At 44.7% G+C, this 70,948-nt stretch overlaps 6 protein-coding genes and 1 long non-coding RNA gene across 9 annotated transcripts in view; 2 read left to right on the forward strand and 5 right to left on the reverse strand.

The window, feature by feature from the left end:
* The window catches only part of ccne2 (cyclin E2), a 7,522-nt gene extending 5,951 nt beyond the window's left edge, over positions 1–1,571 (reverse strand). Inside the window, exon 1 of one of the 2 annotated variants that reach the window (XM_034610238.1) lies at positions 1,180–1,571. The gene's annotated coding sequence lies outside the window, so the exon portion shown is untranslated. Of the gene's footprint in view, positions 1–295; positions 677–1,179 lie in introns of those variants that run through there. The other variant, XM_034610239.1, reaches the window with a different exon arrangement.
* A 3,478-nt stretch (positions 1,572–5,049) lies between these two features.
* On the reverse strand, positions 5,050–12,905 carry tp53inp1 (tumor protein p53 inducible nuclear protein 1). Its single transcript, XM_034610241.1, has 4 exons — positions 12,701–12,905; positions 9,880–10,250; positions 7,022–7,547; positions 5,050–6,435 (listed from the first exon to the last, which is right to left on the reverse strand). The coding sequence occupies exons 2-4, from the start codon at positions 10,100–10,102 to the stop codon at positions 6,213–6,215; spliced, it is 972 nt and encodes a 323-aa protein (XP_034466132.1). The 5' UTR covers positions 10,103–10,250; positions 12,701–12,905; the 3' UTR covers positions 5,050–6,212.
* Positions 12,906–20,241: 7,336 nt separating this feature from the next.
* Positions 20,242–33,841, reverse strand: nagpa (N-acetylglucosamine-1-phosphodiester alpha-N-acetylglucosaminidase). Its single transcript, XM_034610237.1, has 12 exons — positions 33,655–33,841; positions 32,204–32,409; positions 30,978–31,245; positions 28,184–28,323; positions 26,718–26,826; positions 25,850–25,978; positions 25,264–25,469; positions 23,931–23,978; positions 23,290–23,418; positions 22,578–22,709; positions 21,301–21,385; positions 20,242–20,542 (listed from the first exon to the last, which is right to left on the reverse strand). Exons 1-12 carry the CDS (start codon positions 33,756–33,758, stop codon positions 20,386–20,388), a joined length of 1,713 nt encoding a protein of 570 aa, XP_034466128.1. The 5' UTR covers positions 33,759–33,841; the 3' UTR covers positions 20,242–20,385.
* A 5,157-nt stretch (positions 33,842–38,998) lies between these two features.
* Positions 38,999–56,738, reverse strand: plekhf2 (pleckstrin homology domain containing, family F (with FYVE domain) member 2). Its single transcript, XM_034610242.1, has 2 exons — positions 56,455–56,738; positions 38,999–40,311 (listed from the first exon to the last, which is right to left on the reverse strand). Exon 2 carries the CDS (start codon positions 40,298–40,300, stop codon positions 39,566–39,568), a length of 735 nt encoding a protein of 244 aa, XP_034466133.1. The 5' UTR covers positions 40,301–40,311; positions 56,455–56,738; the 3' UTR covers positions 38,999–39,565.
* A 6,047-nt stretch (positions 56,739–62,785) lies between these two features.
* LOC117776899 (beta-2 adrenergic receptor) lies at positions 62,786–65,462 on the forward strand. The gene is made up of 2 exons (XM_034611286.1): positions 62,786–63,274; positions 64,176–65,462. The coding sequence occupies exon 2, from the start codon at positions 64,211–64,213 to the stop codon at positions 65,243–65,245; it is 1,035 nt and encodes a 344-aa protein (XP_034467177.1). The 5' UTR covers positions 62,786–63,274; positions 64,176–64,210; the 3' UTR covers positions 65,246–65,462.
* Positions 65,463–68,672: 3,210 nt separating this feature from the next.
* Positions 68,673–70,948, reverse strand: part of ndufaf6 (NADH:ubiquinone oxidoreductase complex assembly factor 6) — a 7,287-nt gene continuing 5,011 nt past the window's right edge. For both annotated transcript variants that reach the window (XM_034610804.1, XM_034610806.1), the window contains exons 7-9: positions 69,707–69,808; positions 69,457–69,513; positions 68,673–69,055 (exon numbers count right to left, since the gene is read on the reverse strand). In XM_034610804.1, the coding sequence (XP_034466695.1) occupies positions 68,927–69,055; positions 69,457–69,513; positions 69,707–69,808 (288 nt within the window). In that variant the 3' untranslated portion in view covers positions 68,673–68,926. The remainder of the gene's footprint in view (positions 69,056–69,456; positions 69,514–69,706; positions 69,809–70,948) is intronic.
* LOC117776671 overlaps positions 69,649–70,948 on the forward strand; it is a 10,930-nt gene continuing 9,630 nt past the window's right edge. Inside the window, exon 1 of the long non-coding RNA XR_004616477.1 lies at positions 69,649–69,659. This is a non-coding gene — a long non-coding RNA (uncharacterized LOC117776671). The remainder of the gene's footprint in view (positions 69,660–70,948) is intronic.

Here is a 70,948-nt window from a genome sequence, read left to right on the forward strand (position 1 = left end):
GCTTGAGGTTAGCTTGTGATAACAGTGTTAGCTCGTGTAAAGTGGCTCCACAGACACGATAACGACCAACTAACGAAGCCGAACCCCCACACACGACCCCCTGGAAGTCAGGGCTGAATACTGGTGCTGAGCTACTGGTCCACCCGGAGATAGTGACGAGTTAGTGGGGAGTTGGTGGGAGAAGCAGCAGAGGTCTGGTGCTGGGAGCTAGTAGCCGCAGCTCACAGGGAGGGGGGCTGCTCGCTGCCTCGATTTCACACAAAAAAAACACGGAAAAGCTTCGTTAAAGTCGGACTTTGAGAACCTGAGCCTCGAGCCACAGGTCTGGTCCCGCTCCCGAGGCAGGTCGACGGGTCCAGGCCCAGAAAACACGAGCTTTATCCGGGGATCAAACTCAAAGACGCGCCAATTTGAGCGACGCAGAAGCGGGAGGATTTGAGCCCTTCCTCCCGAAACCTCCTCCAGGTCTGCGGGGGAAAGTGGCTCCAAACCCCGCGGAACACGACGCGAGCCGCCGTCAGACGGAGCTCCAGCCGAGGCACGAATGTGGAGAAGCAGCAAAGTAAAGAAATATAACTTTAACGAGTTTTAACGAGTTTGAAACGAGGCTCCAGCTGCGGAGGAGCTACGGTCACTTAGCTGCTAACTAGGTCAACAATACCCAGCCATGAGCCGGGAGATCTGCTGCTTCACCCGGGTTAACGAGTCTAACACGAGTCTGGGTCCTTTACTGAGAGTGGAGACACTTTACTGAGAGTATAGATACTTTACTGAGGGTTTATATACTTTACTGCGAGTATAGATACTTTACTGAGAGTATAGATACTTTACTGAGGGTTTAGATACGTTACTGAGAGTATAGATACTTTACTGAGAGTATAGATACTTTACTGAGAGTATAGATACTTCTCTCAGGGTATAAATACTTTAAACAGATGACCTGAAGTTAAACTGAAGCTGGACTCGGATCCCTTTCTCCTTCAGGACTCAAACACATAGAAACAAACAGCAGAGAATCGAACATGGCAGAGAAAGGTTTTAAACTGCAGCAGTTTTTGCTCAGCTGCAGAGAACCAGGATCCAGGATCATGAGAACCAGGATCCTCAGAACCAGGATCCTCAGAACCAGGACCATGAGAACCAGGACCATGAGAACCAGACGCGACGTGTTGTTCTTACCTCGTCTCTGAAGAATGAATGAGCGCATCAGCTGTGGCGCCGGCGCCAATCCTTATATCCGCGTCCTCCACTGCGCATGCGCGTTCCCGGTTCACAGGAACGCGCTAAACGTTTAAATTGGACGTGAGATTTCCAGTAGCGCCAAAGACCGGAGCGTCGAACCGGAGCCGGTGCCGCAGGTTCCCGGGGAAGCGGCTCGTTAGCGGCGTCACACGGAGAACTACCGGAGCTTTGCTCCTCACGTTCACTTCTAACGGGCACCGAGTCACCGGGAGCTCTATCACGGAAACGACGCGTCCCGTCTGTTCCGGTTGAAGTTTGACGGCGCGGCCGAAGCGCAGGAATCAACCGGGAGCGAAAAGTCTTCGTGATGTTTTTACAGAACGACGCTTTTACCGATTATTTTACGCGGCAGCAGAACAGCTTCCGCATCCGAGCCCCGCCTGTGGGAGGGGCCTCCGTGACGTCCGACCAATGAGACAGCGAGCAGCGGCCACCGCGTGCTAAACTCCTGGATGTAAACAGAAGGAGCACGTGGGTCAGCTGTCAAATAAATACACACGATGTAATCGAGGAAAAGTACCACATTAACTTTTGTACTTGATATAAGTAACTTAGTATTTGACTTTAAATATACTTAAAGTATTAAATCTTTAAAAAGAGAGTGTGTGGAGATATTCTGTCTCCTCAGTTAAAACCAGTTCATCACAAACCAGAAGACACTGTCCTCAGGTTATTCATCTATGAAGCTGTTTGTTAAAACCTACAAATCCCCTGAGATCTCTTCTCCCAGTTAAAACCAGTTCATACAGAACCAGATCCAGTTACTTCTTCACTTCCTCACGTGCACCACTATCAAAGAACTGGTCCATTTACAGTTCTGAACAGAATCATTGACAAACTTCAGTCTTGTGTTTCCCTTGGAGATTTTAAATCTTTACTCTGTCATGTTTTTTATGAATCTTTTCGACTGTGTTGTTTTGTTGTTGCTCGTGTTTATTAGTTTGTTACTGATGGTGAATGTTTCTGTTGGAGAAGAGATCTTGATCTCAATGTGACTCATTAAATAAAGATTAAATAAATAAATTGAAAAGTAAAAGTACTTGTCGAGTGCATCCGTCTACTCAGTCCTGTATATTGTGTTTGATAGGAAAATAATAAAGACCTCTGAAGATGATGACACCGAAAACACATTGTCACATACAGATATTTGATCATATGTGTAGGAGTAAAAGTGAAAAGCTTAAATCTACTTAAAGTTCAGATACACTAAAACATCTGACCACTGTATTTAATTAAAATATAATTTAAGTTTAATAAGACACTAAAAAAAACCACTGGCTGTTTATATGCTGTGTTTATATAAAGACAATATACAAGACTTTATAATACTCAAAAGTTAAATTTTGAAATTGTTTTCTTAATTCCATTGAGCATGTTGGTCGTCTACATAAATCATGTGTGTCTGTGTCTGTGTGTGTGTGTGTGTGTGTTTGCCCTGAATCATAAACAAATTATTAATCATTACAATTATTTGGACAGATAATGAGTCACTATTTTAGTGAATATTGTTTCATTTTAAATGCACGAAAATATAAAAGGTGCTGCTGATTAACCCTGTGAAAGAGGAATCTGACAGGAATCAGAGACAGGAGAGCTGTGTATGAAAACATTTATTATGGGCTAATAAGAGATCACATGTGTTAACTATTACAGTTCAAAAACAGATGACCCCGCTCTTCAATTAGCATTCTTTTTTTTGTTTCTGACATCAGAGAATCCATCATTCATACATCAAAAAAAAGGAGAACAGATATGTAGATAAATAAAACGTTAACCTAAAATTCCTAAACCTTTTTTTTGTTTTTGGCAAAGTGCTGTATTATTCCAGTAAACTACACAAAAAAAAAGCAAAACAATTGTCTAACACTGGGTGAAAAAAAAATGCCACAAAATATTCTTCACACTTTTCTTTAAATAAACGAGAGGAGAAAGGAGGTTTTGCTACATCATCGGTCTGGTTTGTTGAGTCATTATAAAAGACGTACACTGGGCGAACGAGCTTCCCCCCCCCCCGAGTGGTGCATAGTTGGTTTCTGACGTCTGTTTGTGTGTCTGTATATAAAAAAAAGAGAGTTCAAGTTCTTCATTGATGCATTGTCATTACAACATTTCAACCTGGAAGGCACATGATCCACAAAGTTCAAGGCATCAAACAAAAAGAAAAACATCACAAATCCCTGTTAGTTTGATGATGGCGAGAACAGAAACTACAAGTCAAATCTTAAAGGCTCCCGACAGATCGCTGTCTCCTCCGATCCCTTCTGTCGTAAAGTTTGTCTGTTTCAAAAACAACAGAAACACAAAATGACATCGTCCATGATTGCAAAGCTCGATAACAGAGGGAGACATTCGAGAAAAGAAAAGCTCCAACACACCAGAGAAAGAACCACTCCACTATCGTTACGATTATTTACAGCGAACCATACAGACGCCTAACAAGCGCGTGTTAGTGCTTTGTTATTAACGCTACCGTCCCATCAGCCGAGGTCGGCCGCCAGATTCAGACATTCAGCTGCCACACTGCAAAAACGTCTCCGTCACGAGAAACTGGATCTTAACTGATCCCAAAATCACACAGCACAGGGAAGTGGATCAATTCCCCAAAGTCCAACATCAACATTTAGTTTTTTCTCTCATGTTTGAGACGACACGAGAGATGACAGGTCGGATTCAAGAGCACCAACGATGTGAGACTCAGTCCATTACTTCCACAAATGATTCAAAATAAGTGTTGAATAATGTATTTGTGTTTGTAGTTTGACAGGAAGTCGTTATTATGACATAAGTCAAACTTTTTGAATGTGTCTGAATCAGTGTCTCATTATTTGTCTCTCGACGTGTTCATGTTCAGTGTGGTCGTTCCTAACGGTCCCTCTGTCCAGCTGCAGTGTGGCCACTCGGCCCGGGCTCCACTTTCCCTACAGCGGACACTCAAACCGCTCCGCCACTGATTCAGAGCCACGAGACCAAGAGCTGTTAACAATTACAAGATAAACAACTAAAGAACAAAAACACAAAAGAACATCAGTATGATCAACTAGTGAAAGGTTAAAGGTCACTGCTACTTTTTGGTTTAAATATTTTAACAGTTTATGAAAATGTAACTAAGTTATAATGGAAAATAGAACAAATAAAAAGCATTAAAATACATTTCTAAAACTATGTTATAGGTACACTTGAGCAATCTATATATCTATAGATATATAAAGACAAACACGTTTCTCTCCATCTCGATGGATTTCCAACTGAGCATCAAGCGTCACCTTCACAGTCCTGGGACCAGGATTCGTTTCCGAGACACCAAATTAAAAGTCAAAACTTCCGCGAGGGGAAAAGTGTGAGCACACAAAAAAGATCAGCTGTCAAGTAAATCTGCATTTTCCTTAAGTGTAAGTGATTGGTTGTGACCCTGAGAAGTGAACTGCAGATTCATTTAAGAGCAAAAGAACTAATCATCTTTTTCCATTTTCTTTTTCAGCCGTCATGACACTGACACAACTCTACAACCATGCAACACATGAACGTAACCAAACACACATGGACACATACAAACCAACTTCATACTGATATGTAATCTGTTTTTTTCTTTTCAAAAAATATTTTGGAAGTTTTTTTAAATACATTTTTTTTATATTTCTATTCATCTGAAAGCTACCGTTAAAACAAGGCGTTTAGTGATATTTAACCCAGTAAATTTTACCGTCTTTTTTTTCTTCTATCAAAAAGATATTGTGAAAACTACTGAATTACAAAGTCAGAGGCAGGTTCGAGCGGCGCCGCAGGACGAGAGGAAGCGTTCAGGGCGACGCTGCAGGATCCACACGAGGCAAACGAATCAGGGACTTCAAAAGAAAAATCTCCACAAAAGATCGAAAACTTTGAGAAACACTGTGGTGACGAGTTTTACATTTATTACGTCACGAGATGACGATGATTCAGTCAGGCTCCGGGAGGGACGGCGTCTCTCTACACACGACAGAACACGGACAGTAAAGGTTAGAACGCAGCAGGTTCACGCCCGGTCCACTTCAGTTCCGTATTTAAACAAGCAGTGATTCACTAAATGTTTGCTGCAGGTCGGACTGAAAGCAAAACATGAAGCAAAACAGCTAAACAGGTTTTCAAGAAGAGGCACTGAAAGTTGTCAGAAGGCTGTTTTTTCCCGTTTTCTAATATTTGTTTTTTCTCTAAATTAAAGAATATTATGTGATAACGATTCATCTCCAGTTCCAGGATGAAAAAGTGGGCGTTTACTTTCATGCTCGACTGGATGAGATGACAGGAACAGGAAGTGTCCCAGTGTCCAGACTATTTGAGGAGACTTTCCCTTTAAAGTTGTGTTTTAGCCTCTTTTCACTGACTTTAACCCGAGCGCTGTGTTCAACGTGTCGACACTAGAAACCTTTTGGGCAACTCTTCTGGAGGCCTGCCCCCCCCGCGCTGATTAAAGGGCACAGGTTCAGGTGATGCCGGGTCTGAAACCTCAAGTTGCCCAGAGAGATGCCCGACGGAGCCTCGCTGGATTTACCCTCCGCCGCGCTGTGAACCTGCCGCTGAGTAAAGTGACCCACAGCATCGACTCTACACATTAAATTGTCCTTAAAGAACAAGGAGGAGAAGGAGAAGACGAAGAGGAGGAGGAGGAGGAGGACGTCCCCGTGACAACGCCCACTCATTGTGATTGGCCACAAAGAATGTGAGGTGGGAACACATGACCCTTTCTTTCACAGGATGGACGGATGAAGAGGAGGAGGATGAGGAGCAGGAGGTGCTACATTAATTGATAAAAAGAGGAGACATCACCAGCCAGTTTCCCTTTTTCACCGTCCAATCAGATTCTGGAACAGATGTGTGTAAGTGAGGGCTGATGATTCGCTGCTGGTGAGATGTGTGTGGGTTGAGTTTCCACACTGCTGAAAGGCTGGAGGAGGATGATGATGATGGGGATGGGGATGAAGGTCGCCCTGGCCTCAGAAGTTGAGGTGTCTCTGGCACGGCTGGTGCAGGTGCATGGAGCTGGTCTTGGGGGGGCGCAGCAGGTTGAGGCGTCGCAGGGCGTTGCGGGACAGCAGCTGGGTGCGTTGGGTGGCGCCGCCCGAACGCTGCTGCACGAGGCCGGAGCGGGCGGAGAGCGCTGCGGCGTAGCACGCGGAGTGGAGGCTGGAGCGACGCGGGACAATCGCCACCTCTGGCCTGCAGGGGGCGACACAAGGAGCAAGATTAGCTAAATGACAGATTGTTGATATAATTTTAAATATTCTAGCTCGAGTTTAAAACCATTAAATTACCTTTATTAGCATAACACTTTCAAACAAACATATTTTGGTATTTAAGCTTCGTCACAGAGTCAAATCAACAACAAACATTATAATAGGGATTCAGCCGACAGAGGCTGTAAACATATAGAGCTCCAGCAGATGGCGCCAGTTTGTTCCTCTTTATATATATATATATATATATATATATATATATATATATATATATAATTGGCCAAAAAGAGCCTTTAAAAGACATTTCTATCTACATTCATGTTTGAACATATGAAAACATATATTTTACAGAAAATTAGCATTTATGTTGAGATTTTAGATTTAAAAATATGTTTATTTTCCTAATTCAAGTTCTATATATTTGGTTGTGTTTGTGTTTTCTTTAATAATTTAGTTTAACTTCTCAGAAATAATTTCTCTACATTATATGAAATTCTTTTCTCCCTGATATTTGCATCAGCCCCCATAAATCTGATCTATACTCTAAACCTCAGCTCCCAGGACTTTACCTGTGGCGGGGGCCGTCCAGCGTGCGTCTCGCCTTCTCCTTCCCACCTGAGGCGGTCGGGGTCGCGGGCATGTTGCCGGACAAAAAGTCCAGCTCCCGGTCCAGTGAGCGCGGCAGGGGGTCGATGGTCAGTCGGGGGGGGCTGTGGTGGGTGTAGACGGACATGCTGGGGTGTTCGATCAGCAGGTTCTCCAGAGGGCTGGTCTCCAGGAGGACGGGCTGGCTCCTGCGGCCGGTGAAGCAGGGCGGGGGGGTGACAAACCAACTCTCCTCCAGAGAGCAGGCGTCCAGGCGCTGGAAGCCGCCCTCTTCTTCGTCCCCGTCCTCTTCATCCTCCTCGGCTCCGCCATCCGGGTCAGTGTCGGTCGTGGAGTTGAGGGAGGTGCAGGAGGCGTAGCGAATGGGGGGGCTGGCCATCGGAGAGGGAATCATCACCAGATCGTCTTCCTCCTCCTCCTCCTCCTCCTCTTCACGAGCACCAGAGGATCCAGAGAGGCCGTCAGCACGCTGAGCGGAGCAGGCTTCAGCTGCAGAGAGAGACAGGGTTTCACTAATAACATCTATCACATCAGACCAGTCACATGAGGGAGTTTTAGAGTTTGTTCAAATGGTTAAATCTGTAACTGAAAGTAAGTTCCATGTGAATCTTCTCTGCGTTGATTAGAAAACACTGAATAAAGCAGCTTCATGTCAAAAATCTGTGTTTGTCCGACGCAGCTCGTCTCTGAGGAGTCGACTAAAATCCTTCATCTGCTTTAGGGTTAAAAACCACAAAGATCTAAAGAATCAATCAAATTAGTTTATTATTAGTTATGAGTTCTTTCATTAGATAGAACACAGATCTGGTGGATTTAAGACATTTATGAGGACAACTTCCAGATTGGACATTTGAATTCTCACTTTAAAAACCCGAAGTAACGTCTGCATCCTGCCAGCAGGGGGCACAGTGGCCTCCCGGCGCAGCAGGGCTCATGGAAACGGGGCTCAGCATCACATGACCCAGTGAAGTCACGCTTCTGTTTGTGTACATGCTGAACCCGGCTCACCAGACACAGCATCTGGATCTGTGCACGAGACTTTTCTCTTTTCAACACATCAGTCATCAGAGTGAACCAACGTGCTGCACTGCAACACTTCCAACATCCCAGGACTCGACTTCAGAGTCCGATGAGTCACTGAGACACAGGAAGTTAAGAAGGTGAAGAGGAAACATGAGCTAAAAATATCGTCCGAGCAGACGTCTGCGTTTGATGCCAGCTCTGTTTAAGGACCTGATATTTTCTCCTGCAGTCAAATGAACGTCTGACACTAAATAAAGATGGACGACACGGCTGCTCCCCAAAGTGAACCCCCTCCTCCTCCATGTTAGCAGACGGGACATGGACCGAACTAAGAAATCTAAGTAGACGTTAAATAAATGTTTGTCAAAGATGTTTCTGTCATTTCAGGCCGTTCTGATCCCACTGATGTTTGTTCAAGTGTTTCTGCTCAGTTTGGGTTTAATTAATTATTTGGTACCATCTACTAACATGGAGGAGGTTTATGGTCCATACTGCAGTCAGCCACCAGGGGACGTCCCAGATGATTTGGGTTCACTTTTAGAAGCTGTCACGTCTTGATTTCTCAGAGAATCGTTCATGAATCTTGATGAAACGACGTGTTTGGAGGACTGATGTCCACGAGTGGGAGTCGCTGCAGCTGGATCAGGATTCAGGGACAGGCGGGCCTCGGCGGAGGTCGACTTTCTGCAAAGCTTTCACGTTGAAACAAACCACGACAGGTGAAGTGTTTTGAGTCGGATGCAGAAGCTGGAACTCGACACTGAGCTCAGGTGTGGAGCTGCAGCTCGTTGCCCGTACATGTCCACAGCGGGAAACCACCGGGAGCTTTTTATACCTCCTCTGGCTCCTCTGGCGCTTTGTTTGACTTGTTTACAGGGTGACCACGATAAACTGCCTCGCCTCGCGCCCCCCCTCCCACATCCCAGCCTGAAGTGGGCCGTGGGCCATCCGCCGCCCCCCCGACATATTAACACATCTGTGGAATCTGAGACGGGTCAAGTCAAGACCACTGACGGGTGAACAGGGGTTCAAACCTAAACTGTGCCAACATTCACTCAGAGCCACATGGCAGTGACTGCAGTGTGTCATGTTTCTGTGTGTTACTGTATGATACTGTGTGTGTTACTGTATGTTACTGTGTGTGTTATAATGTGTGTTACTATATTCATTTTTAAACATTTCTTTGCACGTTGCTCCACAAGCTTCAGGATCCTGTTGTTCTTCCACTGAAGTAAATCATGTGGACTTTTGCCTCCTCTGCTCTGCACCAGCTTTCACATGAAGCTGAGGTGGAGTTTCGATTTGTGTTACAGGGAGAAAACACACACACACACACACACACATTACACCATCAGGGACACACACACACACACACACACACACACACGAGGTTTATGTCTATGTTAATAACAAACTGCTAATAGCTGCGGTCAGTGAGTGTGTCGCCCGTCGTCTGCACACCAACACGCGAGCTGGATTATAACCGTCAGCTTGTGTGTTTACTCTTTTACTCACTGTGTGTTTTGAGGGAGGATATTATTGGATGTTATTTGAGGTGAAGTGAAAACATAAAATCAAACCACGCTGATCTGCAGGATTTTACTCAGCTGCTCACACTCAGTTACCACTGGTCTGTTAACTGGGAGAGAAGCAGATGGAAATGAACCCGTGTGATTTCAAAGTGGAGCGTGAACTCGTCCTCAGATCAGTCAGACAAGAATGTGACAAGATTATTTCTTGCTCTGAAAACAAAGAGGCATCGATGTAGAGATTCTCCATCACATCCTCAGACACTCACCCAGGTAGTTGACCAGGATCCAGTCCTCCTCCTCCTCTTCCTCCTCTTTGCTGTCTCCAGGTTCGCTGCTTCGGCTCAGCTCCTCGTCCCCGAACAGAGCGCTGGTGAACCTCTGAAACATCCCGCCTGGACGTCCTGCAGGGGCGAGAGGATGAGGGAGGGATTGGGGGGGGGCACGCGGCACGGGGCGATGGCGGGGAGGCGAGGCGGGCACTTTGGTCATCAGCTGCGGGATTCACGGCAGCAGGAAGGCTCCGGAAAGGTAAAGTGCATCAACAGCGTGTGGTCAGGGATCATCTGAGGGTCAGCAGACGCAGGATGGACATCGCTTAGCGCCAAGGTCGAGTCAACGAGTCGAAAAATCTAAAACCCTGAGAAAGAACGAAGGGGACACAAAGTTTAGACTCGAGTCGCTGAGCGCTCTGAGTGACTGAGGACACAGAAATGACCCCATATCGAGAATTATCAGGATAAACGTCAGCTGAGCAAGTAGAACCATTTTATTCATAAAATGTGAATAAGCTAGATAAATTCATTCTACTCTCTTCGTTACAGGGAAACATGATGATTCAGAATTTTCTGGTGATCGATTCATGAGTCAATTGTGAGTCCACATTAGACGCTGCAGCTTTTTAGACAAAATATCTGTGAGGGTTGTTGAAAACTTAGATGATGGTTAAAGAATAGAAACAATAAATCACAGATGATCAACACATTTAATCAATTCAGTTATAAAACAAAGAAGTTGTTTGTTCAGCGTCTGAAAGCAGGAAATGTTTACAGCTGCTCATTTGACCTGCAGAGCCTGTTAGTAAATAACTGGTGTGAAACACAGACACACACACACACACACACACACAGACACACACACACACACACACACACACACACACACACACACACACACACACACACACACGTGTTTTGTTGGAATTAGCTGGAAGACAAACACGTGTGTCTCCGGGCCGGGCTGGAGAATCTCCACCTTCACTGAGGCTGGTTCAGTTCCTGTCGGGCTCGACGGACGAGACCAGCAGCTGCAGCCGCTTCACTTATTGATCAGTGTTTTATTCATCAGTAAATACAGAGATGTGCTGTGTTCAGGACACACAGACACACACACACACACACACACAGACACACACACCTGGTCTGAGAACAGTCTCTCCCACCCAAGGTCTGAGTGTCAGTGTCACTGCTGTACGGAGGAGAAGCCTCATCTCTAGTAACGAATTAAAGCCGAGAATCGACCAGTCACAAAGAAGTGAGCGTCTCTTTTCACCCGGTGCTTCTCTGTTGGAGTCGGAAACATCAGGACGTGAAAAACCACATGAAACTGTGAAGATGGACGACATGTCTCCACTTCCAATCGGCAATATCCAGAACTGAAGCCAAAATAGAGGAGCGCTGTCATCTTGAGGTGTGACGTCATTTGGAGTCTGTGCAGTAGCGATCATTGGGCGGAGTCACAGTTTCAAAGTCCCATTAACCAATCAAGAGCGACTCTCCGCTGTCAATCATTACGTTTTTATATCAAATAGCTAATAAAATCCAAACTGATCAGAAACACTTGAACAAACATCAGGAGATAAGAACGACCTGAAGTGACAGAAACATCTTTGAGCCCATGTCCCATCTGCTAACATGGAGGAGGAGGAGCTTTATGACCTATACTGCAGCCAGACACTTTGGCTTCACTTGTGGGGAGCCGTCCTGTCCTCCATCTTTATTTACAGTCTGTGGTTTCAGGCGACAGCACGAAAGCACAAATATCCGACGTTTTTGAACGCGTCCTCGGTTCAGATTCGAATGAAACAACCATAGAGCTCAGCTGTGATGCGTTCACTCCTCCTGCTCCGGCTCGTTTTTCCCTGTGCTCACATTCGACGAGTAGAAAAATAAATAAAACAAGATATTTCTATAAATTTAGGTGAAACTAAGAATGTGTAAACACGAGGCAGCTGTGACAGGAGCAGACAGACTGACTCTCACTGAGGTAACCTGCTGTACCTGCTCACACACACATTCATCTGAGCTCATCGTTAAAACACGAAGCGTTAACGTCATTCAACGGGTCACGATCGAGGTTTTCACCACCGCAATTAAACTGCCCCCCCCCCCACACACACATGAATAAATACCATTAAATGATAAACTGTGTTGAATTTGATTAAAACGTTGTGTCGGTCACTTCTTTAATAATCAATCAGCTGTTTTTATAAAAGGTCAGAACGTGTTTCCTATTGATTCTATAATCTGATATCGATCAAATGCTTGGTTTATAAGAAGAATATATATTTATAAATATATGAATACATATTTATGAACAGCACAAAGCGAACAGGGCCCCTTCAACTGTCTCAGCAACAACAGGGACACTACACAAAGATAGGACAAAAGCAGCCAATCCCCGTTCAGGAAAGCCGGAAATAAAGATTAATTAGTATTTTTTCCCCTAAACGGCCTGTTGTCAAAATTGTTCTCGGTTAATTTTCTTCCCGATGCACTAATCGACTAATCGGCTTCGTGTTTGTGCTCTGACGTGGTTCGGGAACTGGTCTACGAGGCAGAGACACTGAACCCGCACAGCTCGAGCGAGTCTGTAACTCGACGCGAACAGAAGAAATCCTCCCGATTTATTTCAGTGGAACAAACAGTGGGAATCGGACCCGGGACACTGGGACCACCGTGTCCACCGTGACCACCGTGACCACAGGAAACACAGGAAACACTGACACGCGAGTTTAAAACGCGTCGAAGTCAAAGTTGAACGTGTTTGTGTCGCGGCTGTAAAACGGAGAGAAGAAGACAAAGAGCTCACCTGCTGCCGCAGAAGAAGAAGACGGAGTCCGCTTCAAATCCCTGAATCTGAGGTAGACGCGGTTCTTCAGGACCAATAGAAAACCCGGATGTTTCTTCTCGGAAGAAATAAAATGATGTTCAAGTATAAAAAGGTGAAGTTTCCTCCGCGGACTGATTCTCCTTTGTTGTTGTTGTGGAGCTCCAACAGCTGATAGCCGTGACGTCACCAGGCACGGCCTATCAGAGGCGGGACAGGCCCGGAGCGGCTCGGCCAATGGGAACGCGCGGTGGGAGCTGTCACTATCCCACGTGATCCCGCCCCCCCCCTCCTCCTCTGAGCTGCTGCTGAATGTGGCCCCGCCCCAAAAAAACATATCTTACACAAGCACTTCCGGGTACAGATTGTTTTTATTTACTGAAAAATAAACATGATGACGTCGAGATAAACACGTTTGAACACGATCTGCGACACACGAGACTGTTTATAAACATAATAATAAAATTAAAATAAAATAAATTACAGTCAATTCGCGAAGAAATTATAAATAAAAACATTCGGTAATTTCCTAAATACTGTAAGTCAACTTTATGGTCAAGTCTGCCATATGTACATGTACACATATATAAGTACACGACATAAACATACACATTACATACAGAAGTACACAACATGTAAGTACACATTATAAACGTACAGAACATTTAGGTACATAATATATAAGTACACAACCGATATGAACAGCAGTGCAAACAGGGGCAGTGCAAAGTAGATGAATCCGTGTAAAAACTATGACTCATGAGCAGATAATGTTCAGCTGTAACATATATGTTATAAATAATATGATCAAACATGTTAATCTACAGGAGGAAGTCAGGTGCAGTGTTCACAGTAAACATGTGGCTGCTGCAGCTCAGGGTTTCCATCCTGGTAGACAGGGGAACAGCTCCGGGTCCTTCAGGCACTGACGTGGCTCCTCTGCTCTTCACTGGTGGAACAGCAGACGTGGGCCTGGTTCTGCAAACAGGAAACATGTCACCTGGACGTGAACCTGAAGGGAAACATGTCCTAGATAATCTGCTCCAATCAGCACAGAACCAGTTTGCTGTGACATCTCAGATATTACATCCGCCATCTTGCACCGATGACGTTCTTTGGGGTCAGAGTCTGTGGGGGGGGGGTTCGGTCTGAGCTGTCAATCATGATTAGTCAGCCTCATTAAAAATGTCTGAAACGAGGAAAAAGAAAAGCAAATAATCACAGAGGGTTAATTCCATGTTTAACAGTAGAAACACTGAAGTGAAAACTGAGCTGAAGGTGAAAGAGGCAGATTTTCATTTTAAGGTTTGTTCTGTTAAAACAAGCTTCAACCAGACCCCCCCCCCCCCTCCTGCCTCTGACCCCCACCCAATCCATAATCCACAGGAAAAGACCTGAGCCTCAGACAGAAGCTCGTCCGAGGTCACGTCACAATCCACCGCTTCTGAAAGACAAACAATCCGGTTTTTATCTCAGGGGATAAAGATGCAGGAGTTATGCAACAGAAACTGAAACGACATCCAACTGCTGTTTGTTTCTTCAATGATAACAACATTAACAATGCAAGTGGATATCCAATCAACCAATTAATAAACGGATTCATGATTGATGGGCTCTACCAGTTCTACTTGTTTCACCTTTGGTCAAAATAAAATATAAATGTCATATTTTACAAACTCTGCAGGTTTTCTTTGTAAAATTAGTGCAACTGTCAAATAAATGAGTAGAAAGAAAAATAAAATATTAATATAAACAATAACTCTGAGATTAGAGTAAATGTACTTCAGGTACTTCACACTACGCGGTTGTCGACTTGACCTTTGACCTCTAAACGGCCGCTGGCTCAGAGCACTGCAGACTAATGTTTAAGCAGAAGAAGAAGGTGAAGTGCTGCCTCCGGCCACGTTGGGGATATTAATCCGTCTGATGATGCGTTTGTGATGATTCGTAGTCATGACAACACGCAGGAAGTAGACAGACGAGTCTCCGCCCGGTCATTCTGCAGATTCCTGTCTCGTTGCTCCGGCCGAGCTTCCAACTGGAACTCAGGAGGAATGCTGCAGCACACGTTTAATGCGTCGACACAAAGAGGCGATGATACCGTCTTGTGACTGCTCGCCACATTCTTCTGTCGCGAAGAGAGCAGGAGAAATATTAAGGTCTGACATCAATCACTTCATCAGAAACACCGCTCTAATAACGGCACAGTTCTTCTCCAACGGGAAGATTTGTCTTTTTGCTTTCATCGATTTTAATCTTCCTGCTGTTCTCTCACATGGACTCACTCGGACATTTTACAGACATTTTACCAGGAGGCTCAGTTCCAGAAAATGTCCAGAGACACTGACTCAGACGTTTGAGTTCCCTCCTGAAACGATCAGGAGCTCAGAGCCGGTGTTAGAGACAGAGGCTGACGAGAGGAGCTGCAGCAGTGGACAGTCTGATGTGTTTTCTGAACATTACTACATGAAAACATTATCGTCGTAATTGAAATGAACAGAACTCGTGATCTTTCACTCTGAGATGAGTCAGTGAAGTGTCACCTGTGACGGTCTGAAGTCCAAACTAAGGTGTGTTTGTATAAAGAGCTTCACCCGCTGACCCCAAAACACGGAAAAACACACGGAGGAGAATCAGGACAGGGACGACACGTTACCCTCCATTTGTCCACTCCCAGACAACAAGGTCATACCTGAGCTTTACCCACATCACAACACTGATAAGACGTCCTGCACCTCCGATCCCTGTTCTGTCCCCCCCCCCCCCCACCTGCTGAAACCACAACTTCACCAAAAACATCCGAGACACAAGAAGGTTCAGATGTTTTCATTATTTTATTTTCCTTTTTACAAGTGAACACGGTTATGATTCCTTTATAGTCATCATTATTATTATTATTATTATTATAAGAGTTATATTGAGGTTAAATGAGTGAATGTAATGAGGTGTGTGTTTGTGTGTGTGTACGTGGCCCACATTCCCCTCTGCATGTTTACGATGCCCCCCCCCCAAACCCCAGCTGACATGACAGGTCACCGCGGCAACAGTCAACAGCTGGAGGGGCGGAGTCAGTGTTTACTGAGTAAATTAAAGGTCTGGTTTGAAGAATTCATAAATTACATATAATCCTCATAACGTGTTGAAACTTTCTCTTTACGTCGTGGAAGAGAAGTCGCTGTAGATATGACGCCTCATGAGTGGGCGGAGCCTCGGTACCCCATGTCCACCATCACAGACTCCAGATGATGTCATCAGTACAAGATGGCAGCGTTTGTTCATTTCTCTGTGGTCAGAGGAGGTGGAGACGTGTCGTCCATCTTTATGATCTGTGAAACTGTGGAGAACAGTGATCAGGAGTCCAGGAGCTGCACTGACTCCATCAGAAGTTTACTGATGTTTCCTTCTGTTCGACTCAGAACGACTGAACCTCGGACCCACAACAGACGACTGGACATTTTGATTCAGATGAACAGACGGATTTCTCTGTTTACCTTTATTGTTCAGGAATAGTTTGAGCGACACGACAAAGACTTCCAGGTGTCGACTCTCACTTCCAGACACGTCAACATCACATCAGGCCCAGAACGTCTCCGTGTGTTTTTCCACAGGACGAAGCTCAGGTCCGATCTGAGTGTGACTCACTGATCTGTTACTCAACAACAACACAAAGTCATTGACCTCGACACTCAGGACGCTGTTGCACAACACACACTGTCAACATCAGCCACAGTATGTAAGTACGCAGGAAGTTTAGGTTGAGTTGAGTATACCACACACACACACACACACACACACACACACACACACACACACACACACACACACACACACACACACACACACACACACACACACACACACACACACACACACACACACACACACACGTCGAGAACTGCGTTCGTTTGTCCGTTAGTTTGCAAAATTACACAAAAACTCCAGGACAGATTATCATAAAACTGGGTGGAAGGATGTCGTACGAGTCAGGGAGGAACTTTTTAGATTTAGGTGCAGATCCAGAAATAGTTACCTCTGTAGCTATTTCTCCAGACTTAACCCAGAGGTCATGTCTGAAAATGGCTTTTATGATCCCCCCCCCCCCCATTGATGAAGCGCAGTCTGTACTGATTGGTCGTCTGGAAGGATTTTCACCCTTTTCAGGCTCTATAACTGGTTTTGTCCCTCGTTCACCATCTCACCTGTCGAACGTGACTGAAATATTACTCTCTACTCCAGAAGTTTGCCTTCCTGTTTATTCCCCCCCCCCCCGTGAACAGTCAGAAGGTCTCTCACCCACTGCCTTACATTTTGCACAATACGAAGAAACAAATCACTGTTGCACGTTGTTCCTGAGATGTAAAAAAAAACTGTAAGTACACAATCTATTTACGCTCAACACCCAGAAGTTCAATGCACATCGGAATGATGCAGCGTCAGCATCTAAACTGTCAAAATAAAGAAGTGAACGTGTTCACCTGGCGTCTTGTTTCCATCACTGCTGATCATGGGTTTGAAGATGTTAGTGCGTTTGTGTTTCGACCAATAGAAAAGAGGCTTTAGTGACTGAATTCAAGTTTGTCATTCATGAAAAACCACAACTCTACAGATTTTAGGTGGATTGTCCCTTTAATAAACAAAAACATGTGTGGCCACACCCAGAGGAAAAACACAGTGTGAGACGTCGAGGGTCTGATGGTGACTGGGGGAGTCACTCTGTTTCTACATGAACACACAGGGCCCAGAGAACTGCTCCCACACGACATCCTCCTGCTGGGTTGCATCAGCTGAGCTGGAGGCCGGCCGAGCAGCAGCCGCCCAGTCAGCTGGCGTCTGTAAACTGGTTCTGTGCTCGGCTGCTCTCCAGTGGAGAAGAACGGGGAAGTCAGTAAACACAACCTGCTGTGAACAGGACGAGTCACCGCCTGGACCGTGTGTGAAGAGATTCACCCGAACTAGAACTACGACATCACTCAGAAGAGCTCGTTCCTCCTCCTACAAAAATCACCAAGGTGCTGGTTACTTATTACTTAACAGGTCCTGGTGAAGCCAGGAGCTAAACACAGGTCCACTGGACCTGGTTGAGTTCCTTGAAGAGGTTTCACTTCTCATCCCAGAGGGTCCAGCCTCTCAGGTAACGACTCTACAAATACCTGAGACTCCAGCATCAGTTAGAGCTGAAGAAGCCTCTTGGACGAGAAGTGAAACTCGACCAGGTCCAGCTGCTGTTTAGATCTTGGATAAACAAACAATGTACCTGACAAATGACAAGATCTTCAGCCTCAGTGAAAACGAGCTCTGACCTTCAGCTCCTGACGTCGTTTGAAAAGATGCAGAGAGAAGATCTGTATTTTTCACATGCAGCTGAAACTCTCGTCTGTTATGTAACAGAAGAAAAACACTTGAATCCCAACAGGAAACCACTGTCAGACCGTTTCCTCAGCTTCAGTCAGCTGGAGACAGACAGAAATCTTTGGACATGTGGATGTTCAGAGAAACTCATTTCTCTGCAGGGACATCGACAAATATTTGCTGAAATGCTTCCTGACAGGAGGATGTAAAAGCAGGTCCACTTTGTCGTGTTGTATCAGAGACTGAAGCAGGTTTCTAACCGTTGCCTGAGGAAACAGGAGCCGTTTGATGAAGGAGGGAAGATCCCTCAGGACGTCTGTGTTCATCTTCACAAACCAGCAACTGGATTCACGTCCATTTTGATGCTAAAAACTTAAACCCTGGCCACAAAAAAAATCTGCAGAGGCAACATGTGATCAATACAAACAAGAATATGAATGAAGGTCGTGGATTGTGACAGCACAAAGATCATGTGGACGTTTGCCTCCACAGATGTTCCGTGCAAACGGGATTATCGAACGTGCTGCATCCAGCAAGCGGCAGCGGCTGTGGAGACAAGTGGTTAACGGCCTCCATAAGTCATCGAAGAGCACAGAGCTCAAACGAGGACGAGAGCAGAGCGACAGAGAGGAGACGCGTGTTTGTCCTGAAACCCACAGAATGTCTGAAGCACCACAGGCTGCTGGAGCGAGGCCTTCAATCTCTGACCTGAAGAACAATTCATCTTCTACGATCTAAAGTTCAGTGGCTGAAGTTTCACATAGTGTGTAGACGTCAATATAAGTATTAATAGAATGAAAACACAAGAACGATCAAACGGCTGAATGAATAAAACCTGATCAAATATCTAAATGAATAGAAGCGTTTAAAGAAAAGCTTTAGAAGAGTTTTTCTGACACCTAGTGGCCGGAGGTACTGAGTCATGGTTTCAGGTTGTCCATCCGTCCCAGTCTGTTGGACACTATCTCAACGGAATTTCCTCAAATTTGGTACAAATCACAGATGAACTGATTCAAATGTTGTGGTTAACAGTCAAAGGTCAAGGCCACTGTGACCTCACAAGGCCTCATGAACAAATGATCTGTTTCTCATTTAAATAAAAATGAACTGAATAGATGTCTGAGGTCAAAGGTCACAGTGGCCACATATTCATTTGGAAAAATTATTGATATCATGGTGGAGACAAACAACCACAGTAGTTTCAGTTTGTATTGTATTTGTAAAATGTGACGAACAGCAGCAGAGCGTGACGTCACCTTGCTCACGTCAGCGGACAGCGAGCAGATCTGAAGGCGACGCGCCGACGGCAGCTCGTACTGTTTACGTTCAGATCAGCTGTTAGTAAATGTGAAAAGTAAATGTTTGCCTGCAGTAGAGGACGTATCCTGACAGGTTTCCAGCGTCTCACGCCGCGAGATGATGACGACGCAATAACCTCTGACGTGATTCTGCAGCTGCTCCGCACACGTCCGACCTGCAGCTCCCGAAGACGTCAGTGTGTTCTGCAGAGAAACATACCTGCACTGCTGCGACACACAGGGACGTTGCAGTTAGCATTAGGCGCTAATAAAAGCAAAACATTTTTCCTCTGATATTGCAAACAGTCCACACTCTGCTTTTTAAACCTTTACCCTTTTATTGGCAACAACCTGAGATTAAAAAACATTTGAGAACAGATCCTTAAATACTACGACAGCAAAGTTTCTTTGAGAAAAAGTCCATGAGAGGAATGTAACTGGTAAGTGGTGCGTAGAAAATACAAAACTTTTTCACGTAATCTGAGCAAACATTCTGTGCTTCTTCATTTTTTCATCTCACCTGATTCACCTCCTTTTGATTGACCTCAGATATTTGACATTCAGACATTCAAGTTCAGTGCATAGGAAAATAACGTAAAAATCTATTTCCACTTTTCCACGTTTGTGTTTTCAGTAAAGCAGCTTTAAAAAAAAACAACATTAAACCTGTTAAAATGACGACTGATCCTTTTACATTTGCCCCCTGGCGACTTTCTGCAGTGTAGGTCATAAGCCCCGCCCCCTCCAGAAAAGCCTGAGAAACCTCAAAGAGCCTGTGATGTCGATGCAGGCGCCTGCTCAGAGTTCACAGTTCATCGCTCTGAGCTCCTGTCCTCATCGTCTGTGAGCACAACTGCTGAGCGAACCCCTGACCACCCGCACTTCAATTTAAAACACTAGAGAGGAAGTTCAATATCATCGGAGTATGAAGGATGTAACAAAACATGTGACCTCCCTGCAGCCTCCACTTCCTTCCAGAAAGAGGGGAAATTGCTGTGAGCAGAGGAAAGAGGTCCTCACTCATGTTAGGCCTGAGTCGTTGATGCTGGTCAGCGGGACGTAGGAGTAGCGAGCGCGCTGGTTTGGATCCGAGCCGCGACAGGCTTGCACCAGGTGAACGAGCAGGCTGGCCGACAGCAGAGTGGCCAAGGTGAGGTTGATGATCAGCCATGTTGGCCTGTGGAGAGAGACAGGGGGCGGGGTTTAGAGTTGGACGGAGTACTCGTCACCATTTATTTCAGTCACTATATCAGAAAACCGACTCTTTACAGTTTGGAGCTTTAGCTGATGTTGGACCGGTCTCAGAAAAAGACGTACGACGTGTGTATTCCTGTGGTAATGCCACCACCTTCTGGACTGGAGGAGAACTGCCTCAACAGTGCTGATGTGTTTTCAAATGAAAATGTAGTTTTACGATAATCGCTTGTTAGAAGTCTCACATCAAACTGTGAAATGTGGCACTGCTCTTTGTGACTCCTCGTCATCATGAAACATCCTTTGCTTGAATTGGCCTCATCACATTCAACATAGTTTTAGATTTATTTTTAATTAACGGCTGGAACTTTAAGCCACACTGACAGAAAGTAGAGCTTCATCACAATGCGTGTTTCCTTGTGGAAGAGGAGAGAGACAGAGCAGCTGTGGTTTAAATGTCTGAACATTTGGAAGCCAGATGAGTCGACATCACACTTTTCTACATGTGAGGGACAGAGTTTGTATCTGGAACTGTCAGTTTGATGAAATAAAAGAGCAATACCACCGGATTTCTGTTCTGGGCTTTCTTATTCATTACATGACATTATTCTCCAGGAATATTTGTCTCAAGCATTTGACTTGAAGTGGTAAAATCTGAAGGCGGCAACAGACAGTAAGGACAGCGGAGGTGAAAAGGTCAGAGGTGAGTGTGCGTCATGTGACTTGGCCTTTGAAACTTACTCAGTTAGATAAGGCTGCTCTGCTCTGTGGTGAGCTTCATCCTCTTGTCTCCGAGACGTGATCTGTTTGGCTAGACAGACGCCAGCTGGGGGGGGGGGGGGGGAGAAGAGTTCAGGGAAATACAAGCACGTCTGTTCTGGTTGTTTACACCAAGTTTGTCCAACACAAAAGTCTCAAACATTTAAAGCTGCTTTCCGAGTCAGTGTTTCTCCTGATTGTCGGGTTCGAGTCGTTCAAACAGGAACATGTGGGAACATTCAGGCGAGGGGCGGAGCCTGTAGAGCAGCAGGAGGCGGGACATGACGTATAAATTCTGCTGTGGAAAGATCCAGGAGTCCTGAAGCTTCCAGACATTGTCCTGCTGTTTCCTCACATGGACTCACTCAGACATTTTACAGACATTTCACTAGGAGGCTGCAGGAGAAGATCCAGACAAAGTCCAGAGACACTGACTCAGACATTTGTTCTCACATACAGAACCTGCAGAACACGACTGGAACATGTCTGGAACATGTCTGGAACATGTCTGGATGTCAGTGTGCCTGAAAACAACTCAATTTTCATCCTACAAGCTGATGGGCGTTCTCGGAGCTCATGAGCAGAGAAGTCAACACTGCTCTGTTTGAACAGACAAATTCTGCTCTATGGAAATATGGCAGCCATTTGCTAAATGTGACACACACACACCAGAGATAGGGTTAGGGGTTAGGGTTAAACCCGTTAAACAGGATAAACATCACTCCTCCTCCAAAGCCCAGCAGTCAAATTAAATGTAAACAAGCTGCAGCATATTTCACACATTGGATCCATGTCAAAATGTAAAGAGTTCTATCTTGATGTCTCTTCCTTCCACCACGTTTACTGGAAATCTGTTCAAACAAGCCGACGGACAGAAGTGAAAAAGATAATGTCCTGGCAGACGTAATAAAAAGTGAATAAAAACAACTTCAGTAAACTCAGGAGCCGGTGAATGTCTGTTTCTTCAGTCGTCTTTTGATTTAGATTTTTTTAGTTTGGTTCATGTCCCATCTGCTAACATGGAGGAGGTGAGGTTTATGACCTCTACTGCAGCCAGCCACCAGCGAGCAATAGTGAGACACTTTGGCTGATCTTTTGGTAGAGCTGTGCTTATTTACCATCTGTGGTACAGCCCATAACTGCTGGGGGAACTCCCATGATGCATTGAGGGTGTGTCCCTGCGTTCATGTTCATTGTGTGTGTGTGTGTGTGTGTGTGTGTGTGTGTGTGTGTGTGTGTGTGTGTGTGTGTGTGTGTACCTCTGTGTAAGGTGTCGGTGGTCACAAGTGGCAGCGTGGCGTTGCAGCTTCCTGTCTGTGGGTCACAAGGACACTGGTTGTCACAGTGACACTCCTGAGCGCAGGACAGACCGAAGAACCCCAGAGGACACACTGACACAGGGAGGACACAACAACACAAGTTACTACACAGACTAAACAATCGCCACCACTTTTAAGACATTTTAACAAATGAACCAAGCTTCATGTGTTCGCTCCATTTGAAACAAGTGAAAACTAAAGAATTGAGGTAAAATGCAGGTTTTCATACTCAACATTTTCTTTTTATAGATTTTCTTTTAAAACTTTTAAAAATTACATTTAAACAGTGTGATGCTTGTGTGTGTGACTGGTCACAGATCAGAGGGGGGTGCTGTATTTTTTATTTCTACACAGTGTTAATGATGTTGCGCACTCTGTGACAAAAACATGATCGTGTTGTGTAGGGGAGGAGCTCTGTGTGCGGCTGGCACGATGTGGACACAGCGATTCAATGAGGATTCCATTCATCACGAGTACGGATATTGACACATCGGATGTAGTCCTGCTCGTAAAAGTACATTATCTGTACCAGGTACTCGCTTCATCCGAGTTTTCGGCTCAACCCGGTTGAACTGGAGCCCGGAGAAGGTGGATAAGAAGTGGTGTGATCTGTAGATTTGGTTCAGGGGTGATGATGTCATTGAACACTCACCTTGTTCACAGGTGTTGCCCTGAAAACCGGGGGGGCAGGTGCAGTGTCCATGGACGGGGTCGCAGGAGCTGCCGTTAGCACAGTCGCAGGTCTGACGGCAGCCGTCACCGTAGAAACCTGGGAGGCACTCTTCAAATAAGAAAAAAGAAATATTACGATAGAAATAACTTTGTATTTCTGGGCTCTGTGAGGAGCATGCGTTTCCTCCACTGTCTCAAAACAAAAGAGTTATTGATTTCAGAAAGTCATCACCAACTGTGAGCTGTCTACAAAGATGTCGCTGTTGACCTGGTTCAGAGCTACACATATTTAGGTTTTGTACTCGACAACAAACTGTTTTGATTTCTATGTTGATGCCGCCCCAAAAAAAGTGAAAAGTGCTCAACCAATAAAGTTTTATAATTATGATCCGTTTCCAGAACCTGAATCTAGACTTCTGCCAATACCAGAGACCTTTTTATCTGAATTATTATCACTACTACTTATGGCTGCCTACAACTGATTTTACTAGTTCAATTAATAAAATCGATCAAATTATATTTGTATAGCCCTTACTCACAAATCACAATTTGTCTAAAAGCGATGTAACATAAGTGTGACAACCCAGTTTGTGTGTTTGATCAGTTAAAGCTGCAGTTTACCTTGGCTGCAGTTGGTCCCGCTCCATCCTGCATCACAGACGCAGCCATCTACAAAACAGAGGAGACGCATGAAACGCTGCAGATCCACAACACACAATCAAAGCTACTTCAACACAACACAACACAAACTCGACATCCTGTAAACAAATGTTCCCGTGTCCCCTGAGAGCGAGTTGACGTTTCTCCTTCTGAATGTTCTGATCGTCTGTCAGATCGAACAGACTCAACAGGCTCCTTATGGAACCACTGTTAAAGTCACTAGATCCAGATTGGAATCTGGATCAGATTGGAATCTGGATCTGCACCAAATCACACAGACTTATAAATACCAGAGAAAACAGTGAAGATGTCCCAATGTTAAAGAAAGAGACATTTGATGAGTTCTTCCCGGGGTCAAGTCCCGCCCCTCTACAAAGTTTAATGGAAATCAGTTGAGTAGTTTTTGTGTAATCCTGCGAACAAACAAACTAACTAACTAAAATACAAACAAACAAACGCAGACAAAAACAAAACCTCCTTGGCCGAGGTAGTAAACCAGAACCCCCCCATAAGGTCTGAGCAGGGACAGAGTTTGACTTACTACATTTCTGTGGCTTCTCAGTTTAAGACAGACTAAATAAAGATATATAAGACATGACGGCTCCCAAAAGGGAAGCAGCTGCCCCCTGGTGGACTGCTGCAGTACAGTGGCGATCACAAACCCTGCCTCCTCCATGTTAGCAGATGGGACATGGACTGAATGCTCTCTCAAAGATGGTTTCTGTCATTTCAGGTCGTTCTTATCACACTGATGTTTCTGATCAGTTTGGTTTGAATGAGTTATTTGATGATATAAAAACAGGCAGAGGCGTCATGATTGACAGCTGAGACTGACTCCTGATTGGTCAGCTGCACGTCTCGGCAAGACCTCGTTATCACGGCTCCACGCTGCGATCACTACTGCACAGACTGAGTCCGGGTGACGTCATCGGCTCAACATGGCTGTGCTCATATCTGAGACATTTTGGTTTCATTTCTGGACAGTGGGAGGAAGTGGAGACGCGTCGTCCATCTTGATTTATGTTAAACATCTCTTTTCCTTTATTTCAGCTGATTTTCTCAGGACTGTGTGAGCTCTGTCTAAATTTATACCTCTTGATAATTCTCAGTGGAACATTGAGTCCAAAGATGAGAGATTTTTACTCTCAGGTGCATCCATTAGTCCTGCAGTAAATCCTCCCTTAAAGACAGAGGAATCCATCCAACTTGAATCATTGTGGAAGCTGCAGTGTGTGTGATTCTGCATTAACAGCCTTCATTCATACAAATAATAACCAAAACAATCCACACTTACTGGCAGTGCAGAGCCCACGGGCGCCGCAGGCTGGCGGCTCACACACCAGAGCGTGACAGGCGATGCCCTTCCAGCCCGGCTGACACACACAGCGTCCGTCCACACAGTCACCGTGTCCGCTGCAGTCCTGTGACTCACAGCGCCGCGGGTGAACACACAGGATAGAGGAGACTTCCCGGCTACAGCGCCACCTGTTGTCCAGTTTGCTGATGGAGAGCAGAGAGCGATGAAAAGAAACAGAGGAGCAAATGCAAAGTACTAAGGCTATATCCACTAAACTACATATTGTTTGAAAACACATGAACTCTGCTAGAGATACGCCTGTTTCCACGTGGAGGAGACGAGATGTTGTCCCAGCAATCTGTGTACAGCAGCACGCTCACTGCCAGTGGACGTGAGGGGCGGGATGTGGGTTTTTTTTGGGGCAAATTAGTAAGGACGGGGATTAAAAAAGTTATGGAGCAAAAACGCTCTTGTGGACAAAGATCATCTACAAAAACAAAGTTGTATGAAATACAGACTAAAGCCCAGAACTGTAGAGATATGACAGCGTGATGTCACACAAGTGACGGATCCATTGGCTCACCAGTGATCACTGGGGTAGCTGGTCAGTGAGCCGTTAACCACGAAGGTGGACGACCCGCCTCCATCCAAGTTAATGGCATTGATCACTCCGTTCTTCTTCAGGAACGCAGCCACCTCCCAGAGACTCATCCTGCGTCAGAACACAAAACAAGAAATGAAATATAAACCTCTCCGATTGGGCCCCGCTCTCTGGAACAACCTCCCTGAGGAGCGCGGCATCGTCTATCCTCTTCTCTCTTTAACACACACTTTAGTGTACACAGTTTGTCATCGTTTAATTGACTGACTTAGTTTTCACTCTTATCTCATCTCTAACACTTTTATTCTTAGATTTTATTATTATATCACAAATCCACCAAAAACTTCCAGCTGACTATGTAGTGGAAAATAACTAAGTGTGGTGGAAAACTATTTTGTAGTTGAAAATAACTTTTTGTATACCTGTCTGAGACTTTTGTGACCTGAAACCTTTAAGACCTTTCTATTACTTATTGACTGTCCAAGGACTTAACTTGTCTGCTCTATCTTCACAGGAAACACATGTAAATCAGTTTCCTGTGTCTTAATTCCTGTCTCAAACTGTGCCTACAGAACCGGTCTGAACTGGCTCAGACAAACAGCCTGAGTTCTCTGATATAAGATACTTGCATTTGACTGTTCTGCATCTTCACTCTGAGATTGCCTCTATTAAAATACACAGACGATTTATTCACAAACATAACATTTCACATCGTACGACACTGAAGGTTCAAGATGACGACACGTACAGAGGTGGTTTTCACCCGCAGGCAGAGCTTCTCTATTAAAATGAACACCAAACGGTTGCGTCACATCAGCCCTCGTCACCCCCCCCCCCCTCCTTTTCTTACCCTCTGACTCCAGTCATTCCCTCGATGTGGAAGAGGACCAGTCGGCCCTCGGCGTCGTGACCCACCACCGACCTGGCCGACACCACATCCACAAAATTGCGGAATTGCCCTGTGAAAGAATGAGAGAAGAAACGTTTTGTATTTGTATAAGGGTATGATACAAATCAAAGGAGTCAAATACTTATTAAATCAAACTATATTAATATGTCTCAGAATAATTAAAAGACTTGATCCGGCAGTAATGTGCAAGTCGTATTTTAAAATGTTTATATTTTGCTTTCACGTCATGTCTTTCCTGAAGTCAAATGCTGGGGTTGATGCTCAGTGTGTTAAAACAAGTCTATAAATTAGACATGTTGCTCCCCGACCAATCACTGTTGGCCGTTTTTTACGACGTCATCACAGGGAAGGAAGCGCCCATTGTATTGACCGAGGCTACATCCACATTACGACGTTTTCATTTAAAAACGCATCAACTCTTCTAGAGATGCATCTGCTCTCCACACATCTTTTTTGATTTTTAGTCGCTTAAACAGAGACGTCTGCTGGTTCCGGTTTAGTTTGAAGACTCTGAGGCTGCGTTTTATTCTGGACGAGCAGAAACGGAGACGTTTGGAAACTATGACGCAGACGCTCACAACCTCTTGCTCCGGTCACATGACCTCCTTCCACAATGAAACGACCTCATGTTCCAGAGTAGAACAACATAGAGAATCAATGACAAGTGTGACTGACCCTGTTGTGTTTGCCAACAGCTGCTGTTCAGCTCCATTCTGTATTTTACAAAACATACAACTACATGTGGATGAGGCCTGATGTTATTTGCTCCCTGTGTTCACTGCAGGCAAGTTTTAGTTTGAAGACACTGGTAAAAAATAAAGTCGTAGTCGTGTGGATGAAGCCTGACTGTCCTCACTGAGTTTACCACTAACGGGAGTTCATACAAAGCTGAGGCCAAGTTTCAACATGAATGTAAACCCTGACCAATCAGAATGTGTCTTTCTGTCAATGCACCGTCTGTAACCACACGTGTGTATTCAGTGAAGAAACCCCATGTGGACTTTGGCTGCTCCACATATTTTCACTCTTGTCGCTGTTGATCGAAAACTGCAGCGTTGTGTGTTTTTGTGGTTAGGGTTAGGGGTCAGGGGTCAGGTCACAGACAATATTCTGCAACACTGAAAGAACAGAGCTGCACCATGAGATACACTGACACGGTACCAAGGTCGAGACATGTTGTGCCCTGCAAACTGTTTAGCGATTGTCTCTGTCACTATGGCAACCTGTGACCTTACAGCAAACCAGTTCAGGGGATTGTAAGTCGACTTTTCTGTTTCTGATCAATTCTTTACTCTCTTGTGAAAGAGGTTTGTCTCTGACACTCTTTCATTGCCAAAGACTAAAATCTGGAAGTCGACGGTGGAAGTTGCGGTTAATGTTCGTGGATGTGAAAGTACAGCACGCACCCGTCGTCTGTGTGGCGTCACACTCGGCCTCCAGGCTCTGGTTGATGTAGACTTCACCATTCCTCAGCAGCCACACCACGCCGCTGACCAGCTGGACGAACGGGTTGAAGGGGTCATTCACGTCTCCCTGCGACAGATACCTGGGTGGACGGACGAGAGACATTATGACCGATCATAGATAAAACTATTGAACATCATCATTTAATGTTTCTACATTTACAAACTGTGGAATCCAGACTGAAATATCTCAAACAATAAGAGAAATTCATGGTCTCTCGTGACCACCTGATTTTCCTCTCGTGTCTCGATAATAATATAATAAACTTTATTTACATAGCACTTTTTAATAGACTTGAAGTAAAATGACAATAAAAATAAGTGAACAAGTCGAATAAAAGGTGAAAAGAAATGATAAAATCACAGTATCACATTAAAACAACCTCTCATCTTCACTCAGGGTCGCCCTACTGGTGGGAGGTGCAACTCTAACTCTCGGTTTGTGCTTTTGTTTGAATAGGAATCGTGAATGATGAAGTGGAGCAATGTTACAGGATTTTCCACAAATATAATGCATCCTTTTATCTGTTGAGAAATCAGAGATGAAACCTAACAACAACGAGTCAGAAGGGCATCGCGTTACTTTTACTGGTTGTGGTTCATAGTTTGAACTGAGGTGTTCACATTCCAGGTGGGAGATACAGTTCACTCTACTCTTCACATACAGTCAGTGAGTCACAATAGCTACAAGTCCAAGACCTGAGGCGTTGGCTACAGAAACCAGCAAGACGACACAAAACTGCGAACTGCACAGCAACTTCCTTTTTCCCCTTTCCACGGACTGCTAACACAACTGGGCTTAATAATTATACTAGGCTATAAGTTTGATTTGTGGTGTTGTGATATTTTGGGTACTGTTAAGATTAAAATCTAGGTTTTCCTTTGAATATTTGTTAAGACTAAAATCTATGTTTTCCTTTGAATATTTGTTAAGACTAAAATCTATGTTTTTCTTTGAATATGTGTCTGTGAAGATGGCAATGAAACTGAACTCTAAACAGATGCAGTATGTTGGACAGAGGGGGGGGCAGGGGCAGTTTGGGCTGAATATGTGGGAAAATGTGCGGCCTTCACATAGTGACTGATAGTAGCCGTTGCTGGCTGGTTTTAATCTTGAAGTTGATTGTTGTGTGTGTGTGTGTGCGTCACATCGCAGTTCAGTCTTGCACCTGTCTGATAATGCCTGTTTGAGAAGACTGTACATCTGTGGCAGACAATAAACTGTACTTTAACTTGTTCTCATACCTAACTTACTATATTACAGCATAAACTCCATTAGCTTTATTTCAAAAATCACACATAGATGAATGTACTGTTTTCTTAAAAAACTGTGACCTACCCTTAGAAAGAATTCAAGCAGCGGCCACTAGGGTCTGAAGGACAGATAGGAACATGTGCATGCCATACTGAAGACTCACAAGCTGTCAGCCGATTCAAGGCTTGTTTTAAAACACCAAACCAAACTGTCAGAATGTGAAGATTTGTCCCAGCGACTGTCAAAGGAGGGGCGAAACTGGGAGCGGCTCCTCATTATTGGCGAATTCCAGTGCCTTGAGGCTGGGACCAGCCTGTGCACTAGCCACGTGACTCCCCCTCCTGCTGAAGTTCTACCTATTATTATAAATATTGCACCCACCGTCTGCTCGGCGCGACTCTTGACTTCCCTGGCGGTATTAGGCGGCTTGCGGGTTGTACGTTGAGTGCCCATAGCTATGTAGTAGCTGTTCATTGCTTCTAAATAAATACTTTTTTGAACCAGACCGACTCTACCCTCTCTACCTAAGGAAAAAAGAACACGACAGTACAAGTTATTGAGAAAGTAATGTTAGTCTGTTATGCTCTTCACAGTCTTTCGTTGCATCCAATCTAGTAACTTTCTCTAATTTGGCACACACACAGACACACACACACACACACACACACACACACACACACACACACACACACACAGACACACACACACGCATAACTCTTCACCTCATTATCTCTACAGGTCGTAAACATTCCAATAGGGGGGAGGGTGTTATATTCAATTGGCCAGCCACCATCTTGAAAGCACGCTGACTCACACAGACACACACACACACACATGTATACACACATACCTATCTTTGTTTAGCAATTATACCGTTAGTAATTTGTGTTTTTATACTTTATTATATTCATAATAAATGTTTTTCTTTCACAAATGTTTTTCCATTAATGTTGCATAAGTGAATTTCGCCAACCTCTACACTGTCAAGAACTCCATATCTTTCAACTTAGCTAACTATCTATATGGTAATTTTGGTTATAGTTATTAATTTAATTGTTAATCAGAGTTCCAAAATTTGTAGTTAGAACCTTAATCTATGAGACTTAATCAATAAATTGGCTATCTTTTCCCTTCCTTTGAAGGGTGGTGCCCCGAGGTAACTTCGATGCCATAATGCATCAAACATGATACCTCGGTAACCCCGAGGTATCATGTTTGATGCATTATGGCACAACACTTTATTTAACAATGAAAGACGTTTTGATAACGTGTTCATCTGCCAAGACACAACAGCTCCTTAGATTCAAGCTGCACCCAAATTTCAAACACTCGTTTTTTTGTCTAGAACCATAAATTATTATTCCCTGGGAAGTTGGCAAACACGTCAAATCAAGAAAAATTCCTGGATTCACTCCCTGATCCAGATCTGAATGTAATGGGCCGTTTCCTGTTACCGTGTCGGCTCTTGACTGAATCTCTTACCCGAACACGAGGGTGCCGTCCCTCCTAATTCCAAACTGGGCGTTCTGCACGCCGCCGCTGTCCAGCACCCTCTTGCCATCGCTCACCAGATTGCCCAGACACTTTCCTGTGTCTGGGTTGAAGAAGCCGGCGTTCAGGGCGTACAGACACCCAGCAGCTTTGGCCATCTCCTCCACCGAGGACCTCTGATTCAACCAGCAGCCGCCCGGCCCTACCGGCTCCAACACGGACACCGTCCTCAGCGGGTCCTGGACCACCGTCATGTGACCTGCAAACAAAAACAATGTGTTGAGGTCGGACGACACGGATGCTTCAGGGACACAACACCAGGATGGGGGGGGGGGGGGGACACAGGCGTTATATCAATAAACATTTGAGTCTTTGTCTCCTCCACAAAGTGAAGTAGAGCTACAGACGCAGCTAAGACAGTGAAAAAGGGTCCATCCCTCTCAAAACCCAGCTGGTGGCACTGAACTGGAGATATCCTGTTGAGACAGATCTAAAATCCTAGAAAGCTCCGCGTCGTCACTTTGTATTTCACTATGTGCAGTGAAAACACGTGTTGATGACGCGTGGTGGCATCGGAGAGTGGAGGGAGAGGAGCAGCGATTAATGTTCGTATCTCAAAAACTAAAACATTTTCATACCTCAAATAACTTGTGAAGTATTAAGAAATATTTTGATCACGTTTCTATATTTAGAAAATGTGTTTTATGTGTTTGTTCAGTAAAATTTGATAAAAATGTTTTGCCTTGGCATAAATGCAGTTCTCTCTCACGCATCTACACCTGTCACTCTGAATCTTTTGCACCTGAGAGTTTGTGCATGTGCATCATTAAATTTAGTGATTTCACTAGACCCAGATTTCTATTTGGATCTGCACCAAATCACACACGCTGATAAATATCAGCAACATCTCACAATGTTAAAGAAAGTGGAAAAACATTCCTGGATCCATCACCTGATCCAGATCTGGACCAAAATGTAACAAGTGGGTCAGGAGAGATCCTGAAACCACACCCTTCTAACAAAGTGAACTGTCCAGGAGTTTTTGTGTAATCTTGCTAACAAACAGACACACACACACACACACACACACTGGAGGATCATTTCTATTGCAGAGTTCAGAGGGTAAAGGTTTTCATGCTGGACAGAAAACTGTAAAAACAAGTCTTTTGGGATCAATAGGTCAATGTAGTTATTTTGTATTTCTCTCCATCACTGACCGTAAGCGAATCTGGAGCTTCCCGGCACATCAGTCACAAAAACTTTGGATTCGACGAAAGGTAGCCCGCTGTGGTTACTGGAGGGCCGGCTCTCGTGGGTGGTGCTTCCATGAAAGATGGGCTGACAGTCTCGAACATGGCGGTGAGAGTGGGAGGGGCCGTGGCCGTGGGCGTATGGCAGCAGGAAGTCATCGTCCATTGAGACGCTACAAAGCAAAGAGAGAGAGAGAGAGAACGTCCCATCACTTGGTGTTAGTTCATTGGAATCCATCTGTAGATGGTCATATGGTTCGTCAGCTGGAGGACGAGCAGCTTGTGGGCTTGTTAAAAGGAATGTAGGCCTATATGCAAATTCCAAGACTAAATGTTTATGGCACTTTGTTTCATGTTTGTCCAGCATAGGCATTGTGTTATAGCCAGTTTGTGTTTGATTTTGTGTCGTTACAAAAGTAACCCTGTGCAATAAAAATGTTAATTAAACTGATTTAGTCAGAGCCCATATTAGTACGTCTGTAATTATCTGGAGCCCAGAAGGAGGGTTGATGTCTGGACCTCTTGGTCTGGACACAGCGAGTGGGACCAGCAGGGGGAGTGGGGAGAATCCTGCTCAATGTCTGGAAGCCATTTCGGCTCTAAGACGAGTGGCAGCACTTCCCATCACTTCACAGCTGGGTTTTGTCGTGTTCTTTTATCCCAAGTAGGGCTGGGCAAGTTAACTCGTTATAATCGCGTTAACTCATCAATTATTTAACGCCAACAATTATTTTATCGCGCATTAGTGCAGGTTTTTATTATTTATTGTATTATTGTACAAGTCTGTTGCTCACAGGCTTTTATTTTGTGAAAGAATGTGTCAAATAAAGTCACCACACAGCTACTTGAAACAGTGCATTCATGTATGTGTGATGTTTGAATAAAGCTAATGGAGTTTAGGCTGTAATATAGTAAGTTAGGTAATATAAGTTAGGTATGAGAACACACACACACACACAACACAACACAACACAACACAAACACACACACACACACACTTCAAGATTAAAACCAGCCAGCAGCAGCTACTAACAGTCACTATGTGAAGGCCACACATTCTCCCACATATTCAGCCCAACCCCCCCCCCGTCTAACATACTGCATTTGTTTAGAGTTCAGTTTCATTGCCATCTTCACAGACACACACACAAAGAAAAACATAGATTTTAGTCTTAACAGTTTTAATATTTCATCTTCTCCTTTTTAAATCACGTAAGAGCGATGAACTGAAACCACAACATCAAGTTCCCATTGATTGTTCGCAGATAAACTTTGTGTCATCGCAGATAAACTTAGTTGTAACTTCAATAACTTTTTAACAACAGCAGAGACAGACAGAACTGAGCTGTCACTCAACACTCGGGGCTAACAGCGGCTAGCACACTTCCATTAGCACTAGCGGCTAGCAGCAGACTTACCGGGTGTCCCGGGTGTCGGCGGCCCGGACACTGTGCCTCAGCAGCGGCAGCAGCAGCGGCGGCAGCAGCCAGACGCGGAGACCTGTCACCGACCCGACGTCCATAGTTGGAATGAACCGAGTCCGTTACAGTCCGCGCTCCGCTTCTTTCTTCCTGCTTCCTGCGGAGGAGGGCCGCGGGCCGGAAGTACACACTCAGCTTCCGGTTACATCAGAAAATAAAAGCGTGCGTTAAATTATTGTCTTTAGGTTTTATTTATTTTGTGATTTTGTAAATTTTAGATTATCGTAGTTAGGTTTAATTTATACGGAAGCCGTACGGAAGCGTATTGCATTCACTTGAAAAAAAAAAAGTTTCTGAGATAACTAACTCGGAAATTCCGAGATAAGTTCTGTTTTAAAAAAAAATGAATTAGAAAAACAGAGCTTTTTTTACATGGAACGTGCGTGCAACATGTAGCTTCATCAAAACACTAGATTACAATTATCTATTGCATAGATAGATATTCCATTCAAGTGAATGCAATACGCCTCCGTATATTAGCGCCATGACGTATAGCGTCTATACAGGAACTTCACTTTCAAAATAAAAGCATGTTAAAAAAGCTCTGTTTTTCCGAGTTAGTTATCTCAGAAAAACAGAACTTTTTTTTTTTCAAGTGAATGCAATACGCTTCCGTAATTATGTGATTTTGTACATTTTAAATTATTGTAGTTAGGTTTCATTTGTTATGTGATATTGTACATCTAAAATGATTGTAGTGGGATTTTATAATTTTTAAATGAATGTGGTTGGGTTTTATTTATTATGTGATTTTCTACATCTTAAATTATTGTAGCTGAGGTTATTATTTCTACTCTATCAGCTTTAATTCTGTAGGATGCAGCGATTTTTGAACTTTGCATGACAGAACTTCCTGCCCTCACTGGTCATATGACATCAAATGATGGGGAATAATTTCCTGCTCAATATCAGCTTTAGATTGTTAATGATTTGTGGAGAGTAAACAAATGTGTTTTTCAGACCAGTTGATTTTAACCTTTGGTTATCTGCAAATGTGAATTACCTGAAGATACTAGACTGGAGAGAACACGAACACACACACACAGTGAATGAAGACAACAGTGCAACTTTAAGCGATGCATCATTTATAACATAAACTTAAAGATTTCTGAAAGAATTAGTATTGATCAAAGATACAATGGGTAACATTCTGATTTCAGCCCTTTTTCAAAGATGCTTTTAAAGTTAATTAAAAAAAAAAAACTGCCACCATCAATGAGAACATAAAAACTGTTGAGCAGCAACAGCTCCCATATAAAAAACAAAGTGACAGAACAGTGACCTGTTTCAGCTGTCGCAGCTTTCCTCCTCAGAAACAATACATATATCAGGTTTTAATCAGTGAATATTTCAGTCCTGCAGGTCTTTGCTGTTCACACTGAGCCGCTGTAGCTTCCACACTTCTCGGTGAATAAATCCATTGTTTAATTATTCAACAAATTAGTGCAACTAACTGCAGAAATGTTTCAAATTTTCTAGTTTTGTTTTTAGTTCGACCAATAACATTTGAACGGAACCAAATGAAAGAAAAGCATCGACTATCTGCTTTTTAGTGAATCCGCATTCACGTATAGATAGCTGTTATTGGAGATTTGCCAAAACGTCATCGGGACCTAAAACCCCTAACAGAAGTACGTGGTTTTGTTTGGAGAGGCGTGAGACTTACTTAGGGAGTTCTTATCACACTGATGTGTTCAAGTTTCTGATTTATTTGGTTTTAATTTGTTATTTGATGATATCAAAAACGGGCTGAGACGTCATGATTGACAGCTGAGACTGTCGTGTACGGGTGGGCCCTCGATACCACGGCTCCACTTCACGATCACTCAGCACACTGGGACTCCAAATGACTTAAAGAACACAAGATGGCAGCGTTTGCTTGGGAGATATATTAAATCCTCACATGCTGGAAGTCATTTTCAGATTTACTGAGTAGAGACTTGATAAATTCAGAAAAGTGAAAAGTAAACAGCTATAAACTCATTGGAACTGAAGTTAAAATACATCAACTGTGAAGGGAAACTTGAAACCTTCTCCCTTCCTTTAACGTTTTCTTCACCAGGTCTTATTTTGTCGCTCGGTTAAAGAAAACCAAAGACACTGTGTACGATTTGTTTAAACATACAGTTGACAGAAGTGAGCCAAGTGTCAGATGCTGCTCAGTGTGAACAAACCGCTGGATCGTAAAATACCAAACAGCAGCAGTGACTACCAACATCTGGAGGGGTTCTGTATATTTTAAACAGCAACTGGAGCAACCAGGTTCCTCAGACTGAAATCAGGTTATTCACATAACCTTCTTCCTGTGAATCCACATGAACATGCAGCAGGTCTGTCACCAGGTTTCCTCTCTGTCGTTTTCTTGATGTTTTGAATCATTACTCACTTATTTGTCTGTCAGAGCAGACTGAGCTTTTTCTCAAGGTGCAAAGAAGCTAATTATTAAGCTGAAACCAAAATTTAGAGCCAGAATCAGTTTTCTTCAGTTGTAAACATGAAACAAGAGGCAGCCTGAGTGTGTCTCGTTTATCCAGCTGTGACTCTTCCTGTCTGCAGCCTTCGTTGTGTACATGTCTTTGTTAGAATCTGGAGACCATGTGTACAGGAGGAAACCTGGCTGTCCAGTGATGTTACAGGAGAAAGTCGACAGTAACCCGGTTACTAAAGTGCGTGATAACTCTGAACCAGGAGCTGAAGCTTCTTTAAACAGGACGATGAACCAAGTCCTGCTGCTGACCTGCGACCTCCCCAGGGAATAGGGAGGGGTTCAAATACAGATGTGTGGAACATGTCACCAGTTTGTGACGAGTTCAGGAATCACTGTGATCACTGTGTTTAAGATGATGCTCATGTGGGCAAAGACGAGGAGGAGGAGCTGAAACAGCGTCATTTCAGAACTGATCGTAGCTGTACAACAAAAACACAAGAACCCAAAACAAATATGTACAAATGTACAAACAAAATCATCAGGATTAAAACAGAAAAGATTCATAAAAAACAAAAAGACATCCGACAGTCACTGTAGATGTGAGTCCATGTGCCGACTTTGAGTGCAATCCACAGATAAACCAGGTCAGACTTTGTGTTTCTGGTTTGGACGGTGAAGTCGTCTCCTCGGCCACAGCGAGGAGGAAGAACAGCTGGTTAGTTATCGTCACCGCCTTCATCTCTCAGGTGGTTTTTATTGCAGCGACGTGAACATTAACAACATAAATCTGCTTCAAATAAAAAAAAAAAAAAAAACCCAGAAAATGATCCCTTTCTTCTCCGTTCTGTCACTTTAAGAAGCGTCGCATGTAAAGATGCTGATTAATGCCGATGAATCGCAGCCATAACTAAGCAAACTGTTCATCTTTAAGATGCGACTGATGTGTTTCTGTCTCAGGTAAAGATGCAGTAAAGGTTTCCATAGTTTCCACTCAAATGCTAATCTGAGGGGTTTTATTAAAAAAAAAAGACATTTATTCTGGTTCCTGCACAACTTCAGTTACTTTAACTACAAAGCACACGTGTGGAAGAGCTGCTGCGACCGTCGGACCACTTCACACTCAACACCTCACCTCCTTTAACTGATATGAAACTAATAAAACTAATAGTTCATGATTTGTAATATATTAAAAGGTTTTTGCCATAATAAGTTTAGGTCAGGTGGTTTTTTTTGTGGGGTGTGAGATGAGTCACTTCTGCCTGTGGGTCTTTTAAATGTTGCCTGATTAAAAAGGAACAAAACCCTTCAGAGTCGCAGCAGGGAAGAGAAACTCCAACTGAAACTGATCACATGAACATCTGTGAGAAGACCTGAAACCTGAGACGTCACATGATCAGTAGACGGCGCTTTTCCAAAGGAAAGTTATGGTGCTGAAAAAAGAAGGAAGAAAGGACACGAGGAAGGAAGGAGAGAAAAGGGAGAGGTTACACAACTCCACCCGCTGGGAGGAGCCAAGTTCAGAGAGGGTGCGTTTGTTTTGCCCTCTGACCTCGGCAAAGGGAAGAGTCACTGACAGGAAGTCTGATTTACTGTTGTCCAGTGAAACCACCTAAACTACTGAATCAGGACAAATTACAACAAGTGATTGCAAAAGAAAACACAGGGCAGTTCCTGTAATGAACGATTATTGCATTTGGTGTCATTCTTTCACAGGAAGTGTCCACACAAACATCTCAACTGGAGAAATTAGACTTAAAAACGTATTGCAGCCTCTGAACAGATCTTGAATCTAATTTTAACTCCTACACTGACAGAAAGTCACATGTTCTGTTTCCTGATGTTACTGGTTTAAATACATTTCCTAGTCCTGCTGTCATAGCGTTGGTATTTTGGCACCTGTATCAGAGCCTGTCAGCCTATTGGTGCCCACTCACCGTATATGGGTGTGGCATTTCCAGCAGACAGATGTTAGTTTGGGGGTATTTATGTATTTGCCCCGTCACCATTTCTAACGAGCCCCTGGACTGGAGCTGAATCTGTCAGACACATAATACGACCAGAGATGTTCCTGTTGTTGACACATCCACATCAAACCCCTGACACCTACACTCGATTTACTACTTTTTGAATTATAATAAGGTCAGAAATTACTGCAGTTTGTTCTGCAGCAGCTTCTTCTCCTTCATCTCCATGTCTTTGATTTCAGGAGGAACTCAGGCGGCTCTGGTCTGGAGTTGTTTGTCCCTGATTCCCTTCATTTATTTAATCAGATGCTGTTTTCAGACCTGCACTGAAGTACCAACAGTTTCGTAAAAGTTTTCCGGAGGAGTTTTATGTGAGACCTGCTGCTTCTTCACATGAGAAACGTCACATGAAAGACAAACTACAGAATATTACTGAATACAATTTTTGGGACATTTTCCAGAGTTCATGTCTGAAAACAGCTTTACTGATGTTTAAAAGTCATGAACCTGAGAGAAAATCTACATCCGCCCCGCTGTGCTCTCAGAAGACTGCATGAAAATTACGTCTTTTTAACGACGCACAACTGGAACTAAAACTTGGTAATATCCCTGCTGTATATTCAACTGCACCCTGTGAGATGTGTTTCAGAGTCAAAGTCATCATGTAAATCCTGTTTTTTTATAAGGCACCTTGTGGCCATATAGGCAAACGGTAGAGTTAGTTTTTGGGGAAAGCCGCTGAGAAAACTCACAGTCAGTGTGTTAGCAGAGACAAACACACTGACTGTGAAACATGCTTCAGCTGATTTGTCAGAAGCAGCTAAATTATGTTGACAATAAACGGAGAGTTTAGAGTAATATCTACATTTTGTTGTTTATAAAAAACGGAGGAAAATTTGCAAAAGAGGGCAGAAAAACACCAAACTGTTAGAAAAAGGTTTGCTGGTATACCTGAAAGACAGAGGAGATAAAGGTTAGAGCCCAAACATTTGCTTTTCCCTGCAGAAATAACAGTCACCTTGTGTAGTTCATGGACAGAAAACAAAAATAATCCTCTCAGAAGGTGAAATTAATTTAAGAAGAGGACAGAGGGAGTTGCTCATTAGCACCATTGTTCTGTAGTGACGAACTGCAGCCTAATCAAGAGTCAAGTGCGACATTTCCCCTCCCTCCTCACAGTTCTGCTGGTCGCCCGGTTAATTCCACATCTCACTGATTAATCAACACGCTCAGGAAGATATTCATCCCTGCAGGAATTACAGGGAAGTAAAATAAAACAGTTGGTTTTGCGGAGGAGCCTCCAACTCTGACACGAATTTAACAAATCAATCCTCAGAGGTGGAGTTCATCTCACGGCAGAGCCTGGCTCAGTGATCAGAGGAGAAAGAACTCAGAAGCAGAGTGTTTCCTCCTCGACAAGGGGACAGGACAGGCCGCGTGGAGGACGATGTGTTCCTCAGTCACTGCTGTCGTCTTCGTCCTCATCGTCTGACAGGTTGTTGAATTTTGACGCCGCCCGGCCAATGGAGTCTGACCGCGGCGCCAGGCTTCCCGACGTCAGCTGCACGAAGCAGTACTCGCAGACTCGAACAGGTTTGGACGACTGGCTGGGCAGGAGGAACTTCTTGTCTGAGCACGGCCCGCAGACCACAAAGCCGCACTTCCTGCAGTGGTGGCGGCGGCTGACAGGTGTGAACTTCACCTTCTGGCAGCGCATGCACACCGTCGCCTCCGAGTCAGGCACCCAGACAGCGGCGTGCTCTCCAGTAGGCGCCTTGCCGCTTTTCTGAAGCAAGTCTCCCACACATTTCCCTATGTGGTTCATCCACTCTGACTTCTCGGTGGCGGTGGCGGCATAGACAGCGAAGGACTTGGTGGGTGTCTTGATGAGCCAACCGTTGCGCAGGTCGCCCTCGTCCGGCACTGTGGCGATGGTGACGCTTTCCAGCGGGATGATGTGCTGCTTGTTGTACTTCTTCTTCTGGATAACGATGTTGCCGTAGACCAAGATGTCGTTGAAGAGGAAGAACTGACGCGCCTTGGGCTTTTTGCGGCAGAGCTTAGTTAGGACTCCTTCGCCGATTAGCACGCGACCAGGGATGGCCAGCGGCTGACCTGCTGCACCAAAGCAGCCCTCCACCACCGCGATGCGCTTGGAGTTGGCCTCGCTGTTCGCAAGCCGGTCCACCATCTTCACCTCACCTGAAGGAAGAGAGAGAGAGAGAGACAGACGTTAAACATTTTCATCATCAGCTCGGCTTCATCACTCGTTTATTTCAAGCTCTTCTTTCAAAGATTAAATAAATTCATGCCCCCCCGACCTAAAACTGTAACTTTTATCAACTGTTGATAATATTGTAGAAAAGATTAGCCATGAAACGAGCATTCAGGAAAAGTGGGACATCAGCCAATTTCTCATTGATCCAAAATGACAGGTAGACAAAATTATTCTGTTCAATTTATTTGGTTCCAGGATCAAACATGATTGATTCATTGGACTGAAACAGAAGGTGATGCCTCGTGCTTGTAACACAACAACAACAACTTTTAAAGCCTTTTAAAACCCACATGTGATGAAGATCAGACATTCTCTAGCCAATGTGATCCGATTTCTGGACGAAGCCACATCCCGCAGTTCAGACATGTTCTGCTAACAGATCCGGTGGCACTCGGCCAACATGTGACGTGGTGATATGCGTTTTCAGGTGTGTTCAACTTTACTCAACAAATGTCAATAGCAGCTGAACACGTTTTACAGTTTCCACTGGACACCAGCACATTTAATGTGTTCTATCCAGGATTATCCTGAGGATTCACCACAAGCGAGTGGACGTGTTGATGAGGTTTCTCACACGTGACGGACGTGAAACTGGAAGAACACAAATATCCCAGGATGAAGAAGAGGAGCCGTACACGTAGAAGACGAAGACGTCCACTTGGAAACACGAGGAGGTTCCAGATCTTTTGGTGATGAGGGCCGACGCCGGTGTGGATGAGCTGTAAACAACAACACTGATCTTTCCACAGCAGAGTTTATACGTCATGTCCGGCCTCCTGCTGCTCTACAGGCTCCGCCCCTCGCCTGGATGTTCCCCACATGTTCCTGTTGGTGTGAACGAGTCTGACCCGACAACCTGCTGCTGCTGCTTCAGATGCGAAAGGCAGACTCAACAAATGAAAATACCGACTAATCATTTCAGCACCACAACTAATAAGAACAAAATCCACAAATCAATGTGTGTAAAGTTGAACAGACTTTTCTTCCAGTAAATAAGCTACTGAGTCCATGTGGTGATTTAATTATTGAGATTTGTTTGTGGGTGGGACTTGACTCCAACAATCCGGAGCTAAACTAACTGTAGCACAAGGAAAACAAAGTGTAGGTGTAACAGTGCCTCTTTTCAAAAACCCCAGAGCTGGAAACGATGTTAATTAGTCAGGATGCCGCTGCAGCCTGGGCCTGGGCTCCCCAGTGATCTGTACACTAATGACCCAGAGAGAGAGCGGCAGCAGAGAGCCCTAGAGAGACAGCGGGGGGTGGAGGGGCACTGACATGTCAACCCTGTTAGCCAGGGCTCGCTGCCCACCACTGAGGCAATCGGGCAACCAGCTCCCATCAGCGGAGAGAAGAGGGCACGAAGAGCAGAGACTCCACAGAGAAGGAGAGAGGGAGCGGCGTAAACACCGGCTGGAGGCTCCCACCCAGTAATCAAAACGAGACGGAGGGGGGGGAACAGACTGAAGAGAGCAGAGAAAACTAAACAAAAAAAATGAATGAGCTTTCCTTCATCTGCGGTGACAGCGATAAAAGCTTTCACAACAAAACAGAGTCCAACAGAGGACAAAAATATACAAGTTAGACCCTGACAGATATGGATTTTTGGGGGCAGTTGAGTGGACGTGTTGATGAGGTTTCTAACACGTGACGTGAAACTGGAAGAACACAAACATCTCAGGATGAAGAAGAGGAGCCGTACACGTAGAAGACGAAGACGTCAACTTGGAAACACGAGGAGATTCCAGATCTTCTGGTGATGAGGGCCGACGCCGGTGTGGATGAGCTGTAAACAACAACACTGATCTTTCCACAGCAGAGTTTATACGTCATGTCCGGCCTCCTGCTGCTCTACAGGCTCCGCCCCTCGCCTGGATGTTCCTGTTGGTGTGAACGAGTCGGACCCGACAACCTGCTGCTGCTGCTGCACAAACACTAACTACAGGAAATGTCTGAACGCAATGGTCGGGACATTGTCTGGAGTTCATGTCTAACAGCTTATGACATGTAGTTAGTGCAGCAACTAACGATCATTTTCATGATCATTCAACTGGTCGATTACAATTAATTACCTGTGTAGTGTATCAGGGAAAATGTCCCATTTGCTAGTGTAGTGCAACACAACTAAAAGTCCACAACCCACAGATTTTCAACAGAAAATGTGAAGGGGCTTCAAAAGTTACTGTTAGTCTCCGTGCACATAGAATTTAAAGATCCAACACAACCAGAGCTCATGGTCTCTATTGTTATACCTAATTTTCAGCTGCTTTACTCTGACCATAAGTGCCACTCAAACCCACTCCATCACGTACAGATGATGTCAGTGTTGTATAAACTGAGCCAGTTCTCAGAAAGGTTCAGAGAAATTGCTGAGAAATGGAGGATATTTTTGTACACGGGTGGTTTTGTTAATGCTCAGCTGGAGTTTGTTGCTTGGAATGTCAATGCAGTCCAGGCTACTGGCTCGGCTACCTTGGGTTACAGGAGCAGTGGCTTTAGATAAACCCGATGATTAATTCATTAAGAGTCCTCTCTCAGCTTACTAGGTCTGACCATTTGCTGCCAGGACACAATCAGATTGAACCAAAAAAGAAAAATATAAATCCTCTGGAGATAAAAACTTTGTTCCCCACAACAGGTTGAACGAGGTTTTCAAACCACTGACGGTACAGGGCACAAGCGGGTTTGTGCTGCTGCAGCCGTTGTTCAGAGCAAAATGTCACTTTAAAGAAAGGTAGCAGATATTTTTTTAAACTCTTAACTCTTCTCACAAGAACTCGCGATAGCTGCATGTACGGATAAATTCAGTCAAACATGAACTCTGTTTTTATTTAGAAAGTACTTTAAAAACATCGACTGTTAGTAAATCTATGACAGTGGCCAGTGCTCTCCACACTGATTTTACATTCATTCAGTTCTTATGTGCTGCACTGTATCATGGTGGCCCCGCCTGCCTTAGCAGCTCCACTGCACTGAGGCCATTACTCCGCTGGTCAACAAGTCACTCTGCTCCTCTGACGTTTTCTAATCATCACACAAACTGATCTTTATAAAAAACCTGCTAAATTCATCTATATGTTCCTGGATAAACGGGGCGTCGCTTCTTCTGCAACAATAAAGATTAAAACACTGCGTTACGTCGTAATCTGCGAGAGGAACCTCTGTCTGCAGGAGTGTGTGTTTGTGTGTCTGCTAGTCTCTGTCCCTGCTCACACATGAACTGATAATCACTTGTATTTAGTTATTAATCGATGATGTCGGATCATGACTCCGGATCCTTCCGCTCACTTTAACGCTGATGTCCTGACTGTGCGCGTCACGTTACGTAACATGTGTCTCATAAACTCGAGAGAATCAAACAAATACAAAGTAAACGTCAGTCCTGTACGTGTCCTAATAACTTGTGATCAGTGATGGTGTTTATTGTTAAATTGTAAAGTGAGCGCAGGTCAGAGGAGGAAACAGACTCCGACAGAGACTCAGGACGACCGGACCATTAATGTGCGTCCGTCTTGATTCTGAAGCAGCGCCGGTTATAATTATGTAATTATGTTCTCAATAGGCTCCATATTCACTGGATTGCTTTTGTCCTGTATGCGTCTTCTTCTTTGCTCGGCCCCAAACAACTGAACTACTTCTTACAGGCCCAAATCAGTATCTACTCTTGCCTAAGATGGCTTTCATCAAATGTTCTTGTAGAACAGAGGAGGAAGAAGACACAGTAGATTGCAGTAATGCACATTGCTGTTGCTTTGAAGAAGATAAACTTCAAAGACATATAAAGTCTTTACAAATTTTAACAAAAGACATTTCTTTCATTGTTAACAAATTTCATAGGATCTCACAAGTAATGTCTGTCATGGAATGCCTTTGTGGGCGGCTGTGGCTCAGGGGTAAGAGCGGGGTGGACCATCCAACAAAATGGCGGTTTGACCCCAGTCTCCCACATTCCACTTGTCCTTGGCATAGAAACTGAACCCCAAACTGCAGTGTATTAGTGATGTATGATAGAGAAGGTGGGGTCTTGACTCGCAGTAGAGAGCATTGCTCTGCCAACAGTTTCCTTCAATTCAATCAATTATGCAATTATTGCCTATACGCAAAATGGGCCATGGTGTTTCTAAGTCTTCAACATGACCTGCTGTTAAACCTCCAGTAGTACAACAATGAGAAGCCTTGGGAAGGAAGGGAAGCAATTAGTCATCCGCTACAGGGAGAGAGTGACAATGACAAAGACAGGCAGTGAAGAGAGACAGTGTTTCTGTGGGCTGTAAACAGCAGCCACAAGGACACCCATTTACCCTGAGGGTAAATATGAGGGCACACACTGTCACAGATGAGGCAGTCTCCCAGGGGAAGATATCATGGGGGGAGACGCCCCCTTTCTGAGAATAGAGAGAGTTGTCCCCTCATTATCATAACAAAGAAAGCTATATGATTTTACATGGTATAAAAATATGCAATTAAAACAATTGTCCTAATCATAAATGCGAGAGAAAGCATTTCAGTTTTGACACACACACACAGACACGTTTTATTTCAATTAAATTTGATTTTGTTTGTATAGTGCCAAACCATAATAAACATTATCTCCAGGAATTTTGTCAGGTCTAAAGTTATCCCCATAAGCGGTTGATTACTATAACTGAATTGCGTAGCTTCTGTATGATCCCAGAACTTGAGGGTAAGGTGTTTAAGATAAGAGCGGTATCACATTGCGTACGGACACACACACACACACACACACACACACACACACACACACACACACACACACACACACACACACACACACACACACACACACACGGACTCCGATGATCACTCTTTTCCTCACTCTCGCGTTGACACACTGACACACACACGCAGAGTGTTGGTTTTAGAAGTCGTATATAGTAAAAGCTAGTATGCTGCACCAATAGAGGGCAATCACTACTAGAAACACAGCGATAACCATGAAGAAGAAGGAACGTGTCCGACTGTACACGCTGAACTGCTCTGCACTTTTCTTTGCGCGCTGCACCGCGTCCTCATCGTGCTGCACCGCGTTCTGCGCTGCTTTATCCGCGTGCTGCACCGCGTCATCGTGCTGCACCGCGTTCTCCGCGTGCTGCGCTGCTTTATCCGCGTGCTGCACCGCGTTCTCCGCGTGCTGCCCTGCTTTATCCGCGTGCTGCCCTGCTTTATCCGCGTGCTGCAGCGCGTTCTCCAAGTGCTGCTGCGCGTCCTCCAAGTGCTGCAGCGCGTTCTCCAAGTGCTGCGCCACGTTCTCCAAGTGCTGCACCGCGTCCTCCGAATGCTGCGCCGCGTTCTCCAAGTGCTGCACCGCGTCCTCCAAGTGCTTCGCTGCTTTATCCGCGTGCTGCACCGCATTCTCCGCGTCCTGCACTGCGTTCTCCGCGTACAGCCCTGCTTTATCCGCGTGCTGCACCTCGTCCTCCGAATGCTGCACCGCGTTATCCAAGTGCTGCTGCGCGTCCTCCGAATGCTGCGCCGCGTTCTCCAAGTGCTGCACCGCGTCCTCCAAGTGCAGCTCCACAGTCTCTTTGAGCTGCTGCAAGTTGTGTCTGAGTGCCGCTAGATGTTTTCTCAGTGCTGCTACGTTTTCTCTCAGTGCTGCTACAAGTTTTCCGAGGGCTGCTACAAGTTCTCCGAGTGCTGCATATTGTGTGTGCTGCTGTACGTTCTCCGAGTGCCCCACATTCACTGTAGGCTCCATGTTCTCAATAGGCTCCATATTCACTGGATTGCTTTTGTCCTGTATGCGTCTTCTTCTTTGCTCGGCCCCAAACTACTGAACTACTTCTTCAAGGCCCAAATCAGTATCTACTCTTGCCTAAGATGGCTTTCATCAAATGTTCTTGTAGAACAGAGGAGGAAGAAGACACAGTAGATTGCAGTAATGCACATTGCTGTTGCTTTGAAGAAGATAAACTTCAAAGACATATAAAGTCTTTACAAATTTTAACAAAAGACATTTCTTTCATTGTTAACAAATTTCATAGGATCTCACAAGTAATGTCTGTCATGGAATGCCTTTGTGGGCGGCTGTGGCTCAGGGGTAAGAGCGGGGTGGACCATCCAACAAAATGGCGGTTTGACCCCAGTCTCCCACATTCCACTTGTCCTTGGCATAGAAACTGAACCCCAAACTGCAGTGTATTAGTGATGTATGATAGAGAAGGTGGGGTCTTGACTCGCAGTAGAGAGCATTGCTCTGCCAACAGTTTCCTTCAATTCAATCAATTATGCAATTATTGCCTATACGCAAAATGGGCCATGGTGTTTCTAAGTCTTCAACATGACCTGCTGTTAAACCTCCAGTAGTACAACAATGAGAAGCCTTGGGAAGGAAGGGAAGCAATTAGTCATCCGCTACAGGGAGAGAGTGACAATGACAAAGACAGGCAGTGAAGAGAGACAGTGTTTCTGTGGGCTGTAAACAGCAGCCACAAGGACACCCATTTACCCTGAGGGTAAATATGAGGGCACACACTGTCACAGATGAGGCAGTCTCCCAGGGGAAGATATCATGGGGGGAGACGCCCCCTTTCTGAGAATAGAGAGAGTTGTCCCCTCATTATCATAACAAAGAAAGCTATATGATTTTACATGGTATAAAAATATGCAATTAAAACAATTGTCCTAATCATTAGTGGTGCACCGATGTATCGGCCGTATATCGGTAGCGGCCGATATTCACCTTGTTTACTGCCATCGGCGTATCGGTAATAAACTTGACTTTCACCGATAACATTGGCCGATGTTCATTGGTATGTTTTCTGCAGCCTGCTAATCTGGCATCCAGATTATGGTACACTGACGCCGGGTTTACACCGGGCGCTGAAGCGCCGCGCAGCGCAGCGCCAAGGAAAGCCAGGCGCCTCCCATCCACCCCGCTAAACCTTTGTGCGGTTCACATGGGCTGCGATGCGCCGCGCCAGCGCCCTTCGCCGATGGTTTCGGCGTGCGAGCGAGCGTATCGCGCCAGGAAACAGACTGAAAAATGATTTAAACGATATAAATGACATATTTTATATGATATAAATGATCAAATATGCATCCCATACTTTGTATTCCCCTTCTGTTGTCCTGGAGTTTTAATTTTCCCAATTTTCCCAATCACATAATTAAATGTCCCCCTCTGCCCATCCACTACAGCCACACAAGCAGTCATATAGATAAAAAGAGAGAGGGGGGGGCTAAAGGCTTGCTTGGGGGGGGGGGGGCTAAAGGCTTGCTTGGAGAATACGTCATTTACCCCGGACACCTCCTATTGTGTTGTGTTGCACAGCAAGCTAGTAGTAGCACTGCATCTTGACTTGAATTTATATGGCATTCCCTAAGGGTTTATGCTAGTGTTTTGTAAGGCTGCATTGCAAGCAACTGTTTACAATTGAGATGATGTCTTGAGTAGGCCTGGTGATACTGTTAAATGTTTGGCTGAATAGGTGTCTATGTCCATCCATGGCATCTAAAGTTACACTTGTCACTTTTTCTGTTTTTCATATTATTCAAGTAATAAACAAATATCGGTATCGGCCAAGAATTTCCATATCGGTGCATCCCTACTAATCATAAATGCGAGAGAAAGCGTTTAAGTTTTGACACACACAGACACGTTTTATTTCAATTAAATTTTATTTGTATAGTGCCAAACCATAATAAACATTATCTCCAGGCATTTTGTCAGGTCTAAAGTTATCCCCATAAGCGGTTGATTACTATAACTGAATTGCGTAGCTTCTATATGATCCCAGAACTTGAGGGTAAGGTGTTTAAGATCGGTATCACATTGCGTACGGACGCACACACACACAAACGGACTCCGCTGATCACTCTTTTCCTCACTCTCGCGTTGACACACTGACACACACACGCAGGGTGTTGGTTTTAGAAGTCGTATATAGTAAAAGCTAGTATGCTGCACCAATAGAGGGCAATCACTACTGGAAACACAGCGATAACCATGAAGAAGGAACGTGTCCGACTGTACATGCTGAACTGCTCTGCACTTTTCTTTGCGTGCTGCACCGCGTCCTCATCGTGCTGCACCGCGTTCTCCGCGTGCTGCGCTGCTTTATCCGCGTGCTGCACCGCGTTCCCCGCGTGCTGCCCTGCTTTCTCCGCGTGCTGCTGCGCGTCCTCCAAGTGCTGCAGCGCGTTCTCCAAGTGCTGCTGCGCGCCCTCCGAATGCTGCTGCGCGTCCTCCGAATGCTGCGCCACGTTCTCCAAGTGCTGCACCGCGTCCTCCAAGTGCTTCGCTGCTTTATCCGCGTGCTGCACTGCATTCTCCAAGTGCTGCTGCGCGTCCTCCGAATGCTGCGCCGCGTTCTCCAAGTGCAGCTCCACATTCTCTTTGAGCTGCTGCAAGTTGTGTCTGAGTGCCGCTAGATGTTTTCTCAGTGCTGCTGCGTTTTCTCTCAGTGCTGCTGCGTTTTCTCTCAGTGCTGCTACAACTTTTCCGAGGGCTGCTACAAGTTCTCCGAGTGCTGCATATTGTGTGTGCTGCTGTACGTTCTCCGAGTGCCCCACATTCACTGTATGCTCCATGTTCTCATTAGGCTCCATATTCACTGGATTGCTTTTGTCCTGTATGCGTCTTCTTCTTTGCTCGGCCCCAAACTACTGAACTACTTCTTACAGGCCCAAATCAGTATCTACTCTTGCCTAAGATGGCTTTCATCAAATGTTCTTGTAGAACAGAGGAGGAAGAAGACACAGTAGATTGCAGTAATGCACATTGCTGTTGCTTTGAAGAAGATAAACTTCAAAGACATATAAAGTCTTTACAAATTTTTACAAAAGACATTTCTTTCATGGATAACAAATTTCATAGGATCTCACAAGTAATGTCTGTCATGGAATGCCTTTGTGGGCGGCTGTGGCTCAGGGGTAAGAGCGGCGTGGACCATCCAACAAAACGGCGGTTTGACCCCAGTCTCCCACAATCCACTTGTCCTTGGCATAGAAACTGAACCCCAAACTGCAGTGTATTAGTGATGTATGATAGAGAAGGTGGGGTCTTGACTCGCAGTAGAGAGCATTGCTCTGCCAACAGTTTCCTTCAATTCAATCAAGCTGCTCAATAGAGTTCAAACACAGAGTTGCGTCATAATCTGCAGGTAGAGCTCCTCTCCTGTCTGCAGGTGTGTGTGTCTGATCGTCTCTGTTGCTCTTCGGTCGGCAGAGCACAAATGAATAAAGGTTTAACTGGGGGAATGTGACTCCTGAAACAGACATGAGGTGCTATGCTAGAGAAAGAAAATGGATCACTAATAAGCATTCTAACCAGACAACACACAAGTTTAGTTTAATTTTACATCTTTTATAAACTCTCTCTTGGAATCTACCTACTAATTCCACAAACGTCTGTGTCTGTGGAACGCATACCTCTCCAACCGTCACCTTATCAACTTCATACTTGGCGTGTGTATTGTTAAGGGCCAAGGGAAGTGCAGTGTCAAATTTGGTGCATTGTGATACGTTCAATAAAAATACTAATTGAATAAACTTGTGACCAGCACTGTGTAGCAGTCAGTGGGGGCGGGGCAGTGTGCCTTCAGTCTGTGGACCGATCAACTACAGTAGTGGTCGGCAACTGGGTCAAACCGTGGGTCAAACCGTGGGTCAAAATAGGCAACAGATCATTTAGATAATTTGATTATTTCTATTTCACGAAATCTGACTGGTTTCATGTTTAAACAAAAACATGTGATTATCATAGTGGGATTTATATGTCATGTCCTGCCTCCTGCTGCTCCATCCCTCGTCTGAATGTTCCAGAAACGTACTGCCGTTATTAACCCGTCTGACCCGGACGATCTCCTGCCAAGTTCTTCATACATGAGAGACAAACTACGTGTCCATGTCCGAAAACAGCATCAACCCCTAACCCTGTCGTATAAACACAGAGTGCTCGACTCGTCTCAGGGGAAAAGAAGAGGCACGTAGAGCAGATTAAAACCACAGTGATCTGAGGGCAGATCCGAGTTATAATCGGAGCAATAACAGACCATAGAGTTCAGATACACTGAGACATCAGTTTGTGGAAGTCACTCCACACTTTTCCTACTCTGAAACGTCAGGTTTGAGTGTGCAACATACAGCAGGCTGCAAAAAGGGAATAATTACCACATAAACTATATCTCCAAAAGGAAAAATACCCAAAGGAAACCCATGTTCCAAGAGGACACAATATAAATATCTGCACACATGGATGAGCAATATTTATTATATTTATTTGCTCAAAGTTATATGAGCAAACTAAGATTTTAAATCTTCCATTTTTAGCTCCAAGAGCCTTACAGAAGAGCAACTGACCTAAACAGTCATTTCCAGCAGTTGCTCTGTCCTGACCTCAGCTGTCTTTAAATGCTGACCAGTGCAGTGATTAAACGTTCCCAACCAAACCTTTTCCATTTCAACGTCAGCAGAAATATGACCTCCAGTACACACAAGGAAACTTTCAGAATAAAGTTTGTTTAATTCTGTGAAAGTGGACTAATCCTTTAACAACACAATCGATGTCTAACAAACAATAATGCTAATAAGATGAGAAAACACACAAGCTCTACTCTGAAGTATAGATAAACACTTTCTTTATAGGATTATACTTAACTATAGATGAATTTGTTTTCATTGTCCGTGAATTTGTCAATTTGTTTTTCTTTGAGTACGAGTGTCAGAGAGAAAAGAGAGTTCCTAGACTCCGGAGTGACTTTAAATGACTTGTCTGACCAGAGCAGCAACATCCTACAACTGAAACCAGAGAATGATTAATTAACATAGAAAGAAAACCTGACAAATAATATTTAAAAAAATCTTTAGATCCTGATCCACTTAATCCACTTCATTCTTTTTGATTTCCCTCCATCCTGAAACTGTTCGGGCCAATCACAAACCATTAATCTAAAATTGGGCAGGTTTGATAATATGACTGACAGATGAGAACCAAATGGGAGTGGCCTGTGTAATTCACATGATAAAAATCCTTTTGTTTTTTAACAGAAATGTGCAAACAACAAAACTCCAGCTGCAGCTGTTCTGAAGGCTGTGCCAAAATTAATGCTCTCTGGGGATTAAACCATTATAACCATTATTGTGTGTTGCTGGGATTTTGGTGTTGTGTCTGCGAAAGCTGCAATCTGTGCCGGAACTCATTCAGTCCTGAAGTCACTGCTGTTTTCACTGTGGGCAGGTTTAATCAGTGACTCATACAGGTTCAAACAAATATCTGGTAACTGATCCGGCAAGTGCACGCTCCAACACGCAGACAACTCCCAAGAAGACTGACTGGGTGAAATCCATCAGATGCAGGAACAGAAGCAGCTTCACAGAGATCTTTCACGTCTTCTAATATTAGCAAATCTTTGTAGACACATGGTAACTTGAGTTTCACCAAGTGTTTCATATACTTTGGCAACCAAACCACATACATGGTCTGACCATGCGCCTGAAGTTGGTTATACTGGTAGTAATTCATATAAAAACAAACACAATACAAATATCTCAGGATTAAAAAGAGGAGCCATACACGTAGAAAATGCAGGAAACGACGTAAACTTGGACAGATTCAAGAGCTTTTAGTGATACGGGTGAATAAGCTACAAAATCATGTGGTTTCGGTATCAGAATGTACATGTCGCATCCTGCCTCCAGCATGCTCTTCCCCGGTTCCACCCGTCACCTGAACACTCCAAAGATTGTCAGGTTGTTGTGAACGGGTCTGATCGAGACCATCCCCTTCCGTGTTCTTCATATTTAAGGACAAAGTCCGGAGAAAGGCCGCACCCACATTTTCCAGAGTACACGTCAGAAAACAGCTCTACAGGGAACCCGTAGAGGCACCCAACACTAAAGTTTTGTGTAAAAAACTAATCATTCAAAACTTCCTCCTACACTACCACACAAAGGTAGGCTAGCTGGATGGTAACATGAGCAGGAAAGGTAGTAGTGTTGTGTTAAAAACGAGACTAGCAGGATGGCGTTCCTGAGGAATGTGCTCTGAACAGACAGCCATCTGTTTCCCTCATTCTGCTGAACTCGACCTTTGAGCCTTTCCACTGCAAATAAACCCGACAGGTAGCAAACACTGTTAATCCTGGATGTTTATGAATGCACCAGGAAAACCAAAATCTCTTCAGGTCAATGCCTCATGTATCGGTGGGACCTCAACACCAAAGCTCCACTTCGCGATCACTCCTGCAAAGACTCAGACTCCCAATGATGCAAGATGGCAGAGTTGGTATGCTGAATATTTTGGCTTAATTTCTGTACAGTGGGAGGAAGTGGAGATGCATCGTCCATCTTTATTAACAGTCTTTGGTGCAAAGATGCTTTGAAAACCCCTGTGAAAACAAACCTGCATCTGTTAGGAACAAAATACCAAAGACATCGAGCCTGTCTGAGAAGCAACAGACCACAGAATAGCAACCACAAGGGAATCAAAACTGCCGGTGGGTGCTGTTTTGGTATTCATGTTGACGTTAACCATCACAGGTGCCAACGCAAAGTGCACAGTAATTAGTATTCAGGATACTTGTATTTATCATGAAAACAGGGATATGAACAACCAGATTTCTTAATGTTTCATGTAAACACCATATCCCGAATATGATCAACACCAGGATAAGCTTCACAAAGAAGGGTACTAGTTCGCATGTAAATGCAGACATGCTTCAACCAGGTTACTTCTAATCAGTGTGTGTAAGAGATTTTCAGGAAATGTTCGGGAATCTTTTCAGCATCATGTGACTGAGCAGAACCTCAGCACATTCAGAACATCTGACAGGAAAGGTTCATGAGCAGAAAACAGCAGAGCGGAGACAATGAAGTGAGAGATTCACTGCTCAGGCTACATGAGAAACAGAGAAGTGAAACTGAAACACCTTTAAATATGAGTTGATGGCCGTAACAACTGCAGAGATGCTGGAATCTTCCGCTAACTCTTTCCAGCTGCGGTGTCGTGGTCAACGTTTGGTTCTGGTTCCTGATTGGACAAAACCAAACCTTTTCTTTCATGTTTGACCTAAAAAGTTAGTTTCATCATCTGAAATGTGAAAACGTCACAGTTCAACACATTCAGAGAAAACAGAAGCTGGTGTCTTGGCCACAGCTCAGCAGCGCAGAGTCTCTCCTGCTGGGCTGCTGCTGACAGTGCCACCAGACGGCATCTGGGATTATTGAAGCGGCAAATGGGAACGGGTCGTACTGCCCTCTGTATTTCAATTAATCATCTCCATTGTATACTGTTAGGCAAAAGACATTGACAGGTAAAAATATTGTGTATAATTGATAAAGAAAAAGACCATAACATTGGTTCTGCTGCACTTTTTGATTGTAAATAGTTTTAAATTGGTGTACAACTCCTTTAAGTTAAGCTGCGAGCAGGCTGTGGTGGTTTCCTGTTGTCCAGAACTATTTAAAATGTATGCCATGTATTTTCATCTGCTCCCTTGCATCTGTTGATACCTGTTCTAAAGCAGCTAACTTCCTGTGCACATCTATTGAGTCTCTGCTCTCGACACACGAGCCTTTGTCCAGAGGCGAGGACGGGTTGTTTCGTCCAGACTACATTAAGTAATTTTTCAAGCAAACATGCCAAACATTGATGGTTCCTGGGTTTAAACAATATGAATATGCTGCTTTATTTGTCTCATGTTGAATATATATTTAATATTTTGGGGGTTTGGACTGTTGAGGGATGCACATGCTTCACCATTTAAAAAAAACAAACTAATCCATTAAATAAGAAATTTATCGGCCGATCAATCGAAACAACAGATTCTGAACTATACCACGTCAGATCCAGTGCTTCAAATGAAGCGCTCCCTCATCACCATGGCAACCATGAACCAACCTGCTCTTCTCTGCATGTAATCTGCATCCATTTATAAACAGAGACACACTGGATTACATGCTGGGTGTTGGATTACACAGGAAGCCAGGACAGACACTGAGCTCGCTGAGTGAAAGCACAGGTGGGTGATAACCTGTCAGGTACTTACTGTAACTCAGCCTCGCCCTCGTCAGCTCCGGCAGAACTAGTTTTACAATGCTATGAGCCGAGAGGAAGAGGGCGTCTCCGCCCACTCACAGTCAATGAATTGATTAATCACAATGAGCGGCTCATCACCTGTGTGGAAACTGTCCCATTTGTTCTCCAGAGCTTCCAGAGTCGGTTGTTAATCCACCTCTGACCACACTGACCACTATAGGAACTGCCGCTCTGGACAGTGATCGGATATAATGATCAATACATCCTTGAATTATATTTGGGTGGATTTTGTTTTGAGAGGTTGAAACCTGCAAATATTTGGCTTTATTATCACAATCTGCACCACAGACTGTAAATAAAGTTCACCCCACTATCCAGAAATGAAGCCAAAATATCCTTCCTATGAACGCTGCCATCTTGGATTTGAAGTCAGTCTATGTAGTAGTGATCAGGAGATGGAGTCATACTAGCAAATCCCCATCGAGACACACACTCAACCAATTATGAGTCAATCTCATCTGTCAATCATCATCATGATGTCTCTGTCCGTTTTTTAAATCATCAAACAACGAATGAAAACAAAACTGATCACAAACACTTGAACAAACATCAGTGAGATAAGAACGACCTGAAATGACAGAAACCATCCTGGAGTAAATTTGATTCAATGTGTTCCTTGCTTGTTTTTTGTTTGGTCCTCCTCCCTTCCACTAACATGGAGGAGGCAGGGTTTATGACCCGTCTGTTTTTCACAGTGTACAAATGATATTTAACAGACTTGACAAGCAGTTAATCAACTAATAGAATCATCAGATTAATCAAAAATCACAATAAAAATTGATTACAGCCCTGAAAGACAGAAAACTAAAAGTGACAGTGTGTTGTGCAACATTCACACAGCAACTGGCAGCTTGTAAGTAGGTCTACAAACGGGGGGAGGGGGGGGGGGGGGGGGGTCAGGAATTCTGTTCTTACTCTAAGCAGCATGCGACTGAGTGTAAATGGATAATCAGCTTCATCCCAGCAGCAGCAGCCGACATGTGAACGAGCACTAACACCGGCCTCTCACAGGAGAAGTCAAGTCAGAACAAAAGAGGATTTAGTGCAGAGAAAATCCCAACTACCAACCTGACTCGAGCACAAACTTCCCTTTTTCTTCTGTGGAAGAAAACGTGTCACTTAAGCTGATGTAAGACTAACGGACGAACTTTAAACTTTACGCTACAGGGGGGAAAGTTCTCATTATTAAAAAGGTCCAGTGTGTACGATTTAGGTGAAAGTGTGTAATCATCTAAATTGTACGAAGTTTTAGGATGAGCCATTTATATTTAAATACTTTATATTTACAAACTTCATATTTAAATACACTATATTTACATACTTTATATTTAAATAAAGCGGGTCGTCTCTACGGAGGCAGCCATGTTTTTTACAGTAGCCCAGACTGGACTAACTAAACTTTTTGAGTTTCTATGACAACTGAAGCTACCACAGGTTCCCTGTCATGTTTGGAAGGAGGGGGTGGGGGTGAGGGGTGTTCAGCAGCAAGATGACACTTCACCACTAGATGTCACTAAATCCTACACACTGCACCTTTAAATGACACATAAAGTTAAACTTGTACAAACTGTGCCACACGTGATAAATGGTTCGTTTCCAGTCCGTCATGATAAACACGCCACAGACTCGGATCCCGGTGACTTTGTTCTCCTTTGATGCTCTCCTTTGATGTTCACGCTTTGATGTTCACACTTTCAACACGTTTCCTGACTCCAAGAGTTTGTGGCTCGGTTGGTGGCGTTAGCCTGTTAGCACGGAGGTTAGCTTCCAACACACCGCTCGTTCATCGATACTGGAGCTCGAAGTAACTCTGCTCACTTCTCCTTCCCCCCCACGGCCCGGCCCGGCCCGGCCCGGCCCGGCCCCGGCCCCACGGGCGGAGAGAAGAGGGAGTTTTCCACGGTGCTAACTTCGAGCAGCTAGCGCCTGTTAGCATGAATGGGAAAAGTCGGACGGAGCCGGAGGTGGTGACGGAGAGAGAAGTTTGAACTGAAGGAAAAACACGACGTACCGGAGCGAGAGTTCCGCACAGAGCTGAGCTGGATCCACACCGAGTCCGCGGAGCAGCGGCTCCCTGCTCACCGAGTGTCCGCTGACACACACCCACACACAGCGCCTCTCAGTCCGCCTCGGTGCGCCTCGGTCCCGCTCCTCCGGACTCTCACAACAACATGGCAGCGGAGAGCCGCGCCGCCTTCAGGTGCACTGCGCCGTGGGAAAACACAGCACTCAGCAGCGGAACCTCCGACCTCGCTCTGCTCATCAACGGACAGAATGAGGCAGACAGCGGTTATAGAAAAGGAGAAGATGAAACCAAAACTATGTACATAACATTCATCTGTCACAACAGTCAGACATAGTATCTGTATAGAAATGTACTTTAGTGAAGTAAAGACTAGATTTGTCTCATGTGTTGTGTTGTTACTTATTGTGCATTGTATCTGAATATTAGTCTGTATATCATGTTTGTATGTGTTGACTATAACAAGTCATTTTATTTTGATTTTAAGTTGCTATTTCTAAAAAAACTGGCCACAGACAACAGATGGAAATTAGCCTGTGGAGCTAACTCTGGCTCATTTACAGTCATTTTGCTGTTGATTAATGAGCCTTGTCCCTGTCAAATAAACAAATACATGAAAGGAAAATGAAATACATATACACACACACATATATATATATGTATATGTATGAGTATATATATGTAATGTGTGTGTGTCTGTAGTACATGAACACAGCCGACGGTAAAAATAAAACAGAATATAAACATGTATCAAACTGTTTGTGTGAGTGATTGTAAGGTGGAGATTTCTGAGTCAGAGTTGCAGATCTTGAAGTCCAGTCAGCTCTGATCCGAAATCCTTTTGTTCAGCCGGGACAAGTTAGTACAGCACCGTTCAACAACAAGTCAGTACAAAGTTCTGTACATGATTCATGAAAACACATTTAGACACGAGACAGAATAAAAGAGATGCAAGAGAATATAAAAAAACACACGCGATGACTAGATGAGAAGACAAAGCAGAATAAACAGAAGCAGCTACATTGCAGAAATATACAAATGAGCAGTTGACAGTAAGAGGATCAGGAAACTTCCTGGATCCAGAGGAACAGAGCAGCTTACTGAGTCATCAGTGAGACGCTGGAGACCAGATTAGCATCACTAATCACCTCTGTTAGAACAACACAGCGTCTCAACATGGCTGCTCTCTTTTCACTGACAAGTAGAACAAATATCTGCTTTATAGATTCAGTGACACATTTCAAGTTAAGGAGATCAGAGCTGACTCTGCAGAACCATAAGGCATCTGTGCAGCTGTCACTCCTCTCTGTTGGACTGCCAGGCCAAAGGCCGTGTGTGTGTGTGTGTGTGTGTGTGTGTGTGCGTGTGTGTGTGCGTGTGTGTGTGTGCGTGTGTGTGTGTGTGTAGGGGGGGGGGGGGGTAGTGTTTGACAACTCTCTTCAACATAAATTCCACGAAACCAGTTCAGTGTCTAAACCCGTTTGGAATGAGTTGTTTGACCTGTGGTGATGCTGGTTGCAGCTTCTGAAACTGTACAAATTACCTGAGTAACTGAGCTGCAGCAAATAAAGAGCTGGACCCTATCCTCAGAACCTGAAGTAAAGATCTGGACCCTATCCTCAGAACCTGAAGACCTGGACTCAGTCCTCAGAACCTGAAGACCTGGTCTCAGTCCTCAGAACCAGTAGTGAAGATCTGGACTCAGGACTTCACGAAGCTTTTTAAAATCCTTTTTACTTTTTTCCATTGTTCAGATCCAGCTTCAGACTCTGGCATTGCATGGCCAAAAGTTTGTGGACACCCCTGTCTTGGTGACACCTGTCCACCTTGACAACAGCACATGAATAAACACAGAGATAAAGAAGCTGCTGCAGATCCTTCTAATCAAAACCTCACTAAATACACAACGTAGAATATGTGGACACTGCAATCGTACATTACCTCCACCAAGGAGGCTGTGTCCTCACTTGTCTGTTTGTCAGCAGCATTACGCTAAAAGCACCAGACCTGGTGGGGAATGAAATCATTTGATAACATTAGATTTTGGGAGGGACTCGATTAAAAGTGCAGATCCAACAATGAGTGTTTCCTTAACATTGCAACCCCCCCCCCCCCCCCCCCCCCACTGACTATCAGAGCCCAACTGGTCACTTCAGGATTCTGATGCTGCTTTGAATGTTGCAGTGTCCACATACTTTTGGCAACATCTTATCTTTTCATGTTTGACTTCAGCTCGTGATCATCGTGTCCACAGTAAAAAAAACGTTTCTCCGTCTAAACCCTTGTTATATAAATTCAAACTGCAGCTGTCGAGTCTGCGTCTCGTCTTGTTCTTAAAGCTGCAGCTGAGGAAACCCCTCCCACGAACCTCCTCCCTCCTCCCTCCTCCCTCCCCCCTCCTCCCTCCTCCACTCCGCCCCTCCCCGCACTCGCTCGGACACGCAAGACCAAAATGAGATGACATCACCGCAAACTCAAACGTGACTCAGAGCCGCACTCGGCACGCAGCCGGCCCGAGCCAGCGGCCGTGAAGCTCAGCTCCCATCTGTCGCCTGAAATCCACGGCATCAGCCCCCAGCCCAACTTCATCGGCCCAGCAGGGGGGGGAGGAAGTTTTGAGGAGGAGGGGGAGCGGCCGACAGTGCTCGTCTTTCCCCACAGACAAGCGAGCACGTCACAGTCAGAGCGAATTAATCCAACACTCGTTGGTGGCGTGCCGGCTGCCGTCTGCAGCCGCTGGATTGGACGCCTTTGCCTCGCTGGCTGCTGTGTCATCCTCCCCCAGCTCTCCTCCCCCACTCCACAGTAATGATCTCCATCTCTCTGTATACTGTAAAACTCCCCCCCCGAGCTTCCTCTCCTCAGTTGCCGCTCTGTGCAGTTATTTCGAGTCGTTTGCCGACGACACGCAGAGATGCAGCTCGTTCATCTGCAGACTCATCGGTCTCAGGCCTGTTTGGAAACCAAGCGACGTCAGACTTGGCCTTTTCGAGAACATAGATTTAATCTAGACACATTTTATTTGTATAGCGCCAAATCCTAACATACATTATCTCAAGGCTCTTTACAAATTGAGGTTGAGACTTTAAAAATTCTAGAGAAACCAACAGTTCCCACAATGAGCAGCTCTGCCGACTGTGGAGAGAAAACACTCCTCATTAACTCCTCTGTATTCTCACTCTGATCATTTCTGCAAGTTTCCTCCTACAGGTTTCTGTCGCCTCTAGATTATTTTGTGAAGTCAACATTAATCAAGTTCATTCATCTTCTTCATTTCATCAACACCAGACATATTACAGGATCCAAATGTTTACTGGAGGCAGACTTCAGACAGAACCTGCTTCCAGCATCAACAGAGGTCAAAGGCCATTCAGCAGGACCAGCTTCGACAACAGCTCATTAGGTGAAACCTTGTGTTCAGAATAATCTATCATGGATATTTTGTGTTTGATGTAACATTGACAAGTTTTGCTTTTACGCACATTTTCAATGTAGCACATAAAGACCCAAAGCTGAAATGGGTGAAAAATACAAGACACTGATGGAAACATATTTTTTACAGAGCGTTCCTGTAAATCGAGAAAAACCAATGTAACAACAATGAAATGATGAAAAATACCACGATGAACCAGGGTCTTGAACATTTTTACATGGACGTGTCTGATGGAAACAGATTCACATTTTCTCAAGATCCAAGTAGGAGAAACCTGCTCTCTGCAATCCTCTTTCCTGTCACATGTGAAAACCTGGGCTTTGGGTTTAAACACGTAATAGTTGGATCAAGTCTCTGCTGAAATCAAGCACTGGACTCTGTGTTGTCCTGTCAGCTATCTTTGTTATAGCTAGCTTATAGCATAGCTGCTGCAAATGAAGATCGATTGATTGTAACGTGATTAGACAATCGTCCTTTCATCCCGACGGAGGCTCCAGCGGGCGGATCCCTCTCATGCCGACCTATCCCAGGATCCAATCATTTCAATGTCACTATCAGGCTGCAATCAACCCAGCAGCTTACAGGACACATGGTCAAATACCAAGGGACACTTTCTCACCAATAGCACTGAGGGCGGGACAAGTTGACGCAGATCACAGAAATCCTGCCTATGAGAACCTCTAATTCTGGTTCGGCCGACTACGTAGCCGGGACACAGCGTATGTTGGGGTCAGAAGGTTATAAGAAGTAAAGAGAAGCTAAAACTCAAGTTCAAAGAGTCCAAAAACCTGCACATGTGTTCCAGACATTTACTGAATCAGTTCTATGTTTCACTCCCTTCAGACCTTTAGAGTGTGAACTCTTCTCAAACGCCTTTCACCTGACAGCCACATGCGCTCTCCTAGCAAAGGATGATGGGAGTTGTAGTCTTCACAACAGTGATTCTCTGACATGTCTCTGATTGGCTGAGTCGAGCTGCCGCTAACGTTTGCTCAGCTTGTTTCTCTGAAAACTTCTGATCCAGACGTCCGACGACTAAAATCCCCCATCTGAGTTGAAAACCACCAAGATGTAAAAAGGGCATCATACAAATGTGACTTCAAACTGGATAAAAAGTCACTTTTAACTCTTCAGGCAGGCAAACACACAAAGTCGACCAAATAAAACCCAAGATGCGAGACTTTTCTTATCGTAATATTACGACTTGTACGTCAGATCAGAACTACAGAACGACTGGGGATGAAAGAGAAGATCTGAATTGAACCAGAAGAGATGAAGAAGACGACCAATCCCACTGCGAGCAAGGAGCCGCATCTGTTTTCAACCGGCACGTCGAGACCCTGTTTGTGAAACACGAGGTTTACTGTGCAGGTTAATGTGCCAGATTCTCAGAAGGAGTCAGTATTTGAAGTGAAGCTGCTGATTGTAAGTTAATTCTGTTCAAGTCAAATGTTTGAGTCTCAGCCAAGATTCAGCAGAAACCTTGAATATTTCAGGACGTTTAAAACAAGTGATGAAAGAACGTCTGGATCCAACACTTTCTCCGAAAATGTCTCATCCTTCCACCAAGTTTACTGGAAATACGTTCAGTAGTTTCCCCCGGCGACAAACCAACAAACCAACCTGCTCTTTTCCTGCTTCTCTCTTTGTTGGTCTGCTCTCACTGAGTCATGCATATTTATGTTGGTTTTGCATATGATTGTGTTTTTTTTAGCTGTTTATGATTAAAGCTGGAAAAATGCAACATTTCACAAACTGTTTTGACGAGATGTGAACAAAAGGGAGTCGGACTCAATTCGTATTCACTGCTTCTGTCAATTGATATATTTTTAACATTTGTTGCTAAAGTACACTTGTTTTCTGGACCTTTTTCTTACCTGCACACATCTGAAAATGATATTCTTATTCTAAACATACAACACCCTGAAAACCTTTAACTGAAGCAGCTGACGGGTTCTGGGAAGCGACCCGGCAGATTTAAGGTCCAGAGACAAACGCCTCACACTGGGATCTGAAGCGCTGGAGTGAGGACCCCTGCAGTGACCTCTGGATTAAAGATTACCCACCACACACACACACACACACACACACACACACACACACACACACACACACACACACACACACACACACACACACACACACAGCGAGAGAGAGAGAGAGGAAATCACAGGATTATGCTTTGATTTCCTTGTGTCCACGGACTGGAGCCAACCCTGCAGAGGAGTGACACTACAACACGTGGGCAGTGTTTACTTCACTCGCAGGTTTATGAAGCTTCGTGAACGACAGGAAACACAAAGCAGCGTAAAAAGAAGAAGAGACAGAGGACGCAACACAGATTTCACAAATGTTTCTCCTGAATTTGACTTTTTTCCTGTTAGTTTTTCACTGAATTATAAAAGGCACAGTGGAGGAGATTCAAACTGAGCTGCTGAAAACAGACTCAGCAGGAACATGAATTAAAAGGCTGACGACCAATCAGACATGTTCGAGGCTGAGGGGGGTTGATGACATTTCTAACGCCGACAGAAGCAAAGATGGAAAAAAAACTAATACAAATATGACAGGAGGAAAAAGTGGAGCCGCACAGAAGACGAAGATGTGAAGAGAGTTTTTGTTGATAAAGGCTGAATGTGCTGTAAACATAACCACGTCACGTCCGGCCTCTGACGCTCCACCTTCACCTGAACATGTGTTGGTGAACTCTTCTGAAAGATGTTTACTGATGAATGTGGTAAAGTTTACTGAAGGTTCAGTCTGAAACTTGACTCATCGGGCTCACTCTGTCACACAGAGGAATTCAACCGGCAAACCAAACATGAATTCCACCAGAAACAAACAAGTGGAGCAAAAGTGAAAAGCCTGGAAATAATCCGCATCAATAAAGAACAGATACATGAAGTAGCGGAGGAAATGTACTTAGTTACATCCCAACACTGGCTTTGGGCGGAGTGTGGTGGTGGTGGGGGGGGGGGGCTTCTCTGTCATCATCATCCTCCTCCTCAGCCAATGGACGGACCAGCGGAGGAGACTCTCACGGTCTCTGCAGAGCGGAGCTGAGCGCACGGCTCCACGGATCCATCCTCCTGCGCGCGTCGGGGAGCCGGTGCGTCCTCCGGGTTCGGGACTCTTCTCCTCTCGTCTCTCTCCGGGGGGATTCGAGCTGCTGTTCCAGCGGAGACATGTCGGAGCCCACCTGCCGCTGCGCGTCCTGAGCGCAATTTAAACCCGAAGTAAGTGGAGTTTAGTGCGCGTCTCTTTCTGACCTGAGCGCGTGAGCGTGTGAGCCAACATCTGCAGGAATAAACTGAGAGAATCTAAACAGATGCTCAACATCTTCCTCCATAAGGAGCTGCTGTCCTCCTGTGAAAGGTGAGTGGATGTGGCAGCAGCACGAAGACGCACAGACTCTGGGCAGAGCGGCTCCGTGCGCGCAGAGCAGTTCAGTGGATTTCCAGTATTATTGTGTGGACGTGCGGGAGGTTTCTGCGTCAGTGCGCTCTGCACAGGGAGGCTGCAGGATGTGGGAAACTAAACTAGTCCTGACAGGGTTCAGCCCAAAGCTGCGTCCTGACCCAGGGACCTAAAAACATCCAGAAACAAACAGCAGAGCTCTTACTGTCGCGTCTCCATGGAAACCACAGTTCCGTCTCAGAATGTTTGACCTTGATTCTTGAAACAAGTAAAAAGTGAAGAAGAAGAACAGAAGCTGCAGATTAAAGGATTAAAGAGACCGTTTGTTTACTATTACAGCTGTTGTCCGATTATGACATCATCCATCTCCTGTCACTCCAGGAGGGAGGAGTGTCCATCCATCCTCCATCCATCCATCCTCCATCCTCCATCATTCATCCATCCTCCATCATCCATCCATCATCTATCCTCCATCCTCCATCCATCCATCCTCCATCCTCCATCATTCATCCATCCTCCATCATCCATCCATCATCCATCCTCCATCCTCCATCCATCCATCCTCCATCCTCCATCATTCATCCATCCTCCATCATCCATCCATCATCTATCCATCCTCCATCCATCATCTATCCATCATTCATCCATCATCTATCCATCATTCATTCATCATCTATCCATCATTCATCACACGTCCATCCATCCATCCATCCTCCATCCTCCATCCTCCATCCATCCTCCATCCATCATCCCTCCATCCTCCATCCATCATCCCTCCATCCCTCTGATTAGAGTTGTTTTAGTTTGTGGTTTTGGATCAGGTGGTCTGTGACTCACACTTGCTGTGTTTGTATTTCAGGTCATGAAGTGAACGTGGCAGCAGCAGTTTCTCTGATGGTTGAGAGCAGCGCACTGGTCATGTTGGACCGAACGGACCCGGCACACTGCACCGTGTGCTGCTGTACGCTGGCCAACAAAGTCCTCATGGTGCTCTTCATGGTGCTGCTGATCTTCGCCATCTTGTTTGGAAACTTGGTGACTCTGGCTGTGGTTGTGGGAACCAAACACTTCCACACGCCACAGGGATACTTGAAGGCGTCCCTCGCTGTGGCCGATCTGGCGGTGGGGATCTTCGTGGTGCCGCTGTCCGTCTACGCCGAGGTCTACCTCATGGTGACGGACTCTGCACCAGAGTGGACTTCATACAACTCGCAGGTAGTGAGTTTCCACCCGTGCAATGTTATCGGCCCTATCTTTGCCGGGTGCACCTTGGTCTCCATAACAACTATTTTCCTGCTGACGATGGAGCGGAGCATCGCTGTGTTGATGCCGCTGCACAAGGACTGTGTGATCACTCGTAAGAGAACCACGACCCTCATCGTCCTCTCCTGGGTGGGGAGCTTCTTCTTGGCCGTGTCTCCGATGCTTTTCAGCAGCGAGATCGCTCTGGAGTACAACTCCTGCAGCCGCATGTGCAACTACGCGCTGGGGGTCGTGGGCGAGTTCCCCAGCCAGGCCTGGAACATCCTCCTGCTGTTCCCAGCGTTTGACTTCACCCTCCTCGGTGGCACTGTGGTGATAAACCTCGTCTCTCTGTCCAGCATCAGGCAGCACTCAAAGCGCAGGAAACACCTGGCTGTGTCCGAGTGCCAGAAAAAAACCAATCCCACCTTCTCTGACATTAAGGCAGCGAAGACCATCGGGACTCTAACGGTGGCGTTTACAGCGTCGTTCACCCCCATCGCCGTCTTCGTAGTGGGAAACGTTTTGGGGAATAAATGGTGCAACTTCTCCTTTTTCGCCTTCTGGATTCTGGCCTCCAACAGTTGCTGGAACGTCATCATTTACAGTGTGAGGGATCAGAAGTTCAGGCTCCGTGCTCACAAGCTCCTCGAGCCCTTCCAGAGACAGAACCCAACCAAGACCTAAAGAAAACCAGAGAAGGTCCGGGACAGACGCTCAGAGGAGAACCTGAGCAGAACTGCATCATTTAGACGAGAGAAGCATGTCTTCAGATCGCTGCTGTAAAATCACTGTTCCTTTTCTTACATCATAAAAAAGCATGAAAAGTTTGAACATCCCGAATGTGAAGTGTCCTTCATTGTCTTGTTGTGTGTGACGCTGCAGGTCCACATCCTGATGGTGTATCTCACTGTGATCTATTAAAACACAATTAAAACAGTTTCCGCTGTGTAAAGATGATAAAAAGACTTTTAGGACTGACGTCAACCGGAGACAGTTACGGTGAAACATCCGGAATCCTGAACGACCCGCCTCACACAGAAAGCATCGAGGCCAAATGACTTATAGATAAAAGCAAGAAGAGGTGAACAATCACTGAGTGAGTGAGGAGCCATGAAAAGGAACAAGGACAGAATCTGAGGAGAAGGAGAAGAGGAGGCTGAGAGATGAAGAGTTAAAAGCACCTGTCTTGAATCTTGAGGTGTGAACACGTGTTGTTCACGGATTCTCACATGAACTGAACATGTGACATTTTTCTCGGTACTTCGCTCAGTTCTGTGATTGATTGTTGATGAGATCGATTTAGTCCGATTCTCTTTACGCTCCTCAGAGACGCTGTGATTCAGACACACACACACACACACACAGCTGATTTAAACAAGCGTCAGAGAACAACCTTTTATAGTTTGTTATTGTGACCATGAACATCTGCAGTAACCTGCTGAAGCCTCTTGGCCGTGGAGTGTGGTTATTATGTGGAAGTGTTGGAGACGCTGCAGAATCAAAGGCGATGCAGAAAGCTGCACTTTAGTCGGTTTGTCAGTTCTTTAAAACCCTCAGGTGATTGTTTCAGAGTCCAATTCAAATGTAAGCTGCTTATCACCCAGAACCTGACAAACCTGGAGAATTGAGCCGAAAATGGATAATAAGCTTAAATCGACAGAGTCAGTGAAGAGAAGACGGCAGCAAAGTCTCCAACTTCTCTCTGGACAAACAAACCTGTTGTGGGTTTGTGATTTAATACTGAAGAAGCTCTGAAGAGGTTGTGCTGATTAAAAGCAGCAGCGTGGGATTGAAACCAGGTCCTGACTGGACGTCGTTCTCGAACCTGTGACCGACGCAGCGTGAGACTGTCCATCTACATTTACTTGATCAGTCAAAGGTTATAAATCAGGCGCCGTTTTTGTTGAATTATTTCCAACCGAGACTCATTGTTACGTCCGAGGATTTGTCATCAGGATTAAACAAAAACTGTGAAACTAATTTCCACAAAACTCGGTTGAACGTTGGTACAGGAGCCAAGAAAGATCTCGTATTGTGGCATGTTTTCAAAACTTTCATCTCTTGATGACATAGGAAGTGTTTTCACATTTTCACTGAGAATAATTCATGGATCTGCTTTTATTTACTTTTTTGCTAAGGAAGTAAAGAATAAATAAAAAATACCCTGATCAAATACAGTTGTTATTTCAGGAGTGTCGCATTTCCTCTGTCGAAGGATTATTTGAAACGTCAATGGAGAAAATTAATGAGAATTTACTTTTTATGACTGAACCTATTAAAATAACACATCAGGGTCTACAGAGAGAAACGTCCAGGAACAACACACGAGATGATGAATGTAGTTTTGAAGTCCGAGCAGCACAATAACAACGTGGATGTGAAGTGTCTCTGATTCGAAGCTGTGGAGCAGAACCGGTCTAATTAAGGCTCCATGTTGTCTGTGCAGCGTGAAGCTGGTGTGTTGAAGTAAAGAGAGAAGCTCCTCGGTTGACGTTGCTAATTAAAGGTCTCTGTGCTGAGTCGCAGCTTAATGCAGAGGAGGCTTCATTAAGGCCTAACGAGGCGCCCGTCAAGTCACAGTTCAGAGAACGTCAATCATCAGAGTATTTACACAAAGGATTTAGCTCATGTGCACAGTTACATGTCAGGTGTTAGTAATTCCTCATGTTTATGACTGTGACTTGTTCCAGTCTTAATAATCTCCCTAACTAAATAAAATGGAGAACTTCTGTTCTCTGTCTCCATCAACATCTTCCTCCTTATAAACATCTGGATGAAATTCATTGTGTCACTGAACAGATGTGAACCACGTGGACTCAGGACTCGTTCACACCTGGTTGGGTTCAGAGCTTCAGACTCTTCAGTTCAGTGTGAACCTAAACATCAGGTGTGAAAGGTTCCTCAGAGCAGAAGAGGAGTTCTGGGTCTGGATCAAACTGAACCTGGTTCTGTTGGTTTGCAGTGAAAACACTTTGAATTTTGGACCAATCACAGGAAGTAGAGACAGAATTAAACAGTAGAAGAGGAAGCAGCTGCAGTTTTCAGCTCCGACGATATGTTTGAACCATGACGACGTTCATTTGGTGCATCTGAACTAGAGTTCTGTGGAGTACTGTAGAGTACTGTAGAGTACTGTAGTACTGTGCTTGAAGGTGCTGATACTGCTAGTAATACCATCATGATGTTACCATAGCAACCAGATGAAGCTTCTCTCATGTTCTCCATTCAAACAGAAAGACGGATTTCATGGGGAGATGAAGGTTGTGTGATGATTGAGGTGAAAGCTTTTCGTTTAAAGAGTGACACAGTCCGGATGTTAGCAGTGTGAGAACCGCTTAGCGCCACCAGCTGTTCATCTGTTACTGAAGCAGGAAGGACTGAGGTGACTCACCACCTCTGAATCAGTGCTTTTCTCCACAAATAATCATTATCACTGATGTCATATTGGGCCACTTCCTCATTTCAATGTGCAAGAGATTTAAATGTTGTGGAGTAGAAGTGTGCAGTTGAAATAAAATTGAAATACTCGAGTTAAGTTCCAGAGCAGTTGTGGTGAAGCACCGTGACCGAGTAAATCCACCTCTGCTTTTATTAAATGGAGAAGATGCATCAAACAAACAAGAAAAATGTCTCACCATTTTATTTCAAGACGCTGGAGATATTTCATCGTCATCAGACGCAACAGACATGATTTGAGTTTGTGTTTGATTTGAGGTTAATTCCATACGCACGTCACATCCTCAGGCTGAAGAGCAGCGATTGGTCCTCAGGTTCATGGGCATCGTTTTCCAGGCTCCGGGCTCAGTTTGGTTTGACAGCAGCTGTAGGAGGACGAGATTCAGTCAGTGGGACGAGTCTGAGTCCAGGAGGAGACATCAGACGAGCCTCCACAGCTGGACTCGGAGATAAAGTGCTCTTTGTTTGTTGAACCTGCGAGTTCTCCATCCGTCTCATTATCTTCACTTTCTATTCCATCCATTGATTGGCTCCTCTCCTCCGAGTGAACTTGATTAGAAAAAGCAATTCCACATACCAGAGAGTAAAGAAGAAAATAACCAAACCTCTCAATGGTGAGATGGACCATCGAATACAGGAATAATACTGGGAGCAATTTGTGGTGAAAGTTTTCTTTTTATAATTCACAGAAACAGCAGAGACGACGGCTCCGTCACTACAGAAGCAAAGTCTCATGTTAAAATGCGTGAAGGAGGACGTCTGTCTCAGTATCGTGCAAAATGCAACGCTGGCGAGACAGCGAGGGGACAGCTTCAGTGTCCAGCACGTTCGTGAGGTTGATCGTGTCTCATCGGGGGGGGGAAGGCAAAGAGTTCTTTAGCAGGTTTAACCATCTTTAAGGGTTAGGGTTCAGTAGGTCTTCTTCCAGGAGCGGAAGTACAGCTGGATGGGGAGGAGGGGGTTTCTGTTCTGCAGACTGGGATGGAAAATATCGAAATCTGCCCTCCTCACTCTCTGCAGGTAGTCCTCCAACACCACCTGCAGCACACAACACCACAGAGCTCACAGGTTAGTGCTGTCGATGAGCGCTCATACAACAAGTTCAGGTTGAGGCGCTCTGACGCGGTGGAGGAGCGGGCGTTGGAGATGTAATTATGAAAACATGAAACACATTGTGTCAGAATGAATTTGACACCAAACATTTAAAGGCCGGGTTTACACAAATGTTTAAATATCCACCGCAGATCAAAGTGGCAATGTGAGACACCACCATCTTATCTACACAGTTTTATCACATTTAACGACATTAAGGCTTTTTAATGTTATTTTAAAAAGTCATCTGTGTTTTTTTTCATATTTACCAATGACTTCTAGGCAGATTTTATTCAAATGAGTATCTGGAGTTTTAAATCAAACCTGTTTTTGTGACCCTGACTCACCGTCTGCAGGAAGGCTGCGGTGGCAGCTGCTGGAACGTTGTGGCTGAATGATCGCGCCTGAAAGACAAAGAAAAAAATACACATTTAAAATATTAGATATCAGATGTTAGTCCAAGGAGAGTGGAGGCGGCTTACTAATGCACATAGTTTATCACTTATGAGTGTGGTGGTTGCGTGTCCACATACTTCTGCTGTTCGTGTGTGTGTGTGTGTGTGTGTGTGTGTGTGTGTGTGTGTGTGTGTGACGTACGTGTTGTAAATGTACGTGAGCCTGACTGGCGATGTCGTACACCACATCCCGGACGTTCTGCTCCCGGCTGCCGCGGATGAAGTCCTCCTGAGAAGCTCCGTGCTGCAGGAACACAGAAGGAAAAATGCTTCATTGTCACAGAACAGGCTGATTATTGCCGTTGATTAGCTGCTACAAAGAGATTATGCTTTTTGTTTATTATGTAAAAACTACTGAACAGATTTCCAGTAAACTTGGTGGAAGGATGGGACCATTGGAAGAAAAGACTCAAATGAGCAGATCCAGTAATATTTTATCACGTTTCGACGAAGTAACTTTACGTTGAGGCCAGTTCAGACCAGCAGCACTGGTATGTTTACTGTTCACATGAACCCTGTCGATGTCTGTGTGTGTTTCTAGTTCAGTGGCTCTTCAGTCGTCACGTACTATTAAAATCATCCTCACTTTATATTCCCCTTGTGATTCTCAGCAAGTATCAGCTGCACAGTTCAGTCCTCATGTTTTATAATTAACAAAATATTAAATTCACATTTAGCTTTTGTTTTTTTTTGGAACATGAGCTAACTGGTTCATATGGGTGAGTGCGGGGGGGCCTCAGGTCACAAGCGTCATCTCTCTGGCTGAAGATTTTAAGGGCAGAGCCTGCGTGCTGCATCCTCAACACATCTGCACGGTATATGCCCCCCCCCATCAGATCCTCCAGCAGCAGCTTGTTGTTCTCTATGTGGGACAGATGGCCCAGACAAAGGTTGAACATTGTTTGCAGCATTATGTGTTTATCTGCAGCGTGTTTCCATCTCAGGCAGGACGGTTTACCTCGGCCATATGGTCGATCTCTCACCGTCCTCGTCGTTTGTTATCGTTTTGCACTGGATGACAAGTTCAATACTAAGTCGACAAGAACATCGTGTCAGGGCGGAGCCACGAGTCAGACAAACGTGTGGGATGTGCCTCATGTTAAGTTAAGTGTTAGTCGGGGGGAGGAGCTGTGACACAGAAAGCTGAGGTGAAACTTGAATCCCAACAAACATCAAGCACATGAGAAATGGACATTTAAAAAGTAACTTCAGAACATGATGCTGGGAGGCGGAGCTTAAACACGCCAGCACCAAAGTAAAGGTTGTTCACTGGAAATCCGTTCAGTAGTTTGAGCAAAATCCTGCTGACAAACTAACCCACACACGGACAGCAGTGAAATCATGATGAAAGTATCAGTGAAGCGTCTCATCTTATTCGTCAGTA

Source organism: Hippoglossus hippoglossus, chromosome 16, assembly GCF_009819705.1.
Source record: "Hippoglossus hippoglossus isolate fHipHip1 chromosome 16, fHipHip1.pri, whole genome shotgun sequence".
Taxonomy (NCBI): Eukaryota; Metazoa; Chordata; class Actinopteri; order Pleuronectiformes; family Pleuronectidae; genus Hippoglossus; species Hippoglossus hippoglossus.

Bases quoted from the DNA above. Each gene is read 5' to 3' on its own strand.
- tp53inp1 (XM_034610241.1), bottom strand. From the start codon at position 10,102: ATGACCAAAGTGCCCGCCTCGCCTCCCCGCCATCGCCCCGTGCCGCGT. The intron at 7,548-9,879 runs GTGAGTGTCTGA...CTCTCTCTGCAG, and splicing joins GATCCTGGTCAACTACCTGG to CTGAAGCCTGCTCCGCTCAG. The intron at 6,436-7,021 runs GTAAAGTCCTGG...CGCCCCCTGCAG, and splicing joins CTGGACGGCCCCCGCCACAG to GCCAGAGGTGGCGATTGTCC.
- nagpa (XM_034610237.1), bottom strand. From the start codon at position 33,758: ATGGACGTCGGGTCGGTGACAGGTCTCCGCGTCTGGCTGCTGCCGCCG. The intron at 23,979-25,263 runs GTAAGTGTGGAT...TCTGTTTTGTAG, and splicing joins CCGTGGGCTCTGCACTGCCA to ATGGCTGCGTCTGTGATGCA. The intron at 23,419-23,930 runs GTAAACTGCAGC...TCTTATTTGAAG, and splicing joins CGGGACCAACTGCAGCCAAG to AGTGCCTCCCAGGTTTCTAC.
- plekhf2 (XM_034610242.1), bottom strand. From the start codon at position 40,300: ATGGTGGACCGGCTTGCGAACAGCGAGGCCAACTCCAAGCGCATCGCG.
- LOC117776899 (XM_034611286.1), top strand. From the start codon at position 64,211: ATGGTTGAGAGCAGCGCACTGGTCATGTTGGACCGAACGGACCCGGCA.